The 72,089-nt window shown below is 41.3% G+C and overlaps 1 protein-coding gene across 1 annotated transcript; it reads left to right on the top strand.

The window, feature by feature from the left end:
- The first annotated feature begins 29,322 nt into the window (after positions 1-29,322).
- PPP1R3A (protein phosphatase 1 regulatory subunit 3A) lies at positions 29,323-66,681 on the top strand. Its single transcript, XM_073340920.1, has 5 exons — positions 29,323-30,116; positions 61,141-61,199; positions 61,310-61,446; positions 63,703-64,612; positions 64,694-66,681. Exons 1-5 carry the CDS (start codon positions 29,323-29,325, stop codon positions 66,679-66,681), a joined length of 3,888 nt encoding a protein of 1,295 aa, XP_073197021.1.
- Positions 66,682-72,089: the final 5,408 nt, after the last annotated feature.

Below are 72,089 nucleotides of genomic sequence, written 5' to 3'. Positions count from 1 at the left end.
TCACTTTAAACATGACCTCTGAATTATGCCCTTTATGTGTACAGAGACCTGAGGCAGGCATAACGCCTTTAAGGGGCATTGGGGAAGCATACTCACCACCAGTCCTTATCAATAACCATGTTTATTCTGTATAAGCTTTCGTGAGCTACAGCTCACTTCATCCTTAAGAAAAATGATCACTTTAGATAAGCTATTACCAGCAGGAGAGTGGGGTGGGGGGTGGGGATTTTTCATGCTTTGTGTGTATAAAAAGATCTTCTACACTTTCCACAGTATGCATCCGATGAAGTGAGCTGTAGCTCACGAAAGCTTATGCTCAAATAAATTGGTTAGTCTCTAAGGTGCCAGAAGTACTCCTTTTCTTTTTGTGAATACAGACTAACACGGCTGTTACTCTGAAAAATGTTTATTCTGGTAGATCTTAAGGGCCAACCAAGAATGTTGCCCCACTGTGCTGGGTATTATACAAACACAGTAGTAGACAGTCCCTGCCCTGAGGAGCTTAAAACCTAAATTGACAAGATACAGGGTGGGGGCAAGGGTGTAACACACAAGCAGAGTGAACAATAGGATGGCAGCAAACAGTTTGTTTTCGTGTAGTGGGTGCTTTTGTTTTGTTTTGGTAGGCTTAGTTAGTAAGGGATGAGCTAAATGGAAAGAAAAGTACAGGAGAGGGAACACTGAAGAGAAATGGGGTGAGGGGGGCAGGGGAAAAGAGGAAAAGTCTTTGCTACACCTGTATGGAAAAAATAGCATGAACTTCATAGTAAAATGCAGCCACCTACATATTTTCAGGACAAGGCCATATCCCAGATCCTCTCCTTCATCCCCTCGGTGGTAATGAGTGTCCCAGCACCATTATTGACATCCTCTTTCTACCTGAGTGTAGACAGCCCTCATTATGGCTTCTTTCTCTGTGCAGGACTGGTAAGGAAGCATGAGGCTCCTGCACCCTCTCTTTTTACTTGTGCATCTGCTCATGGGCGGTCATCATTCAGCCCTTAGAATTGCATATTAGAGTTCAGATTTATGTTGCTGAAAATTGTTTTTTTCAGTGCTGAGCATTTGCAAGTGCTCTTCAGTGGTTAGCTATTTAGAACATAAAATGTTTCCCTGAACTGTTAGTTCTAGGATTTTAAAGTTATTTTTGCCAGGGAACGTTTAGAATTTGTTCTTAAGACGCAATTTCTCTTTGAGTGTATGACATGGTAGCGATGTTCTAAACTTCAGAAATCACTTTATTGAAATATTTGTGATGAAATCCTGCAATGCTTACTCAGCCAAAACTTCCACTGAGTTCAATGGGATCTTTTACTTGTATAAGGACTGCACACGTTGGGTGAAACCTTTGCCCCATTGGAGTCAGTGACAAAACTCCCTTTGATTTCAATAGGGTCAGGATTTTATCCTTTGGTTGTATAAAACTGCTCCAGAGAAAAAGTAAAGCCTTTTTATTTACAATTACTTTGCTTCATGTCTGAAGGAAAAAATAGTGTTGTTTAAAATTTCCTGACTCATTTTTATAACACTGCAGCTATCAGAACATAAATCCATGGATTTTTAAATCTATTCTTATGCATTGTTCTGGCATGTAGATCTGTTTTGGGTGTTGGAGAAAAATGTCCTCTTTATGTATTACTCTGAAGCTGGAGGAAAAGGTTAATATACAGTAGCCCCAGGACTATATACTGTCTCAGTCCATATTGTAAATCTCCCACACTTATGTAAACGGTTCTAATTATTCACGTTTAGCTCTCCTCTTTGGAAAAAGAACACTTCATAATTAAAAGACTTCAAATGCTGCAAACTATATGAGATAAATACATAAATAATATAGTTCCTTCAAGTGAAAAATGCAGATCTACAGTAATTTGGAATCCAATAACTACCCATCCTGAATATCTGAACACCTCCACACTGTTTAGAGTTGGTATTAGCACAGTCACTCACGGCTGTTCAGTAAGAGCTCCCTCACAGAGAAGGTATATTAAAAAAATCAATTGAGAAATCAATACATCTGACCCAAGTTATCAGAAGTGCTGCAGATACTTAAGTTGCTAAATAGCATTTGATTCAAATAAAATATATCTCATATCCTTTGTATTAAAGGGAGAGTTGGTTTAGTTTTTTCCTTATATTGATTAGCATTTTGCACTCTGGCACCTTTATGTCAGGTTTCAATTGTTAGGGTTTTTTTAAGTCTAGCAAATCATCTCAACAATCATGGGAAATCAAGCTATATAAAATGCTTTTTAGTTTTATTTCCCAAATAAAGTGGTATAAAAACCCAATATAATGAAGGGCTATGGGAGAGATCACCAGAAGTACTTAGAAAAAGCAACAGTCAGTGAAGTGGAAAAATAAGGGAACAAAGACTGGATTTCATAGTAAACTGATTCTGTTGGATTTCATCTCTAGATATTACATTGATATTTTATGTGCATATAAATTATATTTCTTGGGAACACTAAGGGGTAAATTAACAGTTCATTGCATAGAGATTAGACATGCAAATGCCACAAATGGGAGATAAGTGCATTGAAAATGTACCCCTAAATCAGCATGTAGTTAACACTTTGGCAAAACAGTTAGGAATGTCAGTAAAGCATTTTAAGACCCTATTTTATTATGCAGGAAAATACATATCTTTCAGTAAGTCTGTTGGTAATGCTGTTGTCAAATTCTCTCATCAGAGCATTAATCTTTGAACCTTTAATTCAAGACTAATAAGTAAAATAATTCTTTTTTTTATAAAAGAGTCAGTTTTTGGAGTAAATATGTAAAAACAAGGGGATAGTTGGCTTTACAGACTGCTAATGAGATACAGAGCCTCTCCAATGTAGGTATGAATCCTGATTAGTCAGTAGTAACTGAAAGTTGCTGTTGGTAGCTGTTTGGAAGCCACCTTACATGAATTGATCATGGTTTCTGTTAGTTCCTACTCATCAATATCCACATTTAAAAAACCATCCTCAAAATTTACAGGAGTTATAACCCTTGTTGGCAGACCTAGCAGAGTGGCCAGGATATGAATGGGCATGGAGACTGAAGTCATACAATCCTGGAGGAGGCGTATTGGTGAGATATTATAGGAAAGCTTGCACTGCCACTGCCTCTTCTGTGGACAAAAAGAGAATCTTTATAGCCAGAGCTGCTAATTTAACAGCTTTCAGAAGTAATACATTCACCTCTAAAAGGCAACGTTTTGTGGTGCTGATCAAAAAAAAACTTTTCATTTCGGATTCCTTCCCTTTAATCTTTGCCACCTTAACCTAGTATTTAGAGCACAGTATGAACTCATCACAACATCCACTGGCCATGGTAGGCAATAGCTCTGCTTTGATCTTCAAAAAAGAGAATTCTATTTAAGTGCAATTAACAAAATTAACCTTTTTAAGTTGCTTTTCCCCTTGTATACATCAAACTGCCATTCTAGGGAACAATTTATTAGTCAGGCATGTCTGGTCTTGAAAATGTATTGCCTGCTTTTGTCTGTAATGATAGCACAATCGGTTACATTTATACAATCTAAGGATTTAGAGCAGGGACTTTGCTTTTTTCAGCATCTTCTGAATCAGATGATCATGTCCCCCTTGATTGATTTCCTATGGTTCCTGGAGGACAGGCATTGGTGGACTCTGGTTTCTGTATCTATATCTTTGTTCTAGCTTTTACTTCTGCCTTTGTATTTTCCCTTACCTAATCTTTTTTTGATGTGTTTCATTGCAATTTGCTTAAAGAACATCCAAAAGTGTACAGCCGTCTACTGGTCTCTGGATGGAATTTGTCTGGCTGCAGACTATGGATTTTTAAAACGCATATGATTTTTTTGACCTTTTAAGGGAATAGCATATATTATAATAAACAGGGCCTGGTCTCCCCTGTCTTGCATAGTCATTTACTCCAGTGCCAAGTGTATACAAAACTACCAATCTGTTTTACTTTGCAGTTTGCTGCGATGCTGGGATTTCCTTTCCCTGACCTGAGGAAGAACTCTGTGGTTTGAAAGCTTGTCTCTCTCACCAACAGAACTTGGTCCAATGAAAGAAATTAGCTCATCTACCTTGTCTTTCCAAGACAGAATGGTAGCGTTTTGCCCTCCCCCCCATTTTTTACTCACATCATACATACAGAAGTGACTACACAAGGAGCAAAACACTGGAGAATCAGGTCCACAGAGTACACTGCATGTTACAGAACATTTCTCCGCAAATACGCAGGCTTCAGTAATTAGGTCTTGATACAGCAAAGCACATAAGCATATGCTTTATGGATGGGAGTAGTGTAACCGACTTCAACAGGCCTACTCACCTGTTTAAAATGAATCCGGTGCTAAAATATTTTCCTCAGTTAGGGCCTCGGTGTGTTACAGAAGGGCTTACTAGGATTTCTTACATAAGCTTCATAGAACTGCCACAACTAGGTCTGATCCAAAGTCCACTGAATTCCTTTGGACTGGCTTTGGATCAGGCCCCTAGAGTAAGTTGTTCACATTGAAGGAATTGGCAGACAGAGCCCATTTTTTTTCTACTCACAACCTGCTCAGGACTGAACTGATTTTCCCCCCCGGATGTTGTTTGTTATCTATAACTCTTCAAAGAAGAGTCAACAACATTGCCAAACCCATGCATTCAAAAATCATGAGTTAGCTCCCCTGCCCCCCCCCCTCCAAATATTGATCTTGTCTTAAAAATAATACATTTTGGATACTTTTTATTTCTCTGCTGGTTTTTGAGCCTTTAGGATGCACGCGTGTCACATTTTCCCTTCAACCATAAAGGCTATAAATTTACTTTTTTATCAAAATAAATGGTAAGATTCTCACATGGTCACATTAATGCAGCAGCTGGGGCTTTAGGAGAAGAACAAATATCACGAGACTCACAATAAAAACACAAGCTGGCAACACTGATGTCTATACAAATAAATTTCAACTCCCAGATTGTTTGAGAATTTTGTTAATTTTGTTATTTATTATTACTAAGGATGAAATTATTCAAATGAAGTCATTTGCCAGAAAATGGTTTTTAAGAACAAGACCAGTTATGTTTTTTCCCATTGTCTCAGTTTTCAAGTATTTTGATGAAAACTAAACAAAAACTGACCTGTTTGTTTTTCAGTCTTAATTTCAGTCTCTATTTTTCGTTTTGTTTTCTTAATTTCCAGTTACTACAGTATTGCTAACCCCCAAAGGTCAAAAATCATGAGGCAGACCCCCCAAAATGATAAGATTATCCAAAAAAAAATAATTTAACAAAAAAAAATCTTTTTTGTCTTCTTAGTTTTGAAATCTCTTTGTGCACTTCTAATGTGTGAGTGATAATGAGCCGCTCTGAGCGAGGTCACTGTCACACACTGATTCTAGTTTACTTTGTGTTTCCAAAATCCATACCTGCCTACACCTTGTCACAAAAAGCCAGCGGATCTTTAATTGGCATAAAATGGCGGAAAGTTACATCATAGTGCTGCCTGAAAAGGCAGAGCTTCCAGCTTCTCCCTGAGCCCCAAAATGATAATTAATTTTGTAACTATTTTTCTCCCCCCCCGAACCCTACATCAATGATGCACCCTACATCAAGTGATTATGGGTCTTCCAGCATCACATCAACTCTGCCCACTCAGCCCTACATATGCCTCCTGCCCCTCAGCACACCTCTGTTCTTTCTTCACCTCCCAGGATTGGATGCTGACAAAATCCAGGGGCTCTTCAGATCTGGGGCAGAGGCAAGTTGTAGCAGGGATCCTCTTCACCCCTTTTCCAGGCCTGGTGATAATGGAGGAGAAGGGAGCAGAGAAGAGTCAACTCTTTCATGAAAGGGGATACCTTTTTCTAAGAAGGTAGAGGGGTGGGGAAGCCAGCCAATCAGAGGTGCTTTTCTCCTTGACAGGTCTGGAAATTGCATGAAGGCTGTAGCTGTTTACATCATTTGGCCCTGCAGCAGGGCCAAAATTGTGTTACTCAATAGAAAAATCACAAGAGTTGGCAGCATTGCCATTATACGGTGGCTCAGGGTGACTGGGTGATCCCCTTTTTTGTTTGTTTGATTTTTGGTGGTTATTTGTTGTTTGGGGTTTTTTGTATGGCCAGTTTTGATTTGTCAGTTCAGTCACATGATGGGATTCTTTTCAGAATGGAAAATCCAGTACCTGTGAACATTAAGCTGCTTTTTCTAGGCGCCTAACTTTAAGTTTGAAAATGTTGGTTTCAGTTCACAGAACCAGTACAGTAGGAGACCCTGACCTTCACAGTTTTAGAAAGGCAGTCTGTTCTGGAACAATTTTTCCACAGTGTTTGAGACAATCACTTTCATCATTAGCCATGACAATATGCCTTCTTCCCATCATCTTTCCTTAAGTGCAATATTTATTGTAGACAACACAAAGAAAATATTCCTCCCCATTTTCATGTAAGTTGTCCTTTGTCAATCATAAGATATCCTGTGGCAGGAAGGCAATGTAATATCTTGTTTCAAACACACATCTGTTTTGTGGATCTACACTAGATCTGCATTTTCTACACAGTGCCAAAGAGTATCTGGAGTGCTATTTGTCTTTTGTATCATAGCATACAGGTATGCTCTTCCTTTTTGGAGGGAAGGCAGTTTAAGTCTTAAAGGAAGCCCAGATAGTGTAGATCCAGTGCTGAGTTAGTTATATCCCCAGATATTTTGCCTTCCAGAACTCTTTTATCATCATCATCATCATCATCATCTGTTACTGCTGCCCTCAGTAGAACTGTTGGAGTGAGGTGTATTCCAGTTGTCTGACCACAATACTAGCAGCTAAGATTTCACTCCTGGATTCTAATCTGACTTGAGACCCTAACTTCTCCTGTGACCAGCCTTGTGTAATTTACTTGTCCTCATCATATCAGTTTCACCATTTGTAAAGTGGGAATAACTTATATAAATAAAGGGCAAGTTATGGCCTGGCCCTTGTGTGTAAGGGCTCGGTGGAAGTGAGAGAACAAGAAATTCCCCTCCCTACAGACCCCCTCTATGGTATTCAGTGATCACTCAAAGCCAATGAGTCTGTTTCATTCTGTGTATGAGTTCACATCCAGAGTGACTCTCTTCCTGATTTTCTGGTGTTGCAGGTTTACGTGAGTTCAGCACAGAGATCCAGGAAAGTCACCTTCTACTTTTCTGGAACAATCTTGGGGTTCATTAAATAACTAACCAGTGAATGACACAGGAATAAAACTTTAATAAAACAAACTGGAGAGCATCGCTGGTGAATGGCTGCACACAGCCACGTGGATGTTCCCAACCCTCACCTCCAGAGCACATCTCCAAATTCCCACACTCACAATATAATCCCTCATGAGGGAGCATCTCCAAATCACAATCTTTTATGAACATATCTCTACACTTCCAAAATTTTGTATTCACTGCTGGACATCCCAGGTCTCCAGAACTATCCAGAACCACCACTCTGTACTCATTGCTCTGCCCCAAAGCAGCACTCCACATAGTGTAGCTGATCATAGAATAGATCATAGAATAATGTAGCTAGATTTCGTCACACCACACAGATTTGATCTCTACATCCTCCTTCCTTCCCCTGTGTCTCTTCTGAAACATCTGCTAAAACTTCCATTGCCTCCTGGCTGCCTCCATAGTTGCCATTCTCAGTGTTGCCACCTCTGGCGACTTTTTTCGTGAGTGATGAGATTTTGGCTGGGCTGGAGCCAGTCGCGTGATGGTGTGAGAAGTTCCAGCCTTCTAGTGAGTTTGAGCCTTCTGGCTGGCTGTCAGTCCCACTTGGCCACCTCCTGGGAGAAAATAACCAATCAGACCTGCTGCAAGCAGAGCTCTTTCCCCACAATGTGAAGCTAGTCTCACAGGAAGAGAGTCAGGAGCTAAAAAGTTGGCTCAGGGCAGCTCTGCTCCCCCTCTCTCCTCCCCTCCTGTGAGTAACTGGGTAGGACAGTTCTCTACTTCTGCCCCCTCCAGCACCAGGGCTGGTGTTAGGGGGTAGCAAAAAGGGCAATTGCTCAAACTGCTACACCACAGGGGGCCCCACATGGCAGGGCTCAGGCTTCAGCTTCATCCCCTCACGATGGGTCTCAGGCTTCAGCTTTAGCACTAAGTGATGGGACTTGGGCTTCATCTTCAGCCCTGTGCGATGGGGTTTGGGCTTGGGCTCCAGAAACATTGCAGAAATCCAATGTGTGAGTAGTATAAGGAAGGAGGGGTCAAGGCCACTCCTTAGTTTCTGCCTTGGGCCTGAGTGAGTCTAATGCTGGTCCTGTCCAGCACACAGACTGGGAAGAGCAGGTGGTGAAGAGTGCCTGGGGCTGTCCCCCAGCCTGGAAGGGACCCTGCTGGAGCCCCCTCCAGACCTGGGAGAGGGGGGTGAAGAACCCCAGGAGGAATAGAGGTGAGGCTGGGGGAGAGTTGAACTGAGGGGTTGGGGGGCAGGATTGTGGGCAGGGGACGGGATGATGTGGGGATAAGAGGCACTACAGCAAGGGCCAAAAATCACCTTACCTAATACATTTTGGAGAGGAGGCAACACTACAGAGGCTGGGCAGGGAGAATTCAAACATCAAAAGACAGATCAAAAACCACAATATAGTCTTTAAAAAAATCTCATGATTTTTTGGGCAAATCTAATTATTTTTTATCCCTTGAGGCAGGCAATACTGAATGCTAGGGGCTCTCAAATAGCCCAGGGTCTGCTTTTCTGACTCAGTAATTGACCGGATCACAGAATGCCCCTTGGCCTTCTCCACGCTAAGACTGATCAGTTTGGAAATGTTGCTGAAACTATGTAAATTCTGGCGTACAGCAGGCAAAATTATTCTCCTTCCTGCTGGGACATCAATGACACCATCTGGTATGAAAAGTTCCCATAATGCAGCTGGCCTGGACATAATTCCAGAAACCCTAGGATACCTAACCATACGGAAGTTGATGCAGCACAATCCAACATGGGCACATGGCACAAATGTGAGGTAGTTTATACTGATACAATTACAACAGTGTGAACACACAGAGTAAGTAAGATACACCAGTTTAATTACATCTATGCATATTAAGCTAATGGAACTTTGTAATACAGACGATCCTTCAGTATTGCTGGACATAGCAAAGAATGGCTGGACTCCCCTCCCTTTCCTTGCTTTTTTGCTATCGGGTAGAAGTTAGGGAGATAGACGGATGGATCCCTGTGGCTGAAAATTGGGGTTGAAGTCCCACTGGTCCCCTGTCCCAATAATTATGGCTGTGACTACTGGCACAGTGAAAGAAACTTCCGCTGTGTTGATGGGATGCAAATGCACAATATACTCTCCTTGGGAAAAAAAGGTGCATTGTTAGCTTCTTTCGCAGTATAATTTGATTCTCTGTGAAAGGAATCAGGTGAATATTTTGAATAGAGCCTCAGAATTTGGGACTCAGAACTTGGCATGCCAAGGAGTGTGTAAAGATCAGCTCACATATCAGTCCTGTCTCCATTCATGCGGAGTGAATTGGTCAGTGCTTGGCTTCTTCTGATGGAGATGAGAAAGCTAACTGCCAGCCATGAGTGAGCTCAGAATAAAGATTTGGTGGCTGTTTGGAGTGGTCAGTCCTTCTCCTATCCATTTGGACACAGAGAGTCATCTTTGAAGGGCTGGTAAATCTGGGGCACATTTAATCTTAATCTGGATCATCCTAGGAAACTGATCATCCTAGGAACTCTGATCATCCTAGGAAACTAATACCAACTCTCAGTACTAGGTTCAAGGTCCTGCAATGAGCATGAGTAATATGGGTCTTAGAAAGCCCTCATCTATTGGCTTTGAATTTGGTGGAGAGGCAGACACCAGAAGCCTCCATGGTACCAGGTATTAGGACAGCAAGGTACAAATACTAGCAGGTGGGGAGTTCACCAGCTGTAACACGGTTGTACATTTTTACTTTTAAGGTTTTTTAAAAATAACTAAACTGGCTCTTGCCCAATTAGTTGTTGCTGGTTTCCCAGGGTAACATGCAATGATTATAGTCCCTGGAGTGCCTTTCATGTGTATGGGTGCTGATTCAAGGAAGCCATCTGGGGAAACTTGGTTGAAATAAGGGAGTCAGTTAGGGAATGTTTCCTTCCAAAGTGTCAAAGTTGGTTTACAGCATGAATTTCAAATTCAAGTGACGTATTTTCACATTAGTTCACGCTGATTAGTTACATAAATTGTGCAATCAGGGAACAGAAACAACACTACAGGATTCAGGTAACTGACACACAGGAACTGAAAATTTGACAATCAGATATGAGTTCCAGATTTGCTTTTAGTGAATTCTCAGGCATTTGAGTTAAAAATGTGCTTTGGAAAGTATTTGTTTCAGTAAAAGTGCAGTGTTTAAACACAGAAGGTTAAAGAGCTGTGAACAGGGTCAAATCGAAATTTACTGTTGAATTCAAATGAATATTTGGAGAAAAAATTTGAATGTTCACTCAGTTTTGAAATAAAGCAGACGCGTCTCAGATCTCTCTGTTTCCGTTATGCTGGGTACTGATCAAGCTGACTCCTGAATTATTTCCTGATAAGATCATTTAACTTCAAATCTTGATACTATACAGGTCACATTGTTCTGGTGATATTCAGAGGGGAATTGTCACTTTCAGACAACTATCAGTCACTCTTCTAGCTATATTTGATTTATAGGCTCAGAAAAGTGTGATGGCAGTTATTAACTGCTCTCAAGAAATCTACTTACAAGATGGATTTATTCCTTGATTAATGATGGAGCTTATCCAAGTATTAATTCAAATTTTTTGTATCACAAACTTGATGTTAATATCATTCTTGTTCTATCCACCCTTAAAATTACTATGATTACTCTAATTGTTAAAAAGCTATTATTTGATTCTGATTTCCAGAGAAATTATCAGCCAGTAGCACATCTGCCATTTCTTACTGCATTTTGGAATGTATTGTTGCGTCTCAATTAACAAAAGATCTACCAACTGAAGCATTGCTACATGAATTCGAGTAAGGCTTTCAGACACAACATAAATTCTGTCCTGATTGATTATTACTCTTGCTATGTGCTGTATAATTGGTTGGATTGCTTGCATTGCAGAATTGTTCTCCAAACCCAATACTTGAGAGTCTGATATTTTATGAAATAATCTGAATATGCAGCAGTGCGACATCCATGTAGAGGTTTTCACTGTCTGCATACGCGTCATGACACTATTTTTATTCTTTCTGATTTGCAGTCTCTGTTCTTGTTAACTCTTACTCGTTTGTTGTGTCACAGGCTACAGGGATTAATCAGAATTATAGTTTGTAATCTCATCTTCAAAATGATGCTACTCAGTTACTACTCACATAATGGGATAATCATCTCTGCATTTCTAGCTTCTCTGTTAGTGAAGAAATTAAGACAGCAAATATCTCAGCCGTTAATGCTGGGTGCATCATTGATTTCCCCTTTATAACTGCTACTCTTCTGATATTAAGTTGCAGAATTTTATGCAGAATGATCAATAGCTCAAGCATACGTCAAGATTTTGAGCATCCTTATATGTGGACCTTAAAGGTCTGTAGGTATTTCCGTATTAAAATCACCCCTGTGAATTGCTTATTACTCAACTGCCAAAACTCACCTTGTATTGAAATGACAATAGTTTAATCAATGAATTTTGTTTTCTTAACACATTGTGAAGCTTGATGTGTGCATGCTTTCAAGGTGATACTCTTTTGGTCTTCTCTGAAGGTTATTTTCAGACAAAATATCTGCTCCAAAGCACCTGTATGCTTTTCTTGGACTCCTTCTCAGCCTTCGGGTTTAGGGACTATCTATCTAGTTGAAAGGATCCCAGCCAGACATTCCAAACCCGTGAAAAAAATGCAGAAATTGGGCTTGTTTTTGGCTTAATTGGCTTGTGAGTAGCTTGTTGGCTAGTTTTTGGCTTGTAGCTTGTTGCTTGTTTGGGTTGTAGCTTGTTGCTTGTTGTAGCTTATTGCTTCTTTTTTTCGATCGGCTCCCTTCAAGCAGGGGCAAGGGGCAAACAGGGGTAAAGGGGGGAGAGAGTCAGGGGTGCACAGCAGGCCCACCACAGTCCGAGACTGCAGGCTGAGGGGATCTAGTCACATAGAGTGTTGGGATTCTTAGGGATTGGCTTGTTTTGGCCTTGTTTTGAAATGGGATTAGCTTGATTTTTGGTTTATTGTGAAAGTCTGGGTGATTATTTACCACGTGAAAATTGGCAACTGTGATCTCAGCTACAAGACTGTATATAAATAACAACCCCTACAACTATAACACATGGAAGCATATTAATGTGGTTATAACTGCTTGATTAACTGAGAGGTGACGGCTTCATTTACCACTACCCTAGTTCTCCATCATAGAAGGATTCCCATAATTCTCCTGGGGCAATAGAATACCCTCTCTACAACTTTATGGTATGGATACCTTATTGAAATGGTGCCTAGACCCTTTATATTTTGTAGGGTGTTTGGCTCAGCACAATTATATTGTTTTAGACTTCGATTTTTATTGTGTAATTGTAAGTAATTAATTCCATTGTAATGTATTATTCTTATTAAGCCTGCTCTGAATGTATATACAACATTACAATCTCTTTATAGTACAGAAATATATACTATATTAAATGTTTCTTGGGCCTCAATATTTCAAGGACTGGCCAATTTGGATTAGCAAGGAGTGGAATGGTTGTTTTGTACAGCTACCTCCTTTTGTTGTAATGGAGACTTTCCTGAGGAATTGGAGTCAGATATGGGAAAGCACTCAAACCACTTGTCCATTCAGTTAATGTCGGGAGAAATTTACTTAGCAGCACAGTGGGATTTTTATATCCATGGTTCTTATGTGTCAACTGAGTAGTTACAGGACACTTACACAGGGGAACTGAGCAGCCCTGTGTATGCAGAATTGAAGTCCCTGCCAACTCCACAGAAATCAGCATAGAGGACAGGTGCAGGGGAAGGCAGGGAGAGAGAGAAGTCTGACCAATACCTCTTCAATCTCAAAGACCTGCAGGATGCACAGGGGCTGTGTCCCCTAATATAGCCAAAGTGGCCCCTATTCCATGCTCTAGCCACAGGTTGTGAAGCCAGTTCCATCCCTCCCAACCTCTATATATTTGTTCCCCAGCAAGGTTTGTTTTACTGTGGATTTGTGCAGGGCAATGTGCTCTATATTAATGCTTTAATTACTTCTTAGAGTTCTTTGTACTTACTTTTTTTTACTTTATGGTTATTTAGATACTGTGAAGACATGGATGTACATCTCCAATATCCAGCATCATTCCTCAGTTTCCCTACCAATAACAGCCTCCAGGGTTGGTCGGCTGCACTGGTGTTTTTCACCCTGCTGTCAAAGGACAAGTCCTCACTTTCAAGGGATAAACAAAGACTCTTAAATAAAATAAGTACTTTCACTCACTGGCTGCTGGAGTTCCAAACAGTCCCTTCATCCTTCGGCTACAGGGGTCTCCTCTCATTACCTCCAGGTGGCATAGCTGAAGTGTAGGGAAGCTCAATCTTTATCTCTGTCCCAGGCCCTAACTGCACACCTTGTTCACAGGAGTAGCCATCTGCTCCTGCCTCAATATACTGATCCTTTCTTCACTCCAAGGCTATGTCCTACCCTAGCTCTTCCACAAGCCCAGACCCTAAGAAAAATCTTCCACAACTCCTTATTACCTTCACACCCAGGAACCAACCAGCTACTCTTTCACCTTGAGGAAAAGCTGCCTTTTCTATATCCCAGCAGGCCTGGCTTTCAATCACATGCTCTTACTAAGCTAGATGTTCCCTCTCAGGATTACAAACACTTTGAAGGCCAAGCCTTAAAGAGGCCAATACCTCATAACAGTAGCATGGGCCAGGCCATCCCCTTAAAGGGATCTGACAGTTGAAAACAAATCACTAAAAATCATGTTATTACATCAAAACAAAAATTCTACAGAAATTACTGAAAGCTCCAAAGTTTGTTGTAGGGTTTGCAGTTCTGTCTAGGGACCAGACTTGAAGTTCCCAGAAACAAATGTGTTTTGACCAAAGGCATATATTTGCTGAACTTTTATGTTGACTGAGGCTAACCACAGTACTGCCCTACAAAGAGACATCGGAGAATTAGTACTTCATGTCTCTTGATAAGAATAAACTTCATGGGCCTGATCCAGTGGCGCCAATTAGTAGGTGTTTGAGGGGAGCAGTCAATGTTCCCTCGGTCCCACAGGTTTTTGTACTTGCTTAAAGTTCTAGAGGCCACAGAGCGGCTGGGGGTGGGGTGGGAGGGGAGGAGGAGGTTAGGGGGTCAGGGTCTGACTACTTTTAAGTGGTGGTTCTGTATTAAATCAGTACAGCTGCTGCCAGAACAGTCTGGAGTGTCATTCCAGCTGCGTGGTCCCAATGCCACCAAAATATGACCCAGTCACCCCTCCGTACAGACAGAGAGTGGCCAGGCCAAAAATCAGTGAGTGATGTTGTGACCTGGTGCGGAGGGAAGTCTGTTCCTGTACATTACAGTGCAGGGCAGTCTGCTGAGAACTTGACTCCATGTTAGAGTGATCATATGTCCTGTTTTGGCGAGGACACTCCCCTTTTTAAACCCTGCCCTGGAGGGCCCAATTTTGGGGAAAAAACTGATCATCAGTTGGCAAGCGCAAATGGGACACAGGCCCAGTTTTGCCAAAAAAGTGGGCATACCCCCTAGTGGGGAAAGAAGGGAGACTTCCCAGCAGAGGAAGACCTGGAATCCCTGCAAGAGGTGTCAGTGGGTGGACAGGCAGAGACAGAGATGGGGTCTCTACTGGGGCAAGAGCAGGATGGGGACCAGAATTTTCTCCCCTTCACTCCCAACCTGCTCCACCCCCCCCCAATATCTGAATTGGCACCACTGTCTTGATCTCAGTCACTCCATTCTCATGCTGGTGTAATTCAGTTGTCTTTAGTGGAATTAATCCATCTGTACAGTTGTAACTGTGCTCAGAATCAGCCCCATATCTTCTTTTTGCATTGTTCTTGGGTCCAGCTATTGAAAATATGATTACAACAAGGGTTCATGAACTTTTTCTCAATCCTAATGCACTCAGGTGGCCTGGTTTCTGAAGTTAGACTTGAATCTTTATGGCTTTTTGTTTCTCATCAAGGCACCTGTGGAAAGAAAAGGAACAGCATAGGGCCAAGAGAAAAACGCTCATTAAAAAAAAGCAGGGTGAAACTGGCGCAGAGAGCTAGCAAAGTGAAAAACAAGTAGAGACTGTGTAATAGGAGCAGAGATGGGGAGGAGGAAGAGAAGAGAATGTAATGAAATAATAATGGGCCACATTCTCAGTTGCATCCAATAAGCACTGGGCACAGCTGAGATGTGGGAGACACAAAGGCTCATTTATGGATCCTGGTTTATCTGCTAAACCAGTCCAGAACATAGTCTAGTGTAGCCTCAGGGATCACTGGAGAACAGCAATGCTCTGACCACACCCTCTTTCTCCCAGCCATACTCCCTATTCTGAAGTTGTGGTGAGACAGAATAGCACAGGAGGTGTTTCACAGTGGCCCAAAACTGCCCAAGGATGCCCCATGCCAGGGGACTCCTCAGATGGCCTGGATATCAGCCTCTTGTACCAGCAGAGTGGCTCAAAGAGGTCATAACATGGTGGAAAATCTGGTTATATAATCCATATATACACACAAACATATACTCACACAAACTATGTCAAAATGCAAAATGGAACTGAGTTTAAGAGTATGTATCATAAATTAGACTAAAATGAATCACAGGGATGTTGCAATTAGCTCCGAACAAAGCATTATAAAACTCAGGCAATTCTGAGTTAAAGTCACACTTAAAAGAAATCCAGACAAGTTGAAATATAGGAAAGTACTGTTAAGGCACCTAAACAAACTTAACTCTGGCCTCTGGTGATTCCATGCAATAACCATGTGATTATGATTAAGGCATTTGAGTGTTTGTAGTCCTATCTACTGATTTTTAAAGACACATTAGGTTTTATTTTCTGTCATGGTGTCAGTACAGGCCAAACTTGGCAGATCCTCAGGAATCCACGTGGAGAAGCCTTAGCAGAACCAGAAGAGGTGTCTGAGCTTTGCTTCTTTGCAGAAGGGGAGAGATTTCCTGCATGCAGTGATGCAGTAGGCACGATTTGGATGTTTGCCTTGTGAAGAGAAATATATATAAAAGTTAGGGGCTTCTTTTTCCAAGGAAAAACTTCACTCATGCTCTTGGAAAGATATTTTTTTATCCCTGAAAACTGTAAACTTGTTATTATTGTATTTATCAGCTAAATTGCTTTGCATAAATTAGGTATTGCATAGTACTTAGAAATCAATGTTTGCATAAACTGGGGAAGGTCAACTGAAAATGAATTTTATTTACATGGCTTAAAAATGACTAAATGTAAATAGTGCCAATAACAGGTTTTCACTTTCAGGTCTAATTCTTTTAATATACAGCTAAGTTATAATTATTGAAAGAAATTTTACTTATAGGATGTCAGATGATGTCCAATATGTGATTATTGGATACACCATTTCATTATGCCTGGGAAGTTTTACTTGGTGCAAAAAGAAAAGAGCAATTGACAGTATTTATTTATAAGTGCATACATGACCTCAGTTCTAGCTATTTATGTCATACACTGGCATTTCATCTGTGTACTCCACAGAAGTAGATCTGCTGTAAAAAGATGACCTCTGTCTTATTTATGGGCAGAACAGAAGAGGCTCAGTCAAAATGCTGAGATTCTCTCTCGCTTCCTCTCGTTTGTACCAACCTCATTAATGCATTTCAGCTGGAAAATATTAAGGTTGTCAATATGCAGGTTTTGAATATTGTATTACTGTCACATCTGGTGTAATTTGGAGTTTGTACCTGTGATAGTTGTCACTTCCAAGAGAGCCTCTTACATCACATGCACTGCCTCAGACACTCCATACAAGCATACATGTCAGCAGCTGCCTAATTTTCAGGAGCATTTGTGGCTTCACATCAAATGAAAATTGTCTGTATCAAGAATCTGGTGTCCTCTCTAATTATAGGAGAGGATTTTAAAATCAGAAAATTATATGTTTTCATATACTGGATGGATTTTGTTTTTTTGAAATTCAGTTAAAGTATGGACTTTTCTCAGATCTTTAAATTTGATTTTAGTTGTGAACTTCACCTCTGGTGGTCCCAATATAATATTATGCACCCACACCCCCGTATTAAAATAACATGATTAATTTTGAAAAGTCAAGCACTCAGAAGTTAGGAAATGCCAGAATAAAGGTTGCCCATGCAATCTTAATTTGCCCTCTTGTGTATATGCATAATGATGCAGTTTTTAATTACATGACTACATATTTTTTTCCAAAGGACCCTTGCCTCATTGAATACACAGAGTTGAGCTGCTATGGGGATGAATCAGAGTTGTATAGTGAAAGAGGCCATTGCCTAGAGGACCCCTGGCCTCATCTGTTACAGATGTTGGAAGTGTGTAGTGAAGGAGGCAGGGGATTGTAGGAACAGAAAGGTGGTCTCATTGTTAAGGCAATTGAATGCTGACCTGGAAAACTGGTTTCTACCCAAGCCCATGCCACAGCGTTCCATATGATTCTAGGGAAGTAACTCAAACCAACTTTGGACATGTGGTCACTAATTGTGTATTCCTCACCTTCCGGGTGCCTGACTTGAGATCCTGAGGTCTGTTTTGCAGAATTACTAAGTATTCGCTGTTGCAGCTGAAGTCAATGTGAGCGGTGCTTTGAACATTTAATGTGTTATATAACACTAATTACTCTAAAAAATCAGGTCCAAGGTGTCATAAATTGGGCCCCCTAAACTAGTGGATAATAGAGGATACAGGTTTTCTGTGCTTCAGTTCTCCATCTGTAAAATGGAGATAATATCATAGCATTGTGAAAATTAACTAACTGATGTTTGTGAAGCTCTCAGCTAAGGTAGTGGTGAGCACCATAAAAAATCCAAAGAGGAAATTAATTATTCTGTTTTCAGAGCAGAGTTTGAAAAGTATGCAGTAAAAACAGTCTGGGGCCACCTATTGAACAATTAAGAGAAAGCAAAATATCAAATAGCTGTTTATTAGCAAGCAGCATCCATTCTGTGCACTGAATGAGGCAGGAGACATGTAGAAAAAAATAATATATGATGATATATAATGACTATCACAATGCCTATGCACAAGGATGCCAAATTAAGATGTATAAGAAATCTTAATTTTGGCATTTCCTAACTTGACTTTGCAATCTTAATAGTATTCTTCTAACTTAGTTTTTTGTGTATAATTTCCTAGGTTTTTTTTAAAAAGGAAACTGAAAAAAACAGAAATTCCATCATGTGCCATCACATTGACGCCTGTCTGGGTCATCATCAGACTTAGAACTTTTAGATCCACCACACAGACATCTGTCATTTGAGCTAATGGAGTAATTCATAGCAGTAGTAGGTTGTCATTCTCTATGTGGACCAGCAATAGAGGGGCATATGACACTTTGTCAGTGGGTTTAACTGATGGTTGCTGATAGCAGAGGAATGGTAAGACTCAGAAATCTTGGGTTCCATGCTAGGCTCTGGAAGGGAGTGTGTTCTACTGGGCACAGACTCTTCTGTCAGTTCCCCCAAGGAATTTCCATTCCTTCTGCCCCATCCCCTCAAATCTGCTCTTATCCAAGTCCTGTCTCTTCCCTACCCTATGACTCCTCATTCCAGCCTCATTCTCCTCACCTAGCCAGTCCCAATCTGCTCATCTCAGCCGTCTCATTCTCAGTCCTCTTGCCCAGCACATTCTAGGATTACCTCTCCAAACTCTTATCCCGGTGTATGACCCCACTCCCAGTCCCAGTTTCCTTGCCGAGCCATTCCCAGTCCCAGTCTCTGCCCTCCACATTCAATCTAAATCTCTGCTCCAGTCCCAGGCTACTTGTCCATCCAGTCACAGTCTCCTCTTCCACCCTAATTCTCAATTTCAGTTTCCCTCTCCCCAACCTGGCAAGCCTCCAGTCCCAGTTTCCATCCACCACACCAGGTTCCTAGTCCCTATCTACACCCCAATTCTCCCCTCCCTGCAACCAGTCTGGCTTTTGTTCCCTCTGCAATTGATTCTGACAGCTTCCTTCTCATGCTACCTGGGCTCAGCAGGAGGGTCATGGAGAGTGCAGGAGAGACAGTCCTCCTGCTTTCAATTCAGATGCCTAGACCTAGGCCTACCATGACCTGCAGCGGCCCAGAGGTACAATTGAAGATAAACCCCTGATCATCCCTAGGCTGGAGCATGCTCAGTTCACAAGGAATCTTTGGGAAATCTCGGGGCTAAGATCTAACTCTCTATTGAGTATGTGCAAACTGATTTTTCAAAGGTTTATAACTTCATCAAATATGGGCAGATTTTCACAAGATGGCAAAAGGCACATCATTGACAAAAAAGGCTTCTCTCTGCCAAATTTTAAGTCCCTGCTCCAAAGCATGGGATTGCTAGAATTTTTTTTAAAAAAAGTTGCCAAAATTCTTTAACATGGACAAGACAATGCATTTTTCCTAGCATCATTCTCAGAAAGAGCTGAAACCAGTCTGGCTGAAATTTTCCATATAAATTCATCCTGAAACAGACACCAGCTTGGAAAATTTCAGCTTGAACAAGTAAAGTATGGCAAAGTTATAAGCAAGGAAAACACTTATCATTGGAAGTGTCAAGCAACCTAGATAACAAGCAGTGCTGCCATCTCTGTATAATGTAGGTTGATTAATTTCAGTTTCTATACTTAGAAACTATTTCAGATACATTAAATACATGGTGGTTTAAGGTATATTGCTGGAATATGTTGTAACTATTTTACAATACACATTGCAAGGTAGATGTAAATAATTTATCAAGTAAAAGTAAATGAGCAGTTTAGTTGGTCATTAAAATATTTCAGAAATAAACTGAGAAAAAATATTCACACAATCCCATGCAAAACTGCTTCTTATTTTGGTAAACAATATTATTATTCAGGTGACATTATAAAAAAGTGTAATTTTTGTAATTTAGACAGGTTACACACAATTAATGGCTAAGCTATTAATTACTTAAATAGGTTACACAATATGCAGTTGTGGGTTTGAGAACCAAAATTAAAATGTAAAGGTTTTTTCAAATAAAAATTAAATTGAAAGAATGTTTTGATTGTGAAAAGTTTATTCATCTGGATATTTATAAAAAGAGAAGCAAGTAGAAATTCCAGTAATAAAGACCTATATAAATGTATGGTGCCTGTCAAACATAATCTGCCTGACCATAAATAATATAAAGCGAGTCTTGCCTAATAATATCAAATACAATTATCAGAAGCATAGTTCATGTAGTATTTTAAAAAGTATGTGATAATTATAGCATTTCAAAAATGTCAGCAATGGAGAAGGGAATATATTGTGATATTTATTACTATACATGATTTTTTTAGTAAATGTAAGCATATTATATACACGTATGCATATTGGCATCAGTTTAAAAAAGCATGGCCTTATATAACAGTATTACTGGTATAGGGCGATTCTAGTTTAGTTCTGTTGAGTGATCAGCCATATTTGATTTACTCTTATGCTTTATAGGCTATAAAACACCAATGATGTACAAGTAAAATTTTTTTAAAAAGCGCATTGTTATAATTTCAAAAGTTAATACTCTAGTTCATAATCATTGCTAATCATTGCCTTACGTAACTAGGTAAGATTCCTTCTCTCTCCACACACACACACATTATATATTATGGTGTTGTATCTCTATCCATGTTCATTAATACAGCTGCCTTTGAAATTACTGCCCTTCAAGTGCAAGTGACATTCTTTCTGGTACTCACAATGTGCATGAATGCTTAACTTTTCTGCTGACTGTCAGAGGAGAAAAAAATAGAATTAGGGAATGACTGTTGAACATTTAGAAAAATATTCTGCTGTGCAGCTGACGAAGTATGTAGTCCATAGAACCAGTCCATATAATTCCCCTTTGGTTCATCAGACTGTATCAGAGGTGAAAACTTTCCTATATTGAAGCCATAATTAACATTCCACTTTTGATATTCATGTGCAAAATACAGCCCGTCAGCATAAAGCATTTTCCAAACAGGGTCCAGAAAATAGGAATGTGTTTGGTAAAGTGAACTTGGTGCTAAACAGGAACAATTTTGCCATGGCACGAAGTAACTCAGAGAGAGATAAGGCTCCAAATCCTTTTGATGCCCTCGCTTTCGTGTTCTTCGATGTTGCCTAAAGTCCCCCTGAACAAAATCATTTACGTTTGCTGGGTGGATGCTCCAGTAATTTCCTTTCCCATCCTCACATCTTCCCACTTTGATAAAACAATCATTTAGTGAAAGGTTATGTCTCACACTGTTTCTCCAACCTTGATCTTTGTTCTTGTAGTAAGGAAAATTATCCTCAATATACTTGTAAATTGCAGCTAAATTCAGCTTATTTGTAGGGGAGGAGAGAATTGCCTTTGCAATTAAGGCTACGTAAGATAAAGGTGGTTTTTCCAGAAAGCCTTTTTCATTCCTGCTAGTGGAAAGACAACTGTCAGTCCACAATTCAGAACTGGAAGGGTTGGATGGAAATCCAGGAACCAGTTGTAATTCTTCTTCTCCTCCCATTTTACAGGTGTCTTTAATTCCGTCATTGTTTTCAAGACTACCGTCAGTCATTATAGCAGTGTGATGGTTAATTTAAGGTTCCTGGTATTTTACCATAAGAACTTAATGAGAGAATTTGTTCGTTGAAGCAAAACTGCAGCAGAAGTAAATGTTAGACACTATATGCGCTGATGTAACTTGTTCAGATTCCTATTTTATACTGTGTTAAGTCAACATCCTAAACAATTAAAACAGAACTGCCTATATTTACAAAATCAAGGTACAAATCGTAGCTGACTGAAAAAAAAGCAAAATAATTATAATATGTTAAGTATGAAGATAAATAGACCATGGCATTAGCCTTTCACTTCATTACAATCTGGGAAAACACCCTTCAGTGTTCCCCATTGAAACCTAATGATTAATGAAAAAATGATTGTGGTTAGATAGCATTGTGAAAAGATTGAACCCTTCACTGATATGCAGAACAAATTGAAATCAAGACATTGGGTTCTGTGTTCTACACTAGTCAAATATGTTGTATTTAGTACAATAAATGTTTGTTTTGCACACTAAAAGAAAGTACTGTATGAAATGAAACATGATGTCATATTCTATAGCTGCACATTACCTACTGTACATGAAATTGAATTAAAGCACAACTCTTTATTCTTAATTCTCTGCGCCCAATTGTGCAACTGTTCCTCAAGCTGAGTAGTACTTACTCATGTGATTGGTCCCACTGATCCCAGGAACTACTTGTGTGAGTAAGTACCACTCAGAGTAAGTAGGCATTGCACTGTAGGGCTGGCAGAACATACAGTACAGCGTGAACTGCATCATTACATTAAGAGCCAATTTAGGGAATTCTGAGATCTGATACCAGTAAGGACAGGCTTATGAATGTCACTTCATCTAATATGAGTGGCTGGGGAAGTTCACTACATATTCTCCAGCATGTTTTATAATAATAAAAAAAAGCAGGTGAAGCATTACAAGAGTTTGAAGAAACTTGATCTTCAAAGGAACAAGTCCCTGTGGTTACTTTTAAGCATTCAAAAGGTTTGTCCTCTGTTTGGGCATTTCCTTTGCTCAGATATGTGTTTCTGATAGAAAACAATGATTCTATGGGGACAGCTGTGAGGATCATTCCTGTGAGGCTGGAGCTCCTGGCATTTTGAGTGTTCTGTGGGCTCTGAAAAACCCTGCAAGTTGCTTCCTCCAGGTAATAACTCTGGCAACCAATGACAAAGAGAGTCCTCAGCATATTAAGGCTGCTGGTGCTAACACTCAGACCCTGTGCAATCCCACTGGCTACCCAGGCTGTGACACTGTTCCCAACCTACAATGAATAACCCTCATTTGACATTTTTAGGTTTTTCTGGGTTGTTAGCATTAGCAGCTCAAACTTGTGGGCAGCTGTAAAAACACCCAGATTAGGACTGTTTGGGTGAAAGGGATGTGGGCAGGCCCTGGCTCAGAATCAATTTGTGCATGAATTAACTTAAATTGTAAGTATCACTGGATCACCCTCCTACCCACCCCAATCACTTATAAACTAACTGAAGTCAAACAGTCACTAGGGAAAAAGGAGCCAAGTACAGTGTGTGGGTAAGATCATGCCATTTAGTTTCAGCCCATTCTAAGCAGCAGTGCAGAGTCACATTGCCCCTCAAGAGCTCTTGCAGGTCATTTTCTGGATGCAGCTTATTCCCTTCTTGCCTAAAATGCTACTCATGAGTCATGATATATACTTGAAGGAGGACAGTTTAGGTGTTGTACAACTATGGGAAACAGAAGTGGCCACAGATGCTTTTTGAGCATCCAATACAATAAAGGGTCTGTATTGGCAAACACAACAAACATAACTTAGATACATCACTTCATCATTGTCGAGGAACTCAGGACCGCGTTGACAAAGCCAAAGTACCACAAGGATCAACCCAGACAATCTGATCTGACACATTTACTCTGCTGCTGATGCTATAGTCCCTCAGAGTGGCACAACATTGGTGGATTATGGGTCTTCTGAATGCACCAGCCTTTATCTCAATTAGTCATTGGAACCCAATGTTTTTAAATCAGATGTCCATGTACATTACCAGAATACAATGCTGAAGTTCAGTGGTGCTCAACCTACCACCCATGGGCCTTACACAGCCCACCATAGCATTTCATAATGCTTATGGCTGGCTTCAACCCAATATATTAACAGGGGATTGATTAGTGTTTTATCATCATGTTTACATCATTTTAGTTTGTACAAATGTGTAAATAGACCATACTGTACATAGAAACAATCTATCTAAATACATCTGAAACAAGCTGAACTTAAAATATAAATCAATACAGGTGACTTTAGATATTATTAAAATATGTAGAATCTGTTTGGCCCACACAAGTTTGTGCTTAGGTTTATGTGGCCCTCCTGTGTAACAAGGTTGGGCACCACTGCTATATTGCATAGGTCTCAGTGCATCCAGAATTTTTTGTGCCAATGGTGCAATGTCAGCTTCTTTCTTGTCCCGCTCAATCATAGAGCTGTGTCTTCACAGATCATTGGAATGACTTGGGTCAGTCTGGCATCATCTCTATTGATGAACCTTGTAAGTTAATGGAAAAGCCTCAAGATGTTACACAAAAACAACAAGGAGTCCATTGGCACCTTAAAGATTAAAAGATTTATTTGGGCATAAGGTTTTGTGGGTAAAAAACCCAGTTCTTCAGATGCATGGAGTGAAAATTACAGATACAGACATAAATAGATATTGGCACATGAAGAGAAGGGAGTTACAAGTGGAGAACCAATGCTGAAGGCCAATTTAGTCAGGGTGGATGTAGTCCACTCCCAATAATTGATGAGGAGGTGTCACAGATGTTACACAGAGTCTCTGTTAGCGGTCACTCTGTGCCAAGTGCAGGCTGCTGTTTTCTGGGCCGGAGTGGAGTTGTGCAGGTAGAAATTCTGGATGACTATGTGCTGTTCATAGTTCAGTATTAGCTAATTATGTGGCAGATGGAATTCCACTGTGTCACCATCTCCTGCTTCATGCTATGGCAGAGATGTTGATGCCTCATTTGAGAAGTCAACATGTAGCAGAAATGGCTGCAACACTCTCAGGCAATGGTGAGAATAGTCTTCACCTGCTCGTTATCTTGGACAAACTTCTTCACCACTAGGTTGAAGTAGTGCATAAATCAGGGTCAACGTGTGAGAAACTGCTATCACAGCCTTCATTCTTCATATTTGGCCCATTGTCTGAGGCCATGAACCAAGGAGAGAGAAAGGATGTTGTAAGCTCTTTGGGAGAGGGACCACCTTTTCGTTCTGTGTTTGAATAGCACAGTGCAGTCCTGATCCATAATTAGGGCTACTTGGTGATATGGTAATACAAATAAATAAGAATCTTCTGTGACAGTACTGATTTTTTCCAATCTGTAGCTAGCAGCAGGTTACTCCTCAAGCACACATGCGGGCATATTGTTATTATTATTATGATAACATATTATTGTTATCAATGCATTTAGTAATGCATTGTCTAAAGTGCTGATAGAACATTGGAAGCTGCCATCATTGCGTCAACACATTCTGTCCAAGAGGAGGAAAATCTCAGGCTAACTCAGATAATGCTTTAGTCAAAGACTAATAGGTATGGCAAGAAGAAAGATATCATACAATTTGTAATGGGCATGAGGTGGATTAGCTGAATTGGATTTTGTTATAATTTGCTATAAATGGAGTTTTCTTGAAAAGATAGCCTTGATGAATACTGGGACAGGAATGGGCAATTCTACCCTGACAAGTGACTGTGTAAGAATGAGCTTTCGTGGGCTAGAACCCACTTCACTGGGTAGCTTATGCCCAAATAAACGTGTTAGACTCTGAGGTGCCACAAGGACTCCTCGTTGTTTTTGTGTAAGAATGGGGCTCTCTCACACAGTTGCTTTGCTCCTTGCGACAAAAACCTGGTATCACTGCAGTCAATGGGAGTTTTGTTATTGATTGCAATGTGTTGTGTGTATTCAGTGTATGTACTACTTTTATTATTAAAATATTTTTACTATTTCTGTTAGCACTGTAAAACCAGCACAGGTTTCATAGAATGGACTGGTTTCTATGCTGGCTCACAGAGATCAACAGAACTGATAACCAATTGGCCACTGGAGGTCCAAATTCTCTGCAGCTCCACTGAGATACTCAGAGTCTGTAACTGAGGGTAGAATATAAAGATAGCAAGAGTTGCACAGATACAAATTTGCTGTTACAGCCTTTATTAACTTGTGTTGCTCTTAAAATCACTGTTTACGAGGCCAGAATATCTTGGCAGAACACAGATGAACATGATGTGTGCATTCTTTCTTAAGACCACAGACTTAAAAAAACAATGATTTCAGGATATTCCTCAGGGTATGCCAAGACCCTGTTTTCTAAACCCTTTTGGCCTTTTAACCATCTCTCCTCCAGCTTTTATGACCATCCAGCAACTGTCTGAGGTAGTCTGTTCTTCATGGGGAAACCATTTCTATAGTCTCACCCTACTCCACCTATTATTTTGGCTTCATACTCTGAGTTGAACTGGACTGAGGTGAACGCAATTTTTCTAGCGCACTGGGGAACATACTGTTTGACCAGGGTTCCTGCTGCTCATCGTCAGTTGGCCTGAAGTCCTCTCTTGTGGCTTTAATAAAGATGCTTCCATGAAGCCCCTCCTGGAATGCTCACTGCAGTTTGTTGTGCGGAGAAGCTGGTCCCTGTACTGCTGTGAAAGCTTTGCTGGGACTTGTTAAATTTTACAGTGATCTTATTCCTGGCCCAATTGCTTTTAGTGGTTAGACTATTACTTAAATGGCATTTAAGAATATACAGAAACTGGTTAAATCTTAATTCAGCATTTGAATTTAATAATATACAAAGGTAGATAAAAAAAGGGAAGCTAAAGCCCTAGAGAAGGAGGCCCAGGCAAGTTGTGCCAGGAAAATGGGTTGAAAATACCTTTGGTGCGATCCAGAGGGGAAATAAACTGCTCCTTAGTTCAGAAGTGCTGTCTCTCTTTAAATCAAGACTAAAAGTCTAAATCAAGCCAGGATTGTTTAGAAACAACTAGGGGATGAATTCCACAAGCGGCAGGGTAGCGTTTCAGAACCACAGGCTAATCCTGTTCAGTTAAAACACTGTGACATAACTGATGTTATTTGGGTTTGGAAATGTTTTGCCCTCCACTGTCTATTTCTGTTTTCCAGAAGGAACAGAAGAGAACAAATAGTAATTGGAAATAAAAGTCTGACCTATGTGACAAGAGCACAGAAATCCAGACATGAGGATAATGCTTTCTACTTAAAGCTTTGTGTAATGTACAGTTACTAGTCATGTGATGTAGCACTCTTTACGCTGGCAGAGTTGGCCAAGACAGCCGAACAGAGGGTCTGATCCAGTGCCCACTGAAGTCAATGTAAGGATTCCCATTTACTCCTTGGGTGTTGGAGCAGGCCCAGACAGAGCATTTTTTCTGAATTAATAGGCTTAACACCCCCTCCCCGAAGCCCATCTCTCTTCAGGCTTCCCTATAGTCTAGCAAGAGTTTCTGCCATTGCAGCTTTTGGTAACCTTCTGCTTACTCACCTGTCCTTCCCTTTTTGTCTAACAGTGAACCAATTTTAAAAGGGCTGCCTGGCACAAGATAAGCCCTTACCTCCTGATTGTCTTCCTCACTGCCCTCCTAGCCCAGCCCTTCCCACCTGTGTGGCCTTCCAGAGAGTTCATCTGGGAGTTAATCCCTGTCTGCAAGCTACTGGGTCTCTGAAACCTTTTAAAAAAAAGGCTTTCATAACAAATAAAAGGGGAAAATTGCAGTATGCAACAGAAAAGGACCAAATCATTACAGTAGCACTGCTGTAAGTAAGCTCCAATGGTTTATATCATTGCTATTGGAATATTTTCTTAGGTTATCTAGGCGAAGAGGATGTAAGACAGCCACAATTTACCACAGGCCTCACATGACCCAAATTGCACATAGTCAAAATGGTCAAGGGCATGTAGCTGCCAGGATATAGGTTGCTGCAGCTATGCACTGCTTTTGCTCCTCATAAGCAAGGGCAGAAGAGAAACTGCTGTCACATGAGAACTTACCTAGGGAGAGAAGATGGTGGCTGCTCCTTTGGGACTCCAGAAGGCTCCCAACAGAGATCTCCCTCCTCTCTATCTTCAGCATGCGGTCATCAATTCTCTGCAGGCCTATGCTGCACAGATCTACTGTCCTGTGTGCAGAGCCTCTCTAAGCCGCATCTTCTTCCTTGTTGCAAAGTATGTTAGTCCCCTTATTAAAAAGTATTCTACAGCAATAGCCCAGTTTACCATAGTGATACTCAAGCAGGATAGGCATTTATGGTAAAATACTTTACTTTTTTTTTTTTAAATAAAGGGAAGCACAGCTTATATGTGCCCTGTCACAAGAGGAAGTATCAATGGAGACACATTGACAACAGGGGAGTAGGGAGGCATAACAGCAATGGATGAGGCAATGGCAGAGGTGAGAATAATGGAGAAATAGCAAACAGGAATAGAGATGCACTCACAGTGTGGGAGGCAGTATTGTCAGAAAAGAGGGCTCATGGGAAAGAGAGTGACATTGGGGCAGTAGGGGAAGACAGTTAGTAGACATGGATAGGGAAACAGTGGTGTTGCCAGGTCATGGCCTTTGCCTCCTGATCAGTGTAACATTGTACGTTTCTATGTACAGAGTGCCTTGAAAGTGATATCCAAATGCTGACTGATTGATGGCTTATTTATGGCATTTATCCACAGTCCCATGCTGAGGGTGATGCAGAGACATTTAACTCCAGTGGGAGCACTGGAAGGCATTCTGCAGAAAAGGTGGAGGGCCTGCATGGGGGCTGTGATTCTGGGTGGCTGCATAAGGAGGTCCTTGTTTCCGTATCCATGCAGCTGAATACGGGCTAGCTACAATTTACCCCTAAAAGATCTTATCGTAACCAGCAGTTAATAAACAGACATAATTGTAGTGATTCCTCATAACTTGATCTTCAGTTTAGTCACTAAACCTTTTAATTGCATTCTGGGTTCATTTGAATGTATATTATTATGGCTGTATTAAAATTGGCAAATGTTTCTGATGACAAGATCCTGGTGTAAATGGGCATAGCTCCCGAATCTGGCCCTATCTGGTGAATTTGCATAGTATAGAATCAGGACACAATTTGGTTCTCTGTGTTCCTTGCATTTTTGTATTTGGACACAATGTAAATAATGTCCTTGAGAAGTAAAGTAGAAATTATGCACAGGAAAGAAACATTGTGTTGACAGAACATACATCCAATGGGAGATTTATGGCTTGACATTTGTGCTATGTTATACATTTGCTTTATAATATAAATTGATTGTATAAAAATATCTATATTTTCACATTTTGACAATGCAAAGAAGTCAGATTTTTAAATGTTACCTTGGTGCTTTGCCTGCAGATGCTTCCTAAAAAAAAAAAAAAAGTCAATGCATTATTTAAAACTTATGTCTGAAATTGTAACACTAATGCTATCAGATTTAAGGCCTTTGGAGAAGAGTCCAACATAGTTTACACACCACTGCACATATTAATAGACCTGACTCACTTTTCTTTCAATGTCAACTGTAACATTAATCCTTGTTTTAAATCATAGTGTCTCAAATATCAGCTGCCACTAGTTGCAGAGTTCTCTTTCAGTTTATATCAGAGAGCCCAATGGAGTCTTTTGAAGAACCTAGTCAGTTTAGAAGGGATAACTTATTAGAAGTTTCTGCTTTAAATGATTCCCTTTCAGAAGATGAAGATATTAAAGATACCCTTAAGCCTCGTTTCTCCCCCCTTCCCCGAAGGCGGAATTCTGCTTCTTCAGAAGACTTGGAACCAGAAACCCCATCTACCATTGCAAGAAAAGTTTCGTTTGCTGATGCATTCGGCTTTGATCTTGTGTCTGTTAAAGAGTTTGATACTTGGGAAGTTCCAGCCACATCACAAAACGATGACTTAGAAGTTAAAGTTTTAACTGCGGAGGAATATTTTCTCTCTCCACTGTTTATATTACCTGCCTCACAAGAAGACCTTTTGCAACAAGTGCGTGTACAGAAAGTACTTCTAGAGTCAATTGAGTTCCTACCTGGGATAACATGTATGAAGGGCATTATTCGAGTTCTAAATGTATCTTTTGAAAAGTTGATATATGTGAGAATGTCACTAGATGACTGGCTAACTTACTATGACATCTTAGCAGACTATGTGCCTAATTCTTGTGATGGTGAAACTGACCAGTTCTTCTTTAAGATTTCATTGGTTCCTCCTTATCAGAGAAATGGAGCTAAAGTTGAGTTCTGTATACGTTACGAGACATCTGTTGGTACATTCTGGGCAAACAATGATGACAAAAATTACATACTACTCTGTCATAAGAAAGAAACTGTGCAGGAGGTGGATGATGTATCTCACGAAGAGGCTACTGACAAATACATCAAAGGTTGCTTAAAGACAACGCCAAGCAGGTGAGGTTACTTCTTACTGTTTAATAGTTTTCAAAGTCCTCAGATACAACAGTCACTATTTAAAAGTCAGCATTTTGTCAACAAGAATCACACAGCTGTATCTGACACCAGTTTTTCCATATTTGAGAAAAGAAAATAATTGGTAACTTTGTGGTATCTGCTGGTTAATGCTGACTTTTTAACTACAACCATTGTAATTAAGCTTTGCTTCCACTTGTTGCCCAGGATTAGTAAGACCATTCTGCTCAAGAACTGTTTTCAGTAAAGCACATACTTATTTAATACAATTGTGTTAAGCTGTGAGGTCAAATGTTATTATTACTAAAAATGCCACGTTTCCTATTGGTTGGGGAGGTCAATGTGGGTTCTGCAGCTATATCAAGTAATAAAAATTAAGGGGTAAATACTGATTTTAATCTCTACAGCACATAACTCCAATTAACATCAGTGGGAATTTGGCTGCACACTAAGGTGTGCTTACAGTACCAAAAGTTTAAATTCAGTTCTTTGCCATATCAAAACTCTTTTCAAAGCAAAAAAATACCCCCAGATTTTTTATGATATATGTTACAATAGGTGTGTATTGTGAATTCATATGGGAAATTTCTAAATGTCATTACTAAAAACAAAAACCAGTAATGGTGGTTCAGGAAGCTAATAACTCAGGGAAGGGACTTGTTTCACTCAGAGCAACTGGAACAATCTTCTCTGTCATTGGCTTGGCTATGCCACAGGAAGCCTGTAGTGAGATCTGCTTCCCAGCAGTGATGGATGTTTCTCTGGGCACTGAAAAAAATCCTAAACAGGCGAGAGATACAAAGGAGACTAACAGTGACATAAAAAAAATAGACAAACACAGGCACATTAAAATAAGGCTTATCATGCAAATCTGTAGGTTTATTTTAAAACAATGTCTGCAGTAATTACCTGCAGATACGTACTATAGTAACTAGAAAACAAAAAGTTAATGGTTAAATTATGACTTAAACCCACAAACTCAAGGAAATTCAGGAATAATCTGAACTTCTGGATTCCTATTTTCTATTTAACTCAACCTGTTATAAATAAAGCAGCACATATATGGGCCCTGCAAAATGGCAAAACTCCCATTTCATGATCACACCCATGGACCCCAATCCTGCAGTTTTGCTCAGGCACGATCCCATGGGATGGGAATGTTACTTGACCGAGGATGGCAGGATCAGGACCATGTTTTGTCTACAGCTCTCTCTGCAATATCAAGGCACAACAGGTGAATTAATGATGAATTTTCAGCCTTAATTTTCTATGTAACTTCTCAGTCGGACAATGCTATTTTACATTTGTGGTTTTAAATGCATATGGCCTATACTTGCCCGTCTGAGCAAAAGTGAAGGGCAGGATACCCGTACTCCAGCTGCAACAGAGGCTGAAGGTGCAGGGAGAAAGAAGTCAGTTGACGGCCCTAACCCTGAAGATTGCTGCAAGACTTGAAGGGCAATACCTCTTCTATCTCTGTTACCCAACTGCTGTGATCAGCATCTACCATTTCCAGTTGTTCTCAATAACTGAATGGAAGAGCATGCAATGGGGCTTAATAGTGCTGCAGGCATTAATTCTCTGAGTTCTCCTATGGCTTGTCTAGAATGAGGGTGTGGGAAAGAAGCATGCCACTCTATGGATTTTTCCTGCCATCCCTGTATATGCTAACTTCTGACATGGGGTCAGACAGAAGAATGAAAAATAAGAAAGGGGGTGGCATCCCATTTAGCCACCTTCCCCTCCAAAATGCCCCATGTGACTTTCATTGTGGATTTGTTCCCTCCCATACCATGCAACAGGGAACCACAGGGGATGTATGTTTTTGTAGTAGAATAAATAAAAATCCTGGTGCGTCAGTGACATGAAGGTCCCTTTGCATGACATCAGCAAATTGCACTGACATCCACTTTAAATACCCTTTACACTGTCAGAGCAGCGTAAAGGGGCCTTAGTGTAAATAAAAGCACTCTCAAAGTATCTATAGAATCTATCTTAAAAATTCTCTATGGTCCCTGAGAGACTATGTGGGCCTGAATCTGTCACATAAGTGTGAGTCCATGGACTTCAGGAGAATTACAATTTTCACTGGTGCAAGATCAGATTCAGGCTCTCTGGCTCCAAAAGGACTATTACTTGCAGTACATGCAGTACGTCCATAGCTAAGGGTTATTGCTACCCAGTCATCCAAACTGGGAGTTTTAAATGTTGAATCTCATCTAATGTGATTAGAGTGTTTTTTCTATCAGACAGACACTTAGGCCAAATCAATAAGAACATCTGGTCAACATATTTAAAAATCAGGGCACTTACTCAGGTACCTACATATGGACTTAGACGCCTAATGTTAGGGACAAACTTTAAAAGTCTTTAAATCTCTTCTCAAAACATGAATAATTTGCCTGATGGCTCATGCATCTTTCAGATACATAAGTATTTAAGAACTTTTTAAGAAAGGGATTTTTAACCAGATAGGTTTATCAGCTGTGGGCCAAACCCTGCTTGCCTAATGCAGTGACTTCAGTGTGGCCTACTTATGAGAATAAAAAGAAAAAGATAACATGCACTGTCAGAAATAAATTACTGAGGATACACAACAGTGGCCATCTTGTCAAACGAGGATACACTTTATGGCCCATCTTGTCACAAGTCAGACTATCTGTCTGAGTCAGGGCAGGGATGGGCCCTACAACATCATTATTTTTAAGAAACTGAACCTCTCAACATGGGCTCACATACCAGATTTCATAATGAAAAGTGCACCTCTTGACTTATAAAAATTGAAAAGCACCTGAGTGTGATTATCAGAAACACACAAGTGCTTTTGAAAATCCTGGCACAATACTATCCCCCCACTCTCACCCCCGCCAACTTTTGTACGTAAACATGGCTAAACAGATCTGTTCTAAACTTTTTGCCTTCCTCTATGTCCTTCCATGCTGAGATTCAATCCAACATGAATTTTAATATCTGATTTATAACACCTTTCAAAAACTGTATCGGAATTGACAGTATAATGTGTAGAAAAATGTCTTGCTATAATAGGATGCTTTTGCAAGCCTCAAAAATCATTTATATTCAATGGAGTTTTGAATAGTTCAAAAACTCATTCAAAAGAATTTTTATAATGCACACTATTTGCTTTTTATTTGTTGGCCTGTTTGAGATTGTGCATTTGCCTTACAAAGTCCCATAAGTATACAAAGTCACGGAGGGGGGGAAAGAATATTAGACTCAAACTAATTACATTCTAGAATTTAATAATTTGAAGGTCAGCATTTAGAAAAGAGAATAGTTCGAAAATGCATATGATTTGAATCACATGAATCCTAACAGTTTAACAAATATAGCATTGTATAAGCAATAGTTGAAGTATCTTAACTCCATTTTTCTTAAATAGAAGTTGATTTCCTACTAGTTCCATTAGCCTGTACCTAAGAAAAATGTCTGTAATACATAGTAGTAGCAAGTATCTGATGAGCTGTGGAAACACTTTCAGTAAGGCACAATTTGTATTATATTTCAACAAGGCACAGACAATGAATCTGAACTATGGCCCTTGGTCCTAGAGTTTCGTACATGATTGTGTCGTGGATTAATGCCAGTACTGTCTTTAGTCCTTATTTGCCTGAAGTCATTGGAACAATGGTAGCAAGCATATGAGAGATGTGGCTGATTTGGCATCAATATTACACCAAGAAACAGATATGGAAAAGTTGGAGTACATTGAAGCATGAGTGCAGTGTAATTCATGTGTGCACATTTGGCTCCCTACCCTCTTTGAAATGGATAGTGGATACTGTCATTTTTATCATAACTGCTAGAGATATGACCCACTTGCTTCTCTCTCTCTCTCTCTTTGCCCAAAATGGTACTTCCTAAATTGATGGTGCAGTTCAATAAGCTGATTGCTTGGTCTTGTGCTTTCTTTCCTAGAAGTAGATTCTTAATTGTTTTACTGTAGCATTCTTCGAGGGTTAATACATCAATTGACTTTTCTCTGTGGACTGTCTGAAATCATGCTAGTTTTAAACAGAAACAAAAATAAGGACAAAGTCTAGGGTGAAGGCTATGTTATATGTAGTGAATAGGTGAAAGCTGAAAGGGTCAGATTTTCTGGTCCATTTTGGCCATTTTGAGTTGCATAAGTGCAGAGTGGCCTTAAAGCTGCTGGAAAAAGCTGGTGGAGATTCTTCCTGCACAACTGCCTGCTCGTGGGCAGCTAGCATAAGCTGCTCTGCTGGCTTCTGCTCTAGCTGCTCCCCACTCCTGGCAGAAGTGAGAGAAGAAGGCATATTAGGGACATAGCATGGTAGAGCTCCCTGGTGCCCAATTGTCTGCTGGAATAAGGTCCCTGAGGGCCAATGCTGTTTCTTCGCAGCTCTAGCCTGTGCCAGGGTCAGACGGTCCTGAATCAATGAGCTGCAACCAATTCCTTGTGTCTTTGCCTGCCCATCTGAGTGCGGCTGGGATGGAGTGGAGAATCAAGGCTGGAAGAACCTGAGAACTACTCTAGAGCATGTTTGCAAACAGCATACCGGATTCTCTACCTCCAGGAGTGTCTGTACAATGACAAAATGGCATATATAAAAGAAGGGGTTTAAATTTGTTTCCTTTTTAATCTTTGCTTTTGTTTATTGTACTTCAGATTCAGAAAGAGGGAAAAAGTGAGTGAAAAAGGTATTAAAACACAAGCTTCCTGCTTTGTGTACGGCTGTTTAATCTCAAGGTTGTTATGGAGAATCTTAAGTCGTAAGTGTACACCTTGATCAACATATAGACATGGGGATTTGACTAAAGCTTATTACTATTATTAGGAAATGACTATATTCACATTTCTTACCATGAGAGCAGCTGTTCCCTACTGCTGTTAGAGAGGCTGTCCATTCACAAGGAGCCTTGGGTGAAAGTAAGTCTAGGGACTTACCGGTACAGGGCTGGGCTGGGGCCGGCTCTGGCCCCCGGAAAGGGTGGGGCCTCTGGTGGAAGGGGCGGGGCTGGGGGAGGACCAGCAAGTGCCTCCTTCCCCCTTCCCGGGGCAACAGCGGCAGCCGGGGGCTCTGGCAGCGGTTTAAAAGGGCCAGGGGCAGTAGCGGCAGTCGGAGCCCTGGGCCCTTTAAATCGTCCCCGGAGCCCCGCTGCCTCTTCCCCAGTGTTCCAGGGCTCTGGGGATGGGGCTCCAGCCGCCACTACTGTGCTGGACCTTTAAATCATCCCCGGAGCCTGCCGGAGCCCTGGGGAAGTGGCAGCGGGGCTCCAGGGACGATTTAAAGGGCCCAGGGCTCGCCCGTCGCTACTGCCCTGGGCCCTTTAAATCTCCTCTCCAGCCCTGCTGCTGCTACCTCAGGGCTCCGGCAGCGGGGCTCTGGCAGCAATTTAAAGGGATGGGGGCTCCAGCCGCTGCTGGGAGCCGCAGGCCCTTTAAATTGCCACCTGGGGAAGCTGATCCACCCTGGTACGGCGCACTGGCTTTTGCTGGTATGCCGTACTGGGGTGAACCGGCTTACTTTCACCTCTGCAAGGAGCCAGCTGAAAGAGCATCATTACTGCTGTTGTCAAGCCCGCCCTGTTATTCCCAGCTTGCTCTCTATATTCTTCCTACCACTCCAGGTCAAAATCTGTGGAGGGCAGTTCTCACAGCTAGAGTGGTCCTGCCTCCAGTGAGAGTGATGATAACATGCTTACGGAGTCCAGTCTCGCCCCCATTAAACTCAATGATAGAGCCTGTGGTTCCATCACGCCCTGGCTGTGGAATTCACTCCTTGCCACACAATTGTGCTCATAAATCCAAGGTTTCATTTTTTACAAAATGCTGTTTCTAGCTCTCATGGTTTTGAAGCAAACCTTGAAAATATGAAACAAAACACTGCAAAACACTGCAGTGCTGCCTTCCTGAGTCTGCAAGCAGCATGAAACACTATATCTGAGAGCTGTTCATTTTAGCTAATAAGCCTAACTCCACTGTCCCAAATATGTTCCTAAGCCTTCTCAAGTACCAAAATGACCAATGTCCTGCTACCTACCTGCCAAAACTTGCAGCTTCCACCCCCATGGGTGCCAGGTTTGTATAATTTTTGGTGGTGCCCAGAATGGGTCCAAGCAGAGCCGTCCTGTTCATAGGATGGACCGAGGCAAATGCCCTGGGCCCCACGTTTTGGGGGGCCTCATGCTTCAGGGGAATGCTGGGTCCAGGGTGGCCTGGGTGGTTAGCAGGGGGGCCTGGTGCCGGCAGCAGTGAGTGACCTGTCCCCAGCCCACCCCACTCTACTCCGCCCCGCCCTGCTGGCTCCCGGCGTCACTCAGGGGAGGGGGCGGAAGCCAGAAAGAGGCGGGGCAGGGACAAGGTCTTGGGGGAAGGGTTGGAATGGGGGCAGTGAGAGGGCGGAGCGGGGGTAGGCTGGGGCTGGGCCACTTGCTGCTGCCAGTGCCAGGCCTCCCACTAACTCCCTAGGCTGCCCTGGACCCAGAGCCATCCTGTCCATAAGATGGACTGGAGCAACTGCCCAGCGCCCCATGCTTTGGGGAACCCCGTGCTTCACGAGGACGTGGGGTCCAGGGCGGCTGGGGGCATTAGCAGGGGGCCTGGCGCTGGCAGCAGCAAGCCAGCCAGTCCCAGCCTGCCCCTGCTCTGCCCCCTCCCTGCCCCCATTCCACCCCTTCCCCCAAGACCCCATCCCCGCCCTGCCTCTTTCTGGATTCTGCCCCCTCCCCTGAGTAATGCTGGGAGCCGGCGAGGCGGAGTACAGTGGGGTGGGCTGGGGTCGGGTCACTCGCTGCTGCCAGCGCCAGGCCCCCTGCTAACTCCCCAGGCATCCCCCTGAAGTGTGGCGCCCCCCAAAGCGCGGTAAGCCCAAACATTGGTAGAGCTGGGCCCAAGTTCCTAAATATTGGTGGAGCACAGGCATCATGGACCCATATCACTCGCTGCTTGTGTCCATCCCAACAACTTTTCTTTTGAAATTAGGCATTGTCATTACAAAAATTTGCAGCATATTCAAAACTGAAGTCAGGGGACAGAAAAATAAATGTAATGAACCAACAAAATAAACAACATACAACCAACGGCTACAGTACTGACTGCTATTCATTTTCATATAGAATTTGAAAACCTATTTTTGGTCTCCTTCTGTAATGACAACATCATCTCCATCAGGTAGACTTTCTTTTTAAGTTTGGGTAATTGGTACTGTAAAGTATGAGAAATATTGGTCATGGCGAAGCTTGCTTGTATGAAACTTGATTTTAAAGGTTTGACTATCTTTTCTCAGCCATACTGATTATATTACTTAAATGGCCAAATCACCTAACTTAGATCTTTGTCCATTATTCATTTTTAATTTTACATTTAGGCATGCTAAACTGTTTAAGTGCGTGAGACGCTTCTGCAGCCACTATAGTTTCATTGGCTTCTTTAGGTGATATCACTACTTTGACATTTATAATAACTATGGGCCTGATCCTGCAACATGCACGAGTAACTTTATGCATCTGGGTAGTCCCTTTGAACTTCATGGGACTTCTCACGTGTGTAAGTGTTTGCAGAAGTAGAGCCTGTTTCTGCAATCGTTCATGCCATTGCTTAAGGATTTTAGGACAAATGGAAATATACTGCTGAAATGAACAGTTGTACTCCATTGTTCAGCGTCTCTATTGTCTGTCAAAGTCCGTTTGCCTGCTGAACTAACACGATAATGAACATTTCAATATTGTCTTCGACCCACCATTCTTGTGCAGTTCATAAATGCTCTTTAAATACAGTCTCAAAAAACTGGAAAGTTTCATTATTTCAAATCCAGCCTAGTTCAGTAGTGATCAAAAATTATTAGTAACCTGATGGCTGTTTAGTGAACTGTTTGATGGTGTCAGTCCAGTTGTCAGCTGGGAAGTGTCCACATCACAAGTAATATTTTTCTGTATCTATGAGTAAACATTGGAAGTGTCTAAAATTTGTTTACATGAAACACAGCCTGGCAGCATGAGAGACAGATTTAATTAGCGGGTTTGTTATTAGAGTCACTCTAGCTGTTTATTCTGATGAAGAATTTTAAGTTATGAGCCAGCCACAGCCTTCTGGCTCTGAAGCTGAAGACAATAGATTTCAATTTCTTTGAAATAATTACTGAAGGCTAACCACATATAATTTTTAAACATAAAACTTGGACTCCCCTGCCAAATAGAAGAAGGGAAAAAGAAGTAAAATAGGCACTTTAACGGCTAAATGCGGCCTATGTTCTGGGATGAGGGAAGGGGAAAGACAGTTACAAAAGTGAAAACAAGCAGCCATGTCTGTATTAGGAGTGGCTATCTAGTTCATAATCCTTCACTGGCACACAAGAAAATGCTGGATGATGTGGCTGGCTAACATGTCAATGCCCAATAAGGGCATGGTTTTCTAGATACCTCTAGCTGGTGTGTGGCCTCAGCTGCAAGAACCAGCTGACTTTGTGACTAGAGCAGGGCAAGAAACAGTTTTCCTGTCCTGGAAAGTTCTTTCCTCTTTTGAATTGGGGTAACAAAGCAAAATCTCAAAAATGTTAGTGAACCAACAACCTTCCCCCCGCCCAATAAAAAAATTGGGGGCAAGTCAACATTTTGTTTTGATTTCGATCATATGTGTGTGTGTGTGTGTGTGTGTTATGTATTTGGTAAATTGCAAAATGAATACTCATCATGAACCAAAACAAAATAAAAAACCCAACACTGTTTTTTCCATTTTGAAAATGTCATAATGGGATGTTTTGACAATTCTGAATCTTTTCTTTCCAAAATTTCTTTGAGATGAGAAGTTTGTTGAAACTGGCACTTTCCCATAAAGAGTTTCAGTTTTGACAAATCACCATTTTGCAATGGGGAAAAAAAGAAAAGCTTTTTCTTGAAAACCTCCAACTCTAATGACCAATTATTTGTCCCTGGTCCCTGCTGACAGCAACAGCAAAGAGTACTGTACCAGACTGCTGCATGCAATGCTGCCCTGCAACACTAGGACTTCTTGTGGATTAGACACAAGAGTTAGAAACTCCGCTCCCCTTTGCTATGCAGGCTGTTGGGTGCATAGGCAGATATTTGGACTTAAAATATCAAAGTTTACAATGGTTGTCCTTGTGGCAGAGTTCCTGAAAATGAGTGTATTAAACTCTGCTGTTTTTATTTTCTGTTAGCATAAGAGAACAATTGGCACAAATCTCCTTGGTCTCCTCACTTTTTTAATAGATATCTCATACTTGCCTTCTCTTTTTAATTCTAGTGATGCAAGAAAGAGATAAAAATCACTCCTTGGTATTGATCATATCTTGGTATTTTATGCACGTTCAGAGCTCTATTCAACCCATGCCTGCTTTCAAGTTTCTACTGCATGCAAGCTTTCTAAGCTTCCCATGCGCCAAAGTCAGGGAACTGTCCTCAGGTAGTCCCCATTCACAAGCAGCAGAGTAGGGCTTTATATGGTCACCCATTCTGACCCCTTCACAAGAACACTATCTGTCTCTCTGTCTCACCTGACTGCCATATATCTATCTATGGTTTCTCTATGGCACCTGTTGCCATCTTACAGAAGTGCCTTGGTATGCTGCAGAGATAAGGTGGGTGAGGTAATATCTTTTATTGGACCAGCTTCTGTTGGTGAGAGAGAAACAAGCTTTCGAGCCACACACAGAGCTCTGGAAATGACTGGAAAAAGCAAAAAACTTTCTCAATACCTCTCCTGGTATGGTAGCAGAGGGTTGTTTTTTTTCTAGTTAACAATGCAGGGAATGCTTTAAAGGAGGTCACGTAGCCTGAAACCTTCTCCCTGTTTGACTTCTCCAAAATAGATTTAACATGATAGAGGTAAAGGAGCCTGATGAGGATAAGAGGATGAAAACCCCACGATGGCATTCAGGAGGGACAAGAGAATGGGACCCTCACACCTCTCCCCAATCCCTTGCCACAACAGCAATTTGAGGTTGGGCCGTACTCCCTCCTTGTCCAATGGGAATCAGAGGTTCAGTGATCTGGAAAAGAGACCCCCCTTTCACTCTCATACCCAGCTTAAAAAACTAATAACCACTGACTCATCCTTCTCCCTCTTTGCAGCTATACAAGGGGAGAGCACACAGCTTCAGCAGGGTGGACTGGGGTTGGACACACAGGTAACAAGAAGTAGTATTGCTAATTTACAAGGGTTCCTTAACAGACCCTACCCCCTTCAGCTTTGTTATGCCTGTCTTTTTTTAGTATTCCCCTTGCCCACCATGCAGACCTTGTCTCTGCAGAAGTTAGCCCATGCTATGAGTGACTGAAGCTGGTTTCTGAGAGTTCTGTGTACCAAAGAGCAATGTAACATGTCTTCAGGATTAGGTTCTTTATATTATTCTTGTGCAACTATCTCCACAATGCTCCATATCTTAATGCTCTATGACTGTGCTACAGTGATATCTGATAAGATACACAGCGATCATATATATGGCTACTCTAGCTTCATTCAAGATATGAGCAATACACTGCCTACGTCTTTTCAAAAGCATCATAACTCTAAGATGAGCCATAAAAATTAGAGATGGACCATGCTAAGGTTAAAAATTTAGGTCTGAGCCCAGTTCCAGGCTAGGATTCAGGTTTGGATTTGATGGTACCAAAGTCTCCAACTTAGAAAGCTGCTGGACTTCATAGATATACATTATAGATTCCACAGGATTGCCACTTAAATTCAAGCTCTTTTATAATGAGCTAGAAAATAAATCCTTATTTCTAGGGTCTATGTTTGCTTTGGGGCTATAATTATTTGTATCCCCAGACCTGGCCAGGCACTTTGTTCTGTGCCATCTATCTTCCCATTTCAATCATAAACTAAGACTTAAAAAAAGAAGAAAATATTAGCAATTGGAAGCAATAATCCCCCAGGAAGCACTATTCCAAATAATCTTAATCAAAAATAGGTTTATTACAAACATTGCCTGAACCCTATTGGATATTATCTATTTAGCAAAAACATTCAATTCCCTCGCAGCTGCTCCCTGGATCAATTGGCTCTCATAATATTATTCATCCTTATTGTATATTCCTCTTACATACACTATCTCCACCTAGTCATTTGCTTCCAGACTTTCTTTCTAATCTCTCCATGTTTGAAACCACAAATAATATTGTTGCCCTTTTATGGACCTTTTATGGACCTTTTTCACCTCCTAGTTAGAGATGAGGCAACCAAAAGTGGGAAACATATTCAAAGTGGTTTATATAACCTTATAATTTACTCACTCTATGTGTAGAAACAGTCAGATTTCCCTATGGCTGTGTATCTTGTTTGATTGATTAATTTTTGTGCAGATATAATGCCTGTGGTGTCCCTAACCTCTGTTTGTCAGAGGCTGGAGATGGATGGCAGGAAAGAGATCGCTTGATCATTACCTGTTCGGTTCACTCCCTCTGGGGCACCTGGCATTGGCCACTGTCGGTAGACAGGATAGTGAGCTGGATGGACCTTTGGTCTGACCCAGTATGGCCATTCTTATGTTCTTATGTTAAACCGAATTGACTGTCCTGGGTACTGAAGTCCTCTATTCACGGAACTGGAACCAATGCAAGCTTCCTCTCACTGTCTTACTAGTATATCTCCACCCTGACTTAGTCCTTTGATGATGAGAGAGTCATTCAGTCTCCATACCCATTCAATCCTTGTCCTCTATGCTATGACTGTCAACAAGGAAGCTAATTAGTGGTAGTTGTGTTGTTTGTTTGGTGATATCTGCCCACTAAGAATTAGACTGAGGCCCGTCTGAGACGATTGGCAGTAGAAGGTTATGTAATAATGTTATGCTTATAAGACGCACACGGGATCTTTTTCAGGGGAAAAGGCAATACACCGCATTTATTGGAAATACAACAATTAGCATATGCAGTCAATCACACACACACACACACACACACACGCAGGGATGGCAGGTTTTTAGAAATTTTGGTGGTGCTCAGAACGTGCCCCCCGCCCCTCAAATCCACCGACCCCACCTGCCTAAGGCTCTGGGAGGGAGTTTGGGTGGGGGGAGGAGGTCTGGTGTGCAGGCCCTGGGCTGGGGCAGGGGATTGGGGTGCAGGACAGGTGAGAGGTTGGGCTCTGGGAGGGAGTTTGGGTGGGGGAGGGAGTCTGGGGTGCGGGCTCTGGGATGGAGTTTGGGTGCTGGGTGCAGGCTCTGGGGGTGCAGGAGGGGGAGGGATGGAGGGTGGGGGAGGGAGTCTGGGGTACAGCTCTGGGACAGAATTTGGGTGCTGGCTCTGGGCTGGGGGTGGGGGTGCAGGCTCTGGGAGGGAGTTTGGGGGCAGGAGAGGGGTGTGGGAAGGGAGTGGGGGTGCAGGCTCTGGGATGGAGTTTGGATGCTGTGTGCAGGCTCCAGGCTAGGACAGGGGGTGGGTGTGCAGGAGCGGGTGAGGGGTGCAGGCTCTGGGAGGGAGTTTGGGGGCAGGAGGGGATATGTGGGAAGTGGGTGGGGATGCAAGCTCTGGGATGGAGTTTGGATGCTGTGTGCAGGCTCCGGGCTGGGAGTGCAGGAGGGGATGAGGAGTGCAGGCTCTGGGACTGAGTTTGGGTGCAGGCTGTGGGTGGGGGTGCAGGCTCTGGGAGGGAGTTTGGGGCCAGAGGGGGGCGGAGGGAGGAAGTGCAGGCTCTGGGAGGGGTTGGGGTCGATGTTATAGTTACCAGTTGAGAGTTTGGATCAATCTAGTGGCCAGCTAGGTTGATCATGGGTAGAGAGGAGCCAGGCTCTGTCAGTCGCGACACGAAGCTTCTGGGGAGGTCTTGGCAGGATGAACCCAAAGTTTCATGGTAAAGCATCCTGTTTATTATATAGTGATTTTCCTTCATTGGGACCAATGAGTTTTGCACTGTCATGCTGTAATCAATTGTCATTTGATGAGTGCTTGTTTTCTTAAATTGTTCTTCTCATCCTTTATCTTGTTCTTTCATCAGTCTCTCAGGGAGTTATCCCATGCTTATTTTGATCACAGCTATCTTGTCCCTATTGATGGGTGCCTGCCACATCTTTTAGAGTCGTCAATCTGCCCTCCTCTGACATCTCAATAGGGGTGAGTTGCAATCTCCTGGTGCCTTTATGTCCATCCTCGATTCCTCCCTAGAACATCTGGTCCGGTGATGGCCTTCACACTTATCTTCTAACACACACATTCCTCATTCACACACAAAACAAAATTGATTTACACAAAGCATTTGAACAGGAAGTGCAAATTGCAATGCAGGAGAAAACAATCATTGCATTCTTTTACTTACTTCAAAATGCTAAACCTACAACAAAGTGGTGACCCTAAAGGTCTGTTACTGTTGCCTTGAAATCAGCTTCAGATACAAGATTCTGGCTAATGCATCTTTACCAGTGGGACATTAGGACACTTTCAGAAAGGGTGGCTGGCAGAATATGGTCAAATCATATCATACATCAGTACATTTAATACATGCTACATTATTATTCTTTATCCTTCATTCTAAATTGTACAAAATACATAAAACATAAACTCCTAGTACTACAATAAGTCTCTGGAAAAGCAATTTTGTATAGATTTGCAATAAGGTATCAAATTTTACATATGACTTCAGTGTCATAGAATCTCCACTAATGGCACAAAATTTTTACCTTTTAACAAAGCTAAAACCATTTTTACTGATGCTGTACATTAAGCAGGTGGGTTCACGAAACTTTCTACTATAATTTCTAGATCTTTTCTTGAGAAGTAAGAACTATTGCAGAACCTATCAATATACAAATATGCCTTACCTTGTTCTTGTCTATATTGAAGGTAATCTGCTGTTGTGTTTCCCAATTCTCCGTTTTTCTTAGAGTCATACGAAAAAGAATATTACAAGTATATAAACACCAGCCAAAGATATTTACCTGGAATACATTTAATAGCATCTTAAAAGGTACAAACACAGAAAACATGAACTTTGCTTCCTAGCAACAGTGCTCATGTAGAAAGAAAAAGTCTATACTGATACTGAAAGAAAGGTAATGTATCCATTTGCACTAGAAAAAGTGTAAAAAAAAAAAAATTGTTTTCGGACCATAGAGGAGAACTTAAAGATATATATTATCACAGGAGCCATACATTTCTGCTTAGAATTCTTCTTTAATCTGAATTGTAACCTACATAAGGCTGAAAAGAAGGGAAGTGACAATGAAACCACAAATGATGGCTAATCCACGGTTTAATTTCAAGTTACATGTTAAAGATTTGCATGACCCCAGGCTGCTGCTTTGGCCTTACCGCTGATAGTTACATGTCCTTGGCCACTCAACAGGATTAGGAAACCCCGGTGTCAACTCCAATGGATGAACTTTTCATCCCTCAACAGGCAATGAGATCCCTTTCTTCCCCAACACTCCCCAATTTCTCCACAACCAGCTTCTGACCCATTTGTGGCTCTTCTGGTTGAAATGCATGACTAATAACTGTTTCTCTTAATAGTTTGCAGCAATCTGAGCATGATTTGGGACACTTCCCTGAAAAAGGGCATGAGTTCATAAAAATTCCCTCTGCCTGTGTCCAAGAGTCACTGTCATGTTTTGTTCCTTCTAACGGAGTTGTTGCTCTAGAACTCATATATGCTGTAGTGCTGACTGCCTTCTTGCCTCTACCTTTTCCCTGTTGTACACTTCATCTCTCTCTTTCCCCTGCACACCTTCTAGTCTTGTTTACGTGCCTAGCAACTTTTCCTCTTAGCCAGTCACAATTTTTTACTCAGTTCTTTTGCACTCTCCAGTGGGATTTAGTAGCTGAATTTGATTTCACTGAACTTTATCCCCCTGTCATTAATTAAAGAGATAATGGTGGTTTTGTTCTCCTTATTTACTTAAATGGCAATGTGAATTTTTCTTATATTCTTTACATCCAGTATAGACCATCGAAAACATCTTCCTGTTTTATTTTGTTGTTGTTGTTTTGTCTGCATCCTGATGACTGTATACAGCAAAAGTGGCTTTAAAGGCTCAGAATTCTTTCTGACAATTGAATAAAGCCTCATTCTGTGTCTGGATGTGATTTCCAAAGAAAGGTGTCCTCCCTTAATTTCTAGCAAATTACATACAGTCTGCTATAAAGAAAAGTGTCTCTTCTCTGCTACCTTCTCTGAGTTTAAGACTGTCTCAGCAGGAGCTGCTGAAGGATGAAACTTTTCTCATGATGATGATAAAGCAGCGAAGTGTGTAGACTGAAACTGAAATAATGATTGCTGTAATACTCTAAGCATTTACAAGCTTCTCAAAAGAAAATATTTTGGTCAAATCAGACCTAGAACAACAAAACACTAAAAAACATAAAAAAATGAATAGGCGGCTAATAATTGGGGCAGAGTTAGTATAAATGGGAGCATGTTTTCAACAGTTGTTCACAAATGCATCAGATATAGGGTGACCAGAGTCCCGTTTTTAAAGGGACGGTCCCGTATTGAAGCCCTCCTGCAGGTGCCCTGACTTTTTCTAAAAAGCAGGCAAATTGTCCTGTATTTTCTGTCTCTCACCCCCCTCCCACATCAGTACTAGCGAGTCCTACTGCTGGCCAGATACCTGATCGCCACCCACCCGCCCACCAGTGGTGAGTGGGAGGACCCAGTTGCCAACAATGGGGATGGATGTGCAAGGCTGGTGGCAGGGCGAACACTCAGCATGTAGGGCTAGCCGCTCCCCCTGCTGCTTCATCAGTGCAGCCCCTACTGTGTGCCGGCTCTCAGCCAGCAGGGCCCCAGCCCCCATCCCATTTCCAGACGGTGCGGGCTGTGCGCTGCAGTGGTTGGTGAATGTGGGTGGTGCCAGGCAGTGGCCGGTAACGTGTCACCTCTGCTGCCCACCTATTGGCCCTCTATGTGCTCCCCCTCTTGCTGTCCTCTCCCTGCTTTGCCCCTTGGCCCCCCATGCCCACTGCTACTCCATGCCCCTTTGCCCCCCCCCCCCCACTTCAGCAGGGCGCGTCCCATTTCCAGCACTGGGTGGAGAACCAGGCCCTGGTTGGAGCACCCAGCTCACCAACAACCTGGCCGGCAGGCTCCTTCCTTCCCCCACTGCCTCTGGCTGGGCCGGTGCCCCGGGAAAGCCCAAGACCCTCTGACCCAGGATGCTGGCCAGGAGGAGCCAAGCCCTGGGAAGTCTCTCCGCCTCTCAGCTAAGCTCTGGAGTGGCGGGAGGGGGTGGAGGCAATTTCCAGCCTGTTAATGCCCCGAACCTGCAGGCTCCACAGCAGCCCCAGGGGAGGCTTAGCACCCTCTTCACCCATCCCCCGCCCTGCCCTGGGTTCTGCCCCAGGGAGCGTGGGGCTGCTTTGTCCCCTAGGCACTCTCCCTTGCTGAGCCACCTCTCTGGCTGGGTACACTGAAGCCCCTGAAGTCAGGTTCTCTGGGCCCTGGTGCACAAAGCATCCTTAGGGCTTAACCCCTTTCTGCCCACGCTGTAGCCGGAGGTGGCTGGGTTATGTCAGTGGCCAGCAGCAGCCTGGAGGTGTTAGCTGCCTTTTGACACTGTGTGGGCACTGTGTGGGCAGCTGCTTCCAGCCACATGGTGGAGGGCTAGGGGGTGGGGAGGGAGGGAGAGAAGAGATGAGCTCTGCAAAGACACAGGCCAGGTCATCCCTCCCTCCCAGCCCCCCTTCCTTCCCTGTGGCTGGAAGTAGCTCCTGTCCCTTCCCTCCCACACAGTGCCAAAAGGCTGCTGCTGGTCTGAACCCTGGCAGAAATCTGGGGAGCGGGGAATGTGACCACTCGTTGCCTTGGGAAGACATGGCACTGGATACCAGGAGAGGTGGGTATACCAGTCAGGCATGGAGGGCTGAGAGCAGCTGGCAGGGAGGGTGGGGTTGGTTGGTCACCCCCACCCCATGTGAGAGAGGGGTATAGGAGTGTGTGTGTGTCATCTCTCCCTGTGTGTGTGTGAGGGGTAGTGGTGTTTGTGTCACCCTCCCCGTGTGAACCCTAAAGCCTTAAAGATAAGAAGGTAAATAAAAAGAATCCAATTACGCAGTATTTCTTTTTAACAATGGCTCAGTCAACTTGATGTTAATTTGAATGTTTGTACTGATAATTCTGATAGATTGCCATTGAACTCGCTTGAATATGAGTAATTTTACCAGGTGTCCCATATTCAGCATAGGGAAATATGGTCACCCTAATCAGACATCATACTAAAAAAACAAAAAAATATGGTCCCATTTTGAAACTACAAAATATTCTATTCCACTTAATAAATCCTGAACACATTAAAAGTATCAGTGTTATCCACAAACCTATATTTACATAATTAAATTAGATATTCTGCCTTTTCGATAATTGTCACCTCATCTCTGTTGTTTTCACCTCAAGACTCTAATTGTTTCTTTTGTTGGAGCTAACCTACCAGTGTCCTTGGCAGTACAGTTTATGGCTCATGCATTTACAGCAATTGTTTGGGCAATTTGCCATGTAGTATAACAATTGAAAAGCATTTTGCCAGCACAGGCCCAAGTCATCACATCACAATCCGTTTTTATAATAGATAGTATTTAGTCTTGAAACACAGAAGTGATGCATGCTTCTTATGGTAGATAAAAAGCACTAAAGATGCCCTTTGGAAAAAGGAAGAAAAATGCTAAAGCCCTGAACTGCATGGGAAAAATATACCAATGTCAGAATGGAGCTAATTAATTTGATGTTACAAAAAGAGAGAAAAGGGCTTTGCATTCATTAATGTCAGCTCCCAATGGGAGCATACAGTTCATACAAGCAGTGTTCAGTTTTATTTTTGGCAAAATTTAGAGGTAAGCAAATCAGAAATATACATTGATTCCTGCAGTAACAATGATTTTCCTATTTACCTTTATACTGAATGTCCACCTTTCCCCTTACTGGGTGCAAAGTTTGAAAAGAATACATAGCCTGAGGAAGGGGATTTTATGTGTAGAACTGCAGAATAGGCTCTACAACCCCATCCTGCAGTAGCCTCCTTGCCTCTGCTGTGTGTCCAATACCACATGGAATGGTCAAATGCACTGTTCCATATTTCCATGTTTGTGATCCATGAAGTTCATTGGCCCACTAGCCACACCCGTATCCCTCCATGAGCCTGAAGACTAGAATGCTATGCTGGTTTACTTCTTGCCTTCCTGGTTCCCATTTTTGTTCAGGAGTATACATACCATCTGAGACTGTGGTTTTTCCTTAAGTAGTATAATATAAAGATTTTCTTCACTTCTTTTACTTTACCTAGTAATTAGAGGTAGGTTTTTTAATTAATATTAAACCTTTACTAAAACAAATTAACAGCTACTCTATAGAGTCTTTCAATGGACTCTCCTAATGCTTGTGTCAAAGCATATGTCTACACTGCAATAAAAACCTGCAGCTGGCCTCTAGCCAATGACTTGGGCTTGTGGCGCTCAGGCTGCAGGGCTATAGAATTGCATTGTAGATATCTGGGCTCAGACTGGAGCCTGGCCCCTGAGTTCCATAAAATAAATCTCAATTTAGAAAGGTATAAGATACAACATTTATGAATATCACACCTATCATTGTGATTGGTGGGTGCAGGGCATACAAGCATACAGAAACAACTTCTGCCAACTATTTGTATACATTAAAACCACTACAAACTTCTGCCAACAATTTGTGTAAATTAAAACCACTATAACCTCTACCAACACTACCCATTGCAGAGATTAGTAGCCTCTGGCTGTAGGCCCAAATCTAAGAAGTCAGAGCAAACAAATTCAACTTGCATTGCTTTCGAAAATTTTCAGGAGTTGGGCCATGGTGAACTGTGCACTGGAGAAAATTTATCCTGGGAGTTACTAGTGGCATATTTATAAAGAATACCCTGCCAGCTGTCCTGAGGGTCAACGCTAGACCCTAGGAGTAGAACATCCTAGAAGAATAAAATTTCCATTAGAGGACTGTAAAGGGAGGGCCTCTGAAATATCCAGTTCCTAAGACATTCAGAATATTATAGATATTAACTAGTACCTTGAACTGTACCTGGAAGCAGATATGTGACAGTGCAAAAAACAAAGCACAAGCATTATATGTTCATATTGACCTGCACAATTTATGAGGCAGGTAACCACATGTTGCACTAGCTGAATCTTCTGGGTGGTCTTTGAAGGTAACTCTAATAGATTGTATTAAAGGAGTTACATTAGAACACACAAAAAGCATAACTATACATTCAGATATATACATAATCGTAGGCACCAACTTCTTCTGGTGCCGGTGGGTGCTCAACCCACCTCTGCGCCCAGCCCCGCCCCGACTCCATCCCTGCCCTGCCCCCTCCTGCCCCATTCCAACCCATTCCCCCAAATCCCTGCCCCAACTCCGCCCCCTCTCTGCCCCTATTTGATTCCTTCCCCCAATTCCCGCCCCAGCCACGCCTCTTCCCTGCCTCCTCCCCTGAGCGTGCCACATTCCCGCTCCTCCTCCCTCCCTCCCAGAGCTTGCTACTGCTGTTTGGCGGCGGCAAGCGCTGGGAGCAGGGGAGGAGCAGAAACGCGGTGTGCTGTGAGGAGGTGGAGGCGGAGGAGGTGGTGAGGTGGGGGAGTGGAGCGGGGAGTTTGGCTGAGAGTGGGTGCAAAGCACCCACTAATGTTTCCCCGTGGGTGCTCCAGCCCCGGAGCACCCACAGAGTCAGCGCCTATGTATATAACTATATTGGGAAATGGCAGCAGTGATCAGAAATCAAGTACTGGATTATTCTGTGATCCAGAAATCAAGATGAAAAACAAAGAATAGAGAATTTTGCACTGTAATCTCCCTGCAGGTATTGCAACTCATGTAAATTTTCAGATATTGTCAGGTGTCATCTCCCTTCAGGAACATTAACATTTTGCATAGTCATATTTTGTTATTGTTAATCTTATTGTAAATTAAGTGAGTGTGTACCCCTGAAAATCCTTTCAACACAACTTTAGAAGTGCCAATGAAGAGTTTCATCACTGGGATGAATCATATGCTCATAACCATCTTTTGTGTATGCAGTGGTGTGCCTTAAGATCCTGATATACTTCATTAGAGATGTACTTCATTCATTTTAAGAAGGAAAAAAGGCTGAACTCACAAAGGCAGAATTTGCTGAAACCCATACCCCTTGAGATGTTTAGCTGTTTGTCATAGTGGCTGTAATACTGCCAAAGAATTCAGGGGGTTTCCCATTTGGGTAGTGCTAAGTGCTCTCACTGAAAATTCAAAACCCAAGGATAATCAGGATGAAACTCTTTGAAAATCCCAGATTTGCATTCCAAATGTGTATCTGCATTGGAAACTAAGTTGTGTTTTGCTGTTTAAGAGCTAGATTGTCCCTTCCTCTTCTACCAGCAGAGGGGACCAAGCTGTAGTCTGTGGGAGAGTGCTGATTCTGCAGCATCATTCATATTTTTCCTATGACCCCAGGACAGCTCATCTGCCAGAACTCCATGGAATTTGGGGGTAGGCAAGGGGCAGGAGAAGAGGAGTAGAGGGCAGCTGCTCTCTGTTGCGTTATACCCTATAATCAAATAGGATTTAATGCTATTTAGAGTAGCAGCCATGGAAGGAGTTAGTCAGCCATTGGCAGTGTGTCTCTTCAAATAGCCAAGCTGTTAAAGTGAAATGGGAGAAGGGGTGGGAGGAGGATGTCAGCTGAGCATTATGGAGGGACCTCCATGTGGATATGTGAAGAGGAGAGGACTCACCACTAGAGCGACTCCTCATGGCTAGGAGTGGCACAGTGGTGCTCTCCCCATCTGGTGCACCCTGCGAATAGTCACTCTGGTCCTCCAGTGGTCTGCCTTTGCCCACTACTCGGCTCTCCAGGCAGGAAATTATTTAAGTCCACCCCTTTTTGGATAACAAAAAGTCCCACAAACCAAAGCCCAAGACCTTGTATCAGGTCTTCAGTCCCAACTCTGGGCACTGTGGCCCTCCCATCCTTTTCTCAGAGCTCTCTATCATCCGTGTACCCTTCTCTGGCCTTGCACACCATACCAGTAGCAGATAGGGGAACCTGGGCCCTCCCTCTATACTGGGTTACAGTCCAGAGACCATATAACTAGCAGCCACGGACTGCCCCATCCAACTCCTCACTGCTGCCTCCCTAGGATTCTTCCTACTCAGTCTTTCTCAGAACATTTTGCCCCACAGCCTCTCTAGGCTCACCCTTCTCTCAGGGCTGGGACTCTCCGGGCCCTCCCCTTGAATTCCTTATCAAAACAAAATGTACAAACTCAAGCCATTTTCCTTGGGCTTGGCCTTTCATGCTTGTTAAATTCCTCTTGTTGTTCTTCCACTGAACACTTCCCAGAGCTCTCTCCCTGGAAGTCTGGACCATGCCCTTGTTCCAGGGTGTACCCCTGGAGCCTGCTTTGCACCCAATGGCTGTTTCACCTCTCTTCTGGACTCCTCTCAGGCTTCCGTACTCAGGAGAAAATCCCAGGGTTTAGTGTCCCCTCTGGGCTTCCTCCTTGTCCCTCTTGATGTCTGTCTGTCATCCCAGAAAGTAACTGCAGACTTTCTCCCTGCATCCCGCTTTCTTCTTTTTCCTGGGTTTTGTGGCAAAGCAGACTCCATTTCTGAGTCTGTGACTGCCATTCACTGGACTTTGTAGATAGATGTTAAGTCATAACCTGTCACCATTTGCAGTATTCTTAAAGAATTGCATTTTTAATTGTGCCCCATTTTTCTTATATTCTGGGTAGGTGTTGTAAAGAAAATTCTGTTACTCTCAGGCATCTGAGTTTTCCATATAAGTATCTCCTTTCACTGGTACAGTCTTTACAAATCCGTAAGAGATGATCTGTCATTTCCTGGACCTTTCATGTTTCACATAGTCCATCCTTATGTTTGTTTATTAGAAATAGATTACTATTTAATCTACAATGATCTGTTAAAATTCCGAATAGAGACAGTTTGCTCTTTCTCTCAGGGCCTTGGATTATATCAATTATTTCAACTATTGGGCATACTACATGAAATTTCCCCCCTTTGTTTCATGTGCCCACAGTTCTTGCCATTCCTTCCTTAGCTCATTTTTGATTAAGTGTTTAAATTTCAGTTTGCTTAAGGGGATCTCTAGGTCAACTTTCAGAGTAGCAGCCGTGTTAGTCTGTATTCACAAAAAGAAAAGGAGGACTATTGGTTAGTCTCTAAGGTGTTACTAGTAGTCCTTTTCTTCTAGATCAAGTTCATGCTTACTAGCATTTTTAGCCTCTTTGTCTGCCAAAATGTTGCCAGCTATCCCTACATGTGCAGGGACCCATGCTATTGCTATGCTCATATCCAGTTGTGGAAATCCGGTTGTTAGTAGTAATATTTCATTCATAGAATCATAGAATACAAGGGTTGGAAGGGACCTCAGGAGGCCATCTAGTCCAACCCCCTGCTCAACGCAGGACCAATCCCCCTTTTTTGCCCCAGATCCCTAAATGGCCCCCTCAAGGATTAAATCACAACCCTGGGTTTAGCAGGCCAATGCTCAAACCACTGAGCTATCCCCCCCCCCCATTAAGTATATCATTTCTGCTGTCAGACTTGCCATTGTATAGTACCTGCAACATTGATAAGGAATCAGACAGGATGGCCATGGCAGCTGGCTGCACATGTAAAAGCCAAGTTAGTGCTAGCAATGTCCCTGTTAGCTCAGCTGTAAAGACAGAGATAAAGATAGTTAGTCTTATGGGTTTGTTGACCCCAAATGTGGGCACACAGAAAGCTGTTCTCACTCTACCCATTCCTTCCTCTTTGGAGCTGTCAGAATACATTTGGCAATAGTGTCCCCACTTCTCACAGGTATATTGATTTATCATTCTTTTGCTTTTGTTTATTATATAATTCAATGTCTGTCTTGTTTTCCAGTGATAGAGTATTTTCCCATAACTATAGATTTTGGCTTCTTTTAAGCCTTTCTTTTCACTGAGATCCTTTATCCACTTCTTTACCTTACTTACATGAGGAATTTTGAGTTTCTGTCCTACTTGGTTTCCACTTAATATGCAACAATCAGCATATATTAGTTTAGTTTTATCATCTTCAGTGTTACCTAGTGGTCTGGCCCAAAAGGTTAAGTCTAGGCACTTCATTCTAAGAGTGATAAGCATTTCTCTGGTGGCTAACTGCATCACACACAGAATCATAATAATGAAGGCACCACATGCTATCTGCAATGCCTGTGCTTGGATACAGTCTAGTTTTCTCAGATTTGTTTTCTATGCTGACCTAAAGGCCTGCCAGCCATACTAAGTAATAGATCTGATTAGTCCTCCAAACAGTATTATCACCATTTTCTTATCTGCTCCCCTGGAGCTTCCATATTTGCTTATAAATAAGTTGATTCTTCCTTTTCACTTATCTATAATATTTTCAATATGGCCCCTCCAGATCAGCTTGTTATCAAATATCACACCTACGAGTTTGTTTCTTTTTCACTATATTTATCTGCTGTATTTATAATTTTACTTTTTTTTAATCTTCCATATCGTGAACATCATTCCCTTAGTTTTGTCAATGCGGAACTTGCAGACCCACTTGTTTTCTCATTGTGTACTCCTCTGAAGTGCCTTATTGATTCTTTCTGCTTTTGGTCCATATAGCAGAATCATCAGCAAATAATGTGATGCCTGTTCCTGCGCTCATTGTCTTTGAAAGGTCATTTATGATGCTGTTATAAAGGGTTAGGCTAATGACACTCTCCTGTGAAGTTCCAGATCTCTTCTGCTCTCAACTTCCTCTGTTTGTAGTTCTCTCCCTGCCCCTCCCCAGCTGGGCTTCATCCTCAGTTAAGTCTGGCTCTTGGTCCAGGTGGCCGCCTGGCTAATTGGTGTCTCAGGCCCGCATCAACCCTTTCGGAGCTTGTGTAGGATACGCTCCCCAACACAGGATGCATCTGCATTCACATGACTGAGACAACCAACCCACATAGATCCCCAAGATCTGTGGAGTTGGGATGCTAAGGATACACTGCTTTTTAAAACCTGTGGCAGTAAGTCTTAGAGCCCAGGGCTACTGACTCAGGCTTGTGGGGCTCAGGCTATGGCTATGAAAACAGCTGTGTAGATGTTCAGGCTGGAGCTCAGGCTTTAAGCCCTGGGGAGGAGGGTAGGTTTCAGAGCCCAAGCCTAAATAGCTACTCAGCTGCTTTTAGCACCATAGTGAAATCCCATGGAGCTCTGACACTCACTGCTGCATGTTCTAAAATGCAGTGTAGATATACCCCAAGACACCTACCCATCCATGTGGCCCCAAAGACTTCCCATCTGAATGGAAACTCCATATGGGTATTCTCCTGGCCTTTTATGGCTCCATATCTAAACACATGTGTTGATTAAAAGGAATACCAAATAGTCACTGAACCTACAAGAAGTGATGCTCTTTTAGATTTGGTATTGGTGAGTAATAAGGAACTCATAGAAGAACTGGTTGTAGGGGACAATCTTGGTTCAACTAAATGGAAGGATAAACAAAAATAGATCTGCAACTAGGGTCCTTGATTTCAAAAGGGCAAACTTTATAAAATTAAGGCAATTAATTAGGGAAGTGGTCTGGACCGAAGAACTCAAGGATCTGAATGTGGAGGAGGCTTGAAATTACTTTAAGTCAAAGTTGCAGAAACTATCTGAAGCCTGTATCCCAAGCAAGGGGAAAAATCATAGGGAAGGGTTGCAGACCAAGCTGAATGTGCAAGCATCTCAAACAGGTTGTTAAGAGAAAGCAGAAAGCCTACAAGGAATGGGAGATTGGATGGATCAGAAAGGAAAGTTATCTCTTGGAGGTCAGAAACTGTAGGGGAAAATAGAGAACTGCCAAAAGGCATGCAGAGTCAGACCTTGCAAAGGAAATTAAAAACAACAGTAAAAGGTTCTATAACCATGTAAATAAGAAGAAAACCAGAAAAGAACAAGTGGGACCACTAAGCACTGAAGATGGAGTGGAGATTAAAGCTAATCTAAGCGTGGACCAATACCTAAACAAATATTTTGCCTCAGTTTTTAATAAGGGTAATGAGGACCTTAGGGGTAGTGGCAGCCTGGCTAATGGCAATGAGGATATGGAAGTAAAAATTACCACATCCGAGGTGGAGGTCAAACTTAATCAAACAGTTTAATGAGACTAAATTAGGGACCTGTATAATCTCCATCAAAGAATATTAAATAAACTGGCACATGAAAGTACAAGCCCAAATTACAAAGATTTTTAATGAATCTGTAAACTGGCGGGTTTTACCCTATGACTGGAGAATTGCTAATATAGTACCTATTTTTAAGACAGGGAAAAAATGTTATATAGGAAACTATAGGCCTGTTAGTTTGACCTCAAGTGCATGCAATGTCTTAGAAAAAATTTTGAAAGAGAAAGTAATTAAGGACATTGAGTAAACAGTAATTGGGATAAAACACAATGTGGTTTTAAAAAGGATAGATTGTGCTAGACCAACCTAATCTCCTTTGAGAAGATAACTGATTTTTTTAGATAAAGGAAATGTAGTAGATCAAATCTAACTGGATTTCAGTAAGGGATTTAATACAGTTCCACATAGTTAACTTGGAGAAGATGGGGATTAATATGAGAATTGAAAGGTAGATAAGGAACTGGTTAAAGGGGAGACTACAATGGGTCATATTGAAAGTCTGGAGGGAGGTTAGTAGTGGATCAGTCTTGAGTCTAATCTTATTTAATATTTTTATTACTGATCTTGGCAAAAAAGTGGGAGTGCGCTAATAAAATTTGCAGATGACACAAAGTTGGGAGGTATTACCAATACAGAGGAGGACTGGAATATTACACAAGAAGATCTGGACAACCTTGAAAACCGGAGTAATAGGAATGGAATTAAATTTAATAGTGCAAAGTGCAAGGTCATGCATTTAGGGACTAACAACAAGAATTTTTGCTATAAACTGGGGACTTATCAGTTGGAAGTGACAGAGGAGAAGAAAGATCTGGGTGTATTGGTTGATCACAGGATGGTTATGAGCTGCCAGTGTGATGCGGCCATGAAAAAGGCTAATGCATTCTGAGGATGCATCAGGCAAGATATTTCCAGCTGAGATAGGGAGGTGTTAGTACCGTTATACAAGGCACTAGTGAGACCTCATCTGGAATACCATTGTGCAGTTCTGGTCTCCCATGTTTAAGAAAGATGAATTCAAACTGGAGCATGTGCAGTGGGCTACGAGGATGATCAGAGGAATGGAAAACCTCCCTTATGAGAGGAGACTCAAAGAGATTCACTTATTTAGCCTAAGCAAATGAAGGCTGAAGGGAGATATGAGTATTTTCTATAAATACATCGGAGGAATAAATACCAGGGAGGGAGAGGAGTTATTTAAGTTAAGCACAAATATTGACACAAGAACAAATGGATATAAACTGACCATCAACATGTTTAGCTTTCCAAGGGGAATAGTGGGCACAAAAAACCTAACTGGCTTAAAGACTGAGCTTTTTAAGTTTATGGAGGGGATGGTATGATGAAACTACCTACAATGGCATTTAGCCAATCTGCATCTGCTGGTAGCAAATATCCTCAATGGCCAGTAATGGGACACTAGATGAGGAGGCTCTGAGTTACTACAGTTAATTCTTCCCCAGGAGTCTGGCTGTTGTGTCTTGCCGGAATGCTCAGGGTCCAACTTACTGCCATATTTGGGATCAGGATGGAATCCCCCCCCCAGGTCAGATTACCAGAGACCCTACATTTTTTTCCGCCTTCCTCTGCATCATGGGACACAGGTCATTTTCAGGTTTAAACTAGTGTAGATGGTGGGTGTTCTGTAACTTGAAGTCTTTAAATCGTGATTTGAGGACTTCAGGAACTCAGTCAGAGGTTATGGGTCTATTACAGGAGTGGGTGGGTGAGGGTCTGTGGCGTAAAATGTGCAGGAGTCAGACTAGATGATCACGATGGTCCCTTCTGTCCTTAGAGTCTTTGAGTCTATTTTGAAAGTGAACAGAGGCTTTGTGGTTGCCAAAACATGGGGAGATGCATGTAGAGTCCTGTGAATCTCCTGCAATACCAATGAGATCATTAATACATAAAACAGGAGCTGCATTAATTATTTATTATTTTATTTATATTTTATATAACCCCAATAATGAGCTAGGCACTTTCCAGGTGAGTATGAAGTATTGGCTGATAGCCTGATGGGCTTAAAGTCTAGATAAACAATGTAGAAACAGTGGAAGGGGAAATGGATGCAATGAAATGCAGTGACACTGAATGGTGACGTTTAATATCTCTTGATGGTAATAGACATTTTCTCCCATCTAATTACCATTTCTCCCTGGAGATTACTAATGTTTGTAGGCTTTTTAAAAGAAGTATAGTTTAAGGATGAACTTGAAAGAAGGCTGGAGGCATGGCAGACTAAGTAATAATGTATATGCTTTAGGTATTAACTGAAGTCCTTTTATGTATCACAGGAGAAAAACAGAACCCCAAATCAAGTTGTCACATGTAAAAGAAGGAGGACTAGAGTTTGGATTTTAAACAGTTTAGTTTTCCAATGTACTTATTTATCATTTAAATTTGTATATATTCAGTGAGTAACTGGAGAGTTTAAAGTATTTTTTGAATATATCCTATATGTGAAGTTGGTAGTGATCCTAGAGTTAATGTTGCCTGAAGTTGGTAGTGATCCTAGAGTTAATGTTGCCTAAAACGTTCCATTTTAAGCTCCTGTTTTCAGCTGCTTATAACTTGGCCAATCTTTAACCATTTTGTCTGAAGATTTCCATGTTTGCTCTCTGCCTTAGGTTGAATTTTTAAAATAAATTTCCGCAAAAGCAATCCATCCATTTCTCAGAAGAAAGTTAGGAAAAATAGGTAGTTTTGTCCTTTTAAACATGTAAACAAAGTGTTTGTCATGTTCCCTCTGGTCCCTTATAGCCACAAAGAGTATAACAGCCTGTTACTGCTATGGGTTGTTCTTTTCACTCGAGTGGAGAGGTCTGTGTTGTGAATATAAAGAGGTTGGTTTCAAACCCAGTTGACGACCCATGTCATAATACTCACACAATGGAATTTTTGTTTTGTTCAGATTGTTTTCAAACCTAGAAAATTACATACAAAACTACTTCAAAACATTGCTTCAACATTAAGGTTGCAAGTCAAGCACTCAAAAGTTAGGAAATGCCGGAATTCAGGTTGTCCCAGCTGTCTGACTTAGGAAAATTGACGTTTTAAAAACGTATCATTTGTATGATTGGTTCTTGTGGATAAGGCATAGGAGAAGAAGACAGAATATCTTGGTTGTTTTCTCAGGCTTGTCACAGATATCAGTACATTGGCTGAAAAATGAATTTTTTGTAGCACCAAAACTACTTGCAGATTTAGGTCAAATTCAGCATACAGTTTTGGCCCCAAAAAAGGAAACATATTTTGAAAAAGTTGAAATGTTTCTGCCATTTCAAAATGAAACATTTCTATTTCTTGACTCAAAGTGTTTTATTTTAACCATTTGATGTCTTCAGGTTGGCAACTCCTGACGAAATACATCCTAGAATAATTAAGGAACTAACTGAAAAGATCTCTAAATGATTAGCAATTATCTTTGAGAACTTGTGGAGGATGGAAAAGATCCTGGAGGACTGGAAAAGGGCAAATATAGTACTTATCTATAAAATGGGGAATCAGGACAACCCGGGGAATTATAGACCAGTCATCTTGAACTTTCAGTAACTGGAAAGACAGTGGAGCAAATAATCAAACACTCAATTTGTAAGCACCCTAAAGAAAAAAAGGTGATAAATAACAGTCAACATAGATTTGTCAAGAACAAATCATGTCAAACCAACCTAATATTCTTCTTTGACAGTGTAACAAGCCTTGTGAATGGGGGGAACTTGTAGATGTGATATATCTTGACTTGCCTCACATGACCTCATAAACTAGGGATCGGCAACCTTTGGCACACAGCCGGTCAGAGAAAGCCGCTGGTGGGCCGGGACAGTTTGTTTACCTGCAGGTCCACAGGTTTAGCCGATCACAGCTCCCCCTGTCTGCTGTTTGCTGTTCCAGGCCAATGGGGGCTGCAGGAAGTGGCGGCCAGCACATCCCTCGGCCAACGCTGCTATCCGCAGCCCCCATTGGCCTGGAATGGCATACCACGGTCAGTGGGAACTGCGGTTGGCTGAACCTGCGGACCTGCAGGTAAACAAACCATCCCGGCCTGCCAGCGGATTTCCCTGATGGGCTGCGTGCCAAAGGTTGCTGATCCCTGTCATAAACCAAATGGAAAATATAAGCTAGATGAACCTACTGTAAGGTGGGTGAACAACTGGTTGGAAAACATTACTCAGAGAGTAGCTATCAGTGGTTCACAGTCAAGGGAAGTGCATACTGAGTGGGATCCTGCAGCGATCAGTCCTGAGTCTGGTTCAGTTTAATATCTTGATAAATTATTTAGAAAATGGCATAGAGAGTATACTTATAAAGCTTGCATATGATATCAAGCTGCGGGGGAAGAGGGCGGTTGTAAGTGCTTTGGAGGATAGTATTAAAAAAATTAAAAATTATCTGAACAAGCTGAAGAAATGGTTTGAAGTAAATAGGATGAAATTCAATAAGGACAAATGCAAAGTACTACACTTAGGAAGGAATAATCAGTTGCACACATACAAAATGGGAAAAGACTGCCTGGGAAGGAGTACTGCAGAAAAGGATCTGGAATTATAGTGGATCACAGATGAAATATGAGTCAACAATGTAATGCTGTTGCAAAAAAAGGGAACATCATTCCAGGATGTATTAGCAGAAGTGTTGTAAGAAAAGACATGAGAAGTAATTCTTCCATTCTACTCAGCACTGATTAGGTCTCAACTAGAGTATTGTGTTCCATTCTTGGTGCCACACTTCAGGAAAGACGTGGACAAATTGGAGAAAGTCCAGAAGAGAGCAATAAAAATTATTAAAGGTCTAGAAAACACGATCTCTGAGGAAAGACAGAAAAAATGGATTTGTTTAGTTTGTAGAAGAGAAGAATGAGGAGAGACATGATAACAGTCTTCAAGTACATAAAAGGTTGTTATAAAGAGGAGGGTGATAAATTGTTCTTAACCACTGAGGACAGGAAGTAATGGGCTTAACCACTGAGAACAAGAAGCAATGGGTTTAAACTGCAGAATGGGAGATTTAGGTTAGACATTAGGAAAAACTTTCTAACAGTAAAGGAAGTTAAGCACTGGAACAGATTACCTAGGGAGATTGTGGAATATCCATCACTGGAGGTTTTTAAACACAGATAACTCTCATGGATGGTCTAGATGCTACTTAGTCCTCCCTCAGTGCAGGGGACTAGACGAGATCACCTATCAAGGTCTCTTCCAATCCTACATTTCTGTGATGCTAATTCCTATGTTCCCAGAGGAGTAAAGGCAGGATTTTGTGAAAAGGTGATGACAGTAGATGTCCAAATTCTTTTAACATCCTCCTTCTGAATTAAGGAATTTTTGGTGACAGAAGTAATGTTATATCAGTTCAACTGAATGAAGTTTGAGTAAAATGGAACAGAAAAAAAGTTAATTGAAAAATATTAGAAAGCTATTTCCAGTACCACAACTGGTCTTGCAATTCACAAAACTTATTCACTGAGACCAACATAAAAATGTTCTGTCTCATGGAAATGGAATCCACAACTGATATTATAATTTACATTTGTCCTTTCTATTTTTTTTTTTGAGATTACATCCTTGCAAGGGCTTGATCCTAAGTGCCATCAACTCCCATTGAAGTGGGCACTCAGCATTTATCTTCAGGTGTTTTCATTGTATCTCTCTCTGAATCAACAATAGAAGGTGATTTCAGTAAATTTCATTCACTAGAATGTCTCCATCAGTTCCTTCTCTCACCAAGGGTTAATGTCACATCATTACAAAAAAATTTCTTTTATAAAATTGTGATCAGCAAGGTTATATTTCTGCCAAATTTCAAATCACATAAAAGATTGTGCATCATTAACCAGCTGTCTTTAGGTTTAGGTCTAAAAGGATTTGGAACAATAATTGTTGCAGAATAACACATTAAGTTTCTTTTGCATTTAACAGCAAAGAAGAAATATTGGCAATATCTGATGAAGACATATGGAATAATTCAAGGACTTCAGGTACAACAGCTAGTTTAATTAGTTCTTCCTTACTGCACATGTTAATTAAAATAGATAATGTAACAAACAGTCCAAATGGATGTTAAAGTATATTTTTGTTAACTCTTCAGTGGCAAACATCCCCGAAATTGTTTATTCACATGAGAAGGACAAAGACATTGAATCGCATCATGAAAATGTAAAAGATATAAATGTTGAATGCAATGAAGATAATAAGGAAGATAATGAAAAAGAATTAGAGTTTCTGGTAAGTGTTATACAATTATATCCACAGTGTTAGATGATATGAATCCATTTACACATCAAAGGTGGTGAAAAAGCCCCTTTTAACAGAACTGACGGATGTACTAATTTACAAATGTAAAACCATAGTCTGTATTTTCATTGTATCTCCCTCTGAATCAACAATAGAAGGTGATTTCAGTAAATTTCATTAAGTTCTTGTGGTCTTAAATTAATGGCTTTTCTCTGTTACTTCCTTATCAGAGGATCTAAGTGATCGTTTCAAAGAATTAGAACAGTGACCTTTCAAAGATCTCTCTTCCTAGCCTCTGTGATGAGTATATACTTAACATAAACACTTAACGTTTGGTAAAATTCCTGTATTTATGGTACTGTGAGCCTTACAGATGTTTCAGAGATTAACTATGTAATACACTACATGAACAAAATTCCAATGTCTATAGTTTTAACAGGAAAAATTATATAACTACTACAGTAGACTTTTCTAGACCTGTATTTAGCATTAAATTTGTTATCATAAATTTCACATTCAGTGAACATTCAATCTATTTGGGGATTTTTATGGTTTGGCTTGCATTTTGCACCATGAAGGAAGAAATGGCAGTAATGAGACACATACAGCCATCTATTATTCTCGGTGTCTGTTCTGAGCTTATGTCTTTTGGGTACATAGATTCATAATCATCGATTAAAATGGCTACTGTCTGTGAAAATGTGAATGCTGAATCAGACCAGAGAGGAAGAGGAGTGCCACTCAGTCTTTTTGATAGGGAGGAGAATTATTTCCTCACACTTAAGTATGAAATTTTCTTAGCTCTAACTTTAAGAAAGTTCAAAGTTGTCACCTATTGTGGGAGCTCCTACTGCCTGAAAAATCAACATCTCCATTTTTTTTTTAAACAAAACATATATTTTTTAAAAAGGCCCTAAAAATCACATCTTTTTTCTTGATTTACCCTGTTACAATGAGCAGGTTCAAATATAACAGTTTGTTTATAAATTACAGAGATTGTCCATACAGTAAATGAAGAGGGAAGCTGTAATTTAGATGTTAATTTGTACTATGCATTCTTTAATGAATTAAACAATGAAGATCTATAATAGATGGAAATACAATCAAATCTTTGAAACCCACAGGCATTGGCTCACAAGACAGCTGTGCAGTTGACAAGTAACATGAGCCTTATGTGAGAAGAAGGGGAAATCGTAAGATTTGCATATAATTATTGAGATCATGCAAATGTCAGTTATGAGAAGCAAAAAATCCACAGGCATCTCACTGTTAAATCCTGACAGTTGGCATCACCGAAGAGCTCAAATACATTTGAGCACCAGTTGGGAGAGGGTCATTAAAACAGAATTTGCAGAGACATTAGCTCCCTCACTTTTCTTTGAGTGACGTTTTACTATTAATAGTTTGCAGCGGCTTTGCAGAAAACATATTAATAAGAGAAATTGTAATGGGGATATCTACAGCAAGTGTAAATGTAACAAGGTGTGCCTGAGAAGCTATCCTCTAATTGATCAGCATGGAGCTATCAGTGTGAGTATCCTAAAGTGAAGAGAGAGTGCAATGACAAGCAGGCACAGCTGAATAATACAATATGATATTTGGGAGCTAGGGAAGGAGAATGATTAGTTTCTGGCCTTTTTCTTCACTAATCTCATTCCCAATGTCTGCCTTACCAGATTGTCTAAAAACATTCTGGTTTGACGTCTGCAAAATGGTTCCTAAGAGAAATGAAGCAAAGATCATTCTAACGGTACTTGTCAGTGTGCAACATGTCTTTGTTTTACTGGACAATACTGAATGTTACCAGGCTTTGATGTACTGTATCAATGCTCTCACTAAAAACAAAACAAAACAAACCAACCCAAACAAACAAACAAACAAAAACCCAACAAAAAACTCACAACCCTAGAACTGAATGTGCCGAGCTAACTGAAATGTTAGCCTCCCATTTAGAGAATATTCTCTTTAGTTTTCATTTGTATAAAATGCACTTGCAGCTTACTGAATTCATGAATAAAGAAACAGCATTCTGAATACTATTGATGTCTTTCTTTCAGACGCACTATAAATCTCATTACATATGTTAAAAAATACATACAATGAAAATTTTGCAAATTGTTCGGAACATGTTTCCATAAAAGCTTTGAAACAGAAAACAAAACTTTCCATAATGAAAGCTTGCCTCATTCATTTTGAATATTTTTATAGAGCTCGTTCTGATCATTCTTTTCTATTCTATTTTTTCAGCTAAGTCGGCAGTTCACAAGAACTAGAGGTACTTCTTCCAGAGATGAAAGGAATTTATGCACAACAGAGCCAGTTAATTTTCCAAATGAAGCCCAAGGACTGGAGAATAAGCTAACACTTATGGAAACAGGCACTGACTTGCTCAGGGAGCCTGTGCCTATCAGTTCCCCTTCAGAAAATACTTTACAAGAGCTAGGAAAAGAATTACATGATAACAAAAAGTATTCCATAAAATATGATTATAGTCAGCCATTAGCAAAGGAACTTACTGCAGGCTCTGTAAACAATACTGAGCAGCCTTTGGAATGCATTGGTACCAGTGAAATGCTTTTATCACAGGATTATTTGCCTGGAACAATGCAAAATGTGACTATCCATATTAAAGATACTGTCTTAAGCAGACAAGGAATGAACCATGTAGATATTTCAAAAGGTGAAACAGATAGTGCCTCAGGAAGCGAAATGATGGAGAGGTTATTCATCAGCGGGGAAGATGCTGATATCTACAAAGAGGCCTGTGAAATGAGACCAGAAACAATTTCTTCAGAGCATGATGAATCAATGCAATTAAATACATGCGTAACCAAAGCACTGGATGACAATGCTAATCCAGCTCCAGAACGACACATTCTGCAAACATCTCACCTAATGCTAACCTCGGTATTGCCAGACAGTGACAAACATGAAGAGAAAGGCGAGATGATTTTAAGCAAAGATCAGGTACATTTAAGAGGAGATACATGTGCTGATGCTTTTGCACATTCTGATATCTCAATAGATTCCTCGAAAAGCCCGTATACAGAAAAAGAAGTTGTGGCAGAAGTATCAAAGAAAGACTATAACTCTGATATAGGAAAAGAGGAAGAGGAAATCAAGTTAGATGAGTTAGGACTAATTAAAGAGCAGGAGAGTGTTGACACCATAGCTCCGAAACTTTTCAGTTTTCATGGAAAATATATTTCTGAAACAAAAACCAAAACATTGCCATCAGCTTCAGTTAATAAACATGAAGTCAAGCCTTCACAAGCAGAAGACCGGATGATTTCCCATGTAGCTGATGAAAGAAGAGCTGAAGACAGTCATGAATTCAAAGAGTTTACTTGGCTAAAAGATAGGGGAAGCTCTGACAACAGAAGTCAAGGAAAAGAAATCACAAGCTCTGTTGAAGGCAAACCAGGGAAAGAGGAATACAGTGAGTTAAGTGATGACTTGAGGAAAACAGACAGTAGATACCCTGATGCTACTCAGAGTAAAATGACTACTTTCCCCGCTGGTTACCCAGACTTTGCAGTGACAACTGGCAAAGCAAGAGCTACAAGTACTGCGTCATTGAACCCAGAGGATACGCTTGATACTAAGGAGAATGATCATAAGCTTTTTGAGGATCGAATGTACAGCCAAGATAATTTCCCAACAAACAAAAATATTTTGGAGACAGATCCTTGTCAACTTCAAATTGAGAAATCAGACAGCGTGGTTACAGATGATCAAAGTAGGGCAAGGTGTGAAAATCAAAAGTGGAGTGTTTTAGGAAGTCAACCAGTAGAAAGAGAGAGTGAGAAAAATAGAACAGAAGAGATTAAAGAGCAAACAGATGGTGAAGTCACGTTGGGAATGAGGGATAAGACAAGGTATTTGAATGTTACTCCCACAGAAGAATTGTTTACCTGCCAAGAAACAGTGAGGTGTGAAAAGTCTTCTGTAGCTGAACATGGTAATATAGAGGAAGCAGAAGCAGGTACAGCTTATATAATTAAAACAACATCAGAAAGTGCTTCAGAAAAAATGTCTGCTAGTGAAAAAGCAGTAATTGCTAAGCTACCTCAAGAGACTGCAGTAAGTGACAGGCCCACAGAGGAAAAGGAAACAGCGTTTGATACACATGAAGGGAGAAATGATGGTTCACATTATACTCTTTGTCAACGCAATACAGTGGGTGTATTATATGACACCGAATTTGAAAAGGAATCAGTTTTAGATATTTATAATGCACATGTACGTGAAACACTGCAAGGAGAAATGATGTCTGTATGCAATACCAAGGAAAAAGTTTCCAAAGCAGAACATGACACTCGAAATAATCCACCTGTAGAGGAAACATTACGGGCTTCTGCTGTAGAAGGAAAAGCAGGTTTGGAGCAGGATTTATATTCAGAAGAATCACCGAAAGCTCCCCCGAATCCTGAGCAGTGTCTGTACAGTGATGAAGCTGAAGAACTTCATAAGGAAGAAAGCATTTTTGGAACACTTTCCCATTCAGGTGCCAAAGCTGAAACAAAACCACCACCCTCTGATACAAATATTGTGCCCAGTTGTCATTATGAAAGCTCTCCAGCGACAACTTCTGAAGAGTCTATTGAGGTGGTTACTGCGGATGTAGAAAATATGGAGCATCCATATACAGCCCCTGCATTCAAATCCATTGCCAATATTTCTGCTGAGTCAGGATGTTCTTTCAGCCTACCAAGTGAAATGACATGTATTAATAAAAACATCTCTGCTGAGGTTGAACACAAAGAAGTTCTTGAGACTTCAGACATGTTGACTTCAAGTGATGGAAAAGAAAGGAATACAGGCCAGTGTTTCCATCAAACAGAGTTCAGACAAGAGGAGTCATTAGGGCCAATGATTTTAATTAGTGAGCCTACTGAAGAAATAGAAGAGACAAGCTCTGAATCTGAAGGTTTAATAACTGAGGGAAAAATATTAAACTGGCCTGATGACTCAGAGCACGAAAACCAGCACATTTCTGATTCTTCAGATATTTCTGACCAGAAAAGCGAAGCACATAATTTACCTAGTGAGTCTCTAGTTTTAAAGCATATCAGTTACAGAATCTTTTATTTCCTCTTGTTTGTTGTATTTGTTGTAACAATCTACCACTATGATTTAATGGTTTGCTTTGCACTCTATCTATTTTCCTTGTATTGGCTATACTGGGAGGGAGGAAGAAGCAAGGAGTCTGTCAAAAAGGAATAACATTAAGTTTAATTGTCTACATACTGTACTTAAGGTTTGAGGTTGATTACTTCCCCCCACCCTAAAGCATTTTAATTGTTAAAAGGAAATATTCATTTTTAGAACCAGAGCGAGTTTTCTCTTGAAGCATCTTTCAAAAAGGAATACATATGAAGTTTGCTTCTTCATATAAGTAATTATTCTATATAGGACCATTATGTTTGGATCATTAAATACCTATATGAATATGAGATCTGAAGCACGTCAAGTTAAAATTAAGTACAGATGTTGCTCCTTAGCAGGCTGGGAGGTTGCAATGCTTCATATCTCTGCAGTACTTAAAAACACCATTTCTTGCATTAATTTCTCTTGCAGTAAAGCTTCATGGTTTTTTCTGAGTTTTTCTAAGGTTTTATACAGTAGATAACAGGGGAATGGCATTATGGCTAAGTCAGTACTTTAATATTGATCTTGCAAATGGTGATCTACTACTGTAATTAACCAATACATTTTGAGAGGTGAAATTTGTTGGTAGATTGAATAGTTCTTTCCGTTTTTTATTTCATTGTTTTGAGTTAGTGCAATAATAATATTCATATCTGAAAATATCAAGCTTAGACTCCAGTGACATTATGTAACTTTGAATACGTAATACTTCAGCAGAATATATTAGCTACTTTCATACTACCGAGCTGAAGGATACAGCTATGACCCTGTTATCATTCACTTGCACAAACATTTATAGATGGGTTGTCTTCAGATCATATTTATATATTTTTTGTAAATGAAGACTGTGTAACACAGCTGAAGAATTTAATTGAATTCAAAATTATTCCAGATAGACCTTTTGAATGATGTTTTTCACCAGTGTTGTTTAAGAAAGGCATTCGTATCTTCAAAGCATTAAATAAAAAAAAAAAAAGAGTGAATGGTTTGATTGTGTGTGGCGTGTTCAGAATTGGGTTTGTGGCCTTTTTTTATAAGCTAACTAGGTCTCATTAGAGCACAGTAAAATAAACCCTGAAGGAAAACATGGGACATGAGCCTTGCCTCCAAAAAGGCTCCATTGTGCTGCTGTGGCGGTACACAATAGCCCCTAACAAGGTAGTTGGGGGACTCCGAACGTAGGGGGCGTGCTGGGAGGTTCACTGCTTCTAAGACACTCTTTTCCAGTGTACAGGCATGCCAGGAGCATGCCAGAAGAGGAAAGGGAGTGGCCAGAGCATGCAGCACGCCAGCAATTTCTAGCTGCAGAAAAGCCTGCGGGGAATCATTGCAACCAAGCATACCGTGGAGTAGCCATGAGGCTGCATAATGTTACTGGGACCCCAGAGATTGAAGAAGGGCAAAAGTGGCTTTGCATAGCTGAAGACCTGGGCCATTGTGGAGGCTGCAAAAGGCTTAAGTGCAAAATGTGGCTGAAGCTAGATAACGGTCAGGTTAATCACTTGTTTCAATCATTAGTTAAGCACTGAAACAAATTTTTGAAAGCTCACTTACTTGTAGCAGAATGTTAGGAGACCTTGCTACAGGAGTGACCTTGACTTTCCTGTTCTCCAGGAGGGTGAACCTTTGGAGCATCATGGAAGTGATCCATTCCGTGGGGTATGGAACGGTGTTGATGACCTACTGCTGATGTATGTACTGGTGGTTGAATATATGGACTACTGTTCACTGCAATCCTGACCTGGGTGATGTTAGTAGGTGCCTAGAGGCTTCAAACAGTTGCCAGGGAAACTTGTAGTAACACAGTCCTTATTAGAAGGACAGCCAGGGAATCCAGTCATGAAAGGAAATGTGGCTAGCTCAGGTAAGGTGATCCCTGAATTTTGAGGGACTGCAAGAGGCATGAGACCTGGAGGATTCTCTTGCTCTGTGTTGGATTGAACTAGCAGCTGATCCATGCTAGAAGAATAGGGACACTTTGGTGTGGAAAGCCATCTGTATTTAATGAAGTGGTCACATGTGGCTTCTTTCATTTATTTGAACTCAGACTTTGTTTGGTGTTCTTCGCTTGGTCTTGATTCATCTGTCCTGTCACAGTCAGAAAGGAAGGGAGGGATAAATGGTGGGACCAGAATTAAGTGTGGAAGAACATCAGTGCACTTCATCTAGATCAGTCTTTGAGCAATAGCCAGGCAAAACTAGGGAAAGCCCATGGGAGAGTACATGCAAACTACAGATGAGCCGAATAAATATGTACGTATTTGAGCTACACCGGTATGATACATTTTTTATGAATATGCATTCAAAAGAAAAAGAATCAGTGTCCTTCTAATCTGTTCTGTGTTATAATGTAGTTTAAACAAATAGCTGAAGATCATCTAAATTATATAATTTTTTTCTGTCCCTTCATATAGTAAATATACACGGTAAGCTAGCTCCAGATAGCTGAGTTCCATTCATCCCTGTGTCCAGTAGGTTAGGAATCTCAAACTTTGCCATTTTAACATGTACAAATATTCTGAGTTGAAATTTAGAGTAAATATTTGAATGTTAGAGTGAGCATAGTTTAATCTAAATACAAGTGGAATACTGTTAGCATTTCTCAGATTTGGAATGGGATTTCTGTATTCTATATTTACGATGTTTAGTTAGCATATCATATCTTATGATTGCAAAACATAGCTCTAGATTGATCTGTGAACACAGGTGCCTGAACTTTTACTTATGTGCTTAAAACAACAAAGCTATTCATTCTATCTTTTTTTTGTTTAACATTTGATATACCTTTTAAAAATCCTCTTACCTTTCTTTGTAGTCTGAAAACACTACCCTTATAACACTGGGAAAATATTCATCTTTGTGTTTTTACTTATTTCCATGAAGAAATGGTTTATTGGCTTAAGCATTTAAAAAATCACATTTAACCTGTCTAGTAGTTCTAACAGCATGAATCTGGTTAGCCAATAATAGCCACTGTTGCACACTAAACAAAATGGATGGTATGGTTCTATACAGCTTGCAGGCTTGTCACTATGAGAAGCCCAGTACTGATCTAACAGAGACTAAATCACATTTAATTTGAAAGAAAGTCTTTCTTTACTATATCAAGGGTACAAATTAGGGAATATCTCATGGCGGCTGTCTGAACTATACGTCTAACGGATAAATGAGTTTTCACATTTCAGCATTTCCTCTTATCTAAATGTAACTTTCAACTAAAATTCTGAAGAGACTCAAGGAAGTTTGTGTCTGGGCAGCTGGTTAGTAGAAGACAGTGAGGCTTAAAACCACCAATAATGTCACAAACATGTACTGTGTGGCTGATGTATTGCTGGTTGCCACTGTTGGCCTTCTGTCTGTGCAGAATACAGACCACAGGCAGCAGAGAAAGGAGGGACAGAGCGGAGATGACAGGCTTCTGAGGGGCTCTTTTTGTTCATCACTAGAGGTAGAGCTACGAGTGCCTAAAGATGCACCTTCCTGCCTCTGCCTTTGCTTTTCCAAACCCAGCAACAAGTGGGGAGCTTCTGCATTGGTGGGTGGGCAGCAGGGTTCTGAGTTTGGTTGTGGTGTATGTCAGGGCCAGGGGAGGGTTCTAAGCTTAGCAATGGCTTGTTGAGCCTGGAGTATTGGGGCTGGAGAAGTGAAAGGTGGCAATAGGGAAGGAGGGGAGTCAGGATGGTGTTCTGAGCTTTGAAGTATTGCATGGGGGAAGTTTCAGAGCTGAAGCAGTTAGTGCAGAGCAAAGAAGATGTTTATATAGGAAATGGGGGATTTTCAGCCTAAGACACAAGCGAGTATGTGTGTGTCTGGTGAATGGGGTTGGGTTGGAAGTTGTGGGGATTGGAAGAGTTCTGAGCTGAGAGGGGGATGGAATGGGCTGGGTGAAGAGGGACATGGAATCAACTGATGAAGAAGGTTGTGTGTGAATTGGTGGTATGTGATGTGTTGCGGCAGTGTGAGAGCTAGACTGGAGGAGTGATAGCAGGAGCATATTGGTACCAAGAAAATGTTTCCCACAAAAAATAGTCATTTGCAAGACTTCTGAACACCTTTATCTAATTACATGACAGTTTAATGGTTCAGACAAGGTTGTGTATATAGATTAAAAGAGCTGAAATTAAAAGAGACACTAATGCACCTGAACACTTTTATCAGTTTCCAGCTAGTGGAATTACTGTACAGATCTTCTCAGTGGACATCCTGACCTTAATGTTCTATAGGCAGGGAACCTGGCAACAACTCTGGCCCAGCCAGTATTCACAGAACACTACAAAATTCCTGAGAGGCCCCCATCCTCCAGTGACCATGAGTTTGGTTCAGTGGCTGGCTATCCAGGCCTGTGACTACGGAGATGAAACCACAGGCCATAATTCTCAGCTGTAACCAAGGAGAACATGGTGTAGATTAGTGTGTGTGCACTTTCTGAAGTCATTCTGGGTTATTTGGTTCCCCCGAATCACTTAGAGCAGTCTGAGGGCTGCTTCAATTTGTGCCAACTGTCAATGGCTGCAGGAGGGCATTATGGCGTCAGAAAGTGCACACACACTATGGTGGCTCTGTATCACCTGAAGGTTCCCTCTCCTCTGGGGAGTTCCTTTTGTGGCTGGTTCTACATCAACTTTGCACTGCTAGAAGTACCCTAATGCAGAGGAAGATCAGGATAAGATACTCTGGCCCTCACTGCTATATCTGGCCATGGGGGACTGAGAACTTCTCAGCTAAGGGACAAACATAGCCCCACTCCCAGGGTAATCAGGGCAAGGCAGAGAGACACAGCCATTCTCTGGTACCCACAAACACTTCTTTTTTTGGGGGGGGGAGTTAATTAAGCCCTCACATCCAGGAGCTTCTGTCTTCCCTTGTAGGTTGCTTTCCAAGGCATGCAGGGTCTGTATGTGAGAGAGACAGAGGGGGTCAGGATCTGTGGAGGAATAATGAAAAGGGCGGGGAGCTAATTTGTCTGAGTTTCAGTTTCACACCCCTCCTCTGAGGCTCTACTATATTGTGTGGCTAAGGAGCTGCTTGGCATTCTCTGCTATGCCTCTATGAAGCCAGTCAACAATCACAGGAGTAAGTGGCTTACACACCTCTTGGTTTCATGGGACGGGGGTCAGGATCTGGCCCTTTGAGTTTAATGAGCTGTTTCAGTTAGGAGACCATACAGTTTGATTAATGGGTGTTATTTAATATGTCTGTCACTTTATAAAGCTTTATCCAGTGTATATGTCTGTCCTGATTAATAAAAGAATACGACTGGAGCCTCTAAAATACAAAATGCTCTATCACACAGTGATGTGCTGCATTTTTAGTGCAGAATCCTGTTTATATTGTGCAGAGTTTATGTTGAATTTGAGCGGAATTTGTAGACAGTCCCTTAAAGCAGAGAGAGAAAGAGAGGGAGGAAGATCAAGAGCAGCATGGGTGTGTATATGTGTGTGTTAGAACTTAAATAGTGGCTAAAAGGGGGTATTATCTTACTC

The sequence above is a fragment of the Lepidochelys kempii genome, chromosome 1 (genome assembly GCF_965140265.1).
Source record: "Lepidochelys kempii isolate rLepKem1 chromosome 1, rLepKem1.hap2, whole genome shotgun sequence".
Lineage (NCBI taxonomy): Eukaryota > Metazoa > Chordata > Testudines > Cheloniidae > Lepidochelys > Lepidochelys kempii.
Note: the sequence above shows the minus strand (reverse complement) of the source record. Positions and strands in the feature narration are given on the sequence as shown.

Bases quoted from the DNA above. Each gene is read 5' to 3' on its own strand.
- PPP1R3A (XM_073340920.1), top strand. From the start codon at position 29,323: ATGGAGTCTTTTGAAGAACCTAGTCAGTTTAGAAGGGATAACTTATTA. The intron at 30,117-61,140 runs GTGAGGTTACTT...TGCATTTAACAG, and splicing joins TTAAAGACAACGCCAAGCAG to CAAAGAAGAAATATTGGCAA. The intron at 61,447-63,702 runs GTAAGTGTTATA...CTATTTTTTCAG, and splicing joins AAAAAGAATTAGAGTTTCTG to CTAAGTCGGCAGTTCACAAG.